The sequence below is a fragment of the Cervus elaphus genome, chromosome 22 (genome assembly GCF_910594005.1).
Source record: "Cervus elaphus chromosome 22, mCerEla1.1, whole genome shotgun sequence".
Taxonomy (NCBI): Eukaryota; Metazoa; Chordata; class Mammalia; order Artiodactyla; family Cervidae; genus Cervus; species Cervus elaphus.
The window spans coordinates 20618748-20690836 of NC_057836.1; the positions used below are offsets into that span (position 1 = coordinate 20618748).

General features: G+C 36.6%; 2 protein-coding genes and 2 pseudogenes across 6 annotated transcripts; all 4 read left to right on the top strand.

Annotated features, from left to right (window-relative positions):
* The first annotated feature begins 1878 nt into the window (after positions 1 to 1878).
* LOC122680503 (C-type lectin domain family 9 member A-like) lies at positions 1879 to 11206 on the top strand. 4 transcript variants are annotated; one of them, XM_043881965.1, is made up of 8 exons: positions 1879 to 1979; positions 3845 to 3956; positions 4519 to 4617; positions 5191 to 5244; positions 6333 to 6434; positions 7077 to 7219; positions 9743 to 9849; positions 10430 to 11206. In XM_043881965.1, the coding sequence occupies exons 3-8, from the start codon at positions 4581 to 4583 to the stop codon at positions 10530 to 10532; spliced, it is 546 nt and encodes a 181-aa protein (XP_043737900.1). In that variant the 5' UTR covers positions 1879 to 1979; positions 3845 to 3956; positions 4519 to 4580; the 3' UTR covers positions 10533 to 11206. The 4 variants fall into 4 exon arrangements, with proteins under 4 accessions (XP_043737900.1, XP_043737901.1, XP_043737903.1 ...); XM_043881966.1 differs by lacking the exon at positions 3845 to 3956 and having other exon boundaries at positions 1894 to 1979; XM_043881967.1 differs by lacking the exons at positions 1879 to 1979; positions 3845 to 3956 and adding an exon at positions 4264 to 4309.
* A 4586-nt stretch (positions 11207 to 15792) lies between these two features.
* Positions 15793 to 26238, top strand: LOC122679949 (annotated as a pseudogene).
* A 3206-nt stretch (positions 26239 to 29444) lies between these two features.
* On the top strand, positions 29445 to 31203 carry LOC122679950 (annotated as a pseudogene).
* Positions 31204 to 38987: 7784 nt separating this feature from the next.
* Positions 38988 to 51226, top strand: LOC122680498 (NKG2-A/NKG2-B type II integral membrane protein-like). 2 transcript variants are annotated; one of them, XM_043881958.1, is made up of 8 exons: positions 38991 to 39095; positions 39739 to 39966; positions 40355 to 40453; positions 40929 to 40982; positions 41498 to 41649; positions 48611 to 48711; positions 49022 to 49142; positions 51103 to 51226. In XM_043881958.1, the coding sequence occupies exons 2-7, from the start codon at positions 39780 to 39782 to the stop codon at positions 49137 to 49139; spliced, it is 711 nt and encodes a 236-aa protein (XP_043737893.1). In that variant the 5' UTR covers positions 38991 to 39095; positions 39739 to 39779; the 3' UTR covers positions 49140 to 49142; positions 51103 to 51226. The 2 variants fall into 2 exon arrangements, with proteins under 2 accessions (XP_043737894.1, XP_043737893.1); XM_043881959.1 differs by lacking the exon at positions 49022 to 49142 and having other exon boundaries at positions 38988 to 39095.
* Positions 51227 to 72089: the final 20863 nt, after the last annotated feature.

Consider the following 72089-nt stretch of genomic DNA (forward strand, 5'->3'; position numbering starts at 1 on the left):
CATCATATGAAATGCGGGGCTGGATGACTCACAGCTGGAATTAAGATTGCAGGGAGAGATATCAATAACCTCAGATAGCAGATGATACCACTTTAATGGCAGAAAGTGAAGAGGAACTAAAGAGCCTCTTGATGCAGGTGAAACAGGAGAATGAAAAAGATGGCTTAAAATTCAACAATCAGAAAACAAAGATCATGGCATCCAGTCCCATCACTTCCTGGCAAATAGCTGGAGAAAAAGTGGAAACAGTGTCAAACTTCATTTTCTTGGGCTTCAAAATCACTGCAGACAATGACTGCAACCATAAAATTAAAAAGCTCTTGCTCCTGGGAAGTAAAGTATGACAATATTAGATAGCATTTTTAAAAGCAGAGACATCACTTTGCCGACAAATGTCCGTATAATCAAAGCTATGGTTTTTCCAGTAGTCATGTATGGATGTGAGAGTTCGACTATAAACGCTGAGAGCCAAAGAATTGATGTTTTCTAGCTATGGTGCTGGAGAGAGTCTCTTAGACAGCGAGGAGATCAAGCCAGTCAATCCTAAAGGAATTAAACCCTGAATATTCATGTGAAGGTCTGAAGCTGAAACCAAAATTCCAATACTTTGGCCACCTGATGCAAAGCACTGACTCATTGTAAAGACCCTGATGCTGGGAAAGGTTCAAAGCAAGAGGAGAAGAGACCCACAGAGAAGTAGATGGCTGGATGACATCACTGACTCAATGGACATGTAGTAGTGTGTGTGCTCAGTCTCTTTAGTCATGTCCGACTCTGTGACCCCATGGATGGTGGCCCACTAGGCTCCTCTCTCCATGGAATTTTCCAGACAAGAATACTGGAGCGGGTTGCCATTTCTTTCTCCAGGGGATATTCCTCAGCCAGGGATTGAACCGGGTCTGTTGCATCACAGGCAGATTCTTTACCATCTGAGCCAGGGCAGCCCCTCGATGGACAAGAATTTGAGCAAACTCAGGGCGATAGTGAAGGACAGGGCAGCTTTGCCTGCTGCAGTCCACAGGTCACAAAGAGTCAGACACGGCTTCGTGACTGAACAACAACAATAAACTGGTATATAACTACAGATTTACATTCCATTTTTCTAGATTTTAGAAAGCTAAAAATTAGATGACAGTTTAAATTTAAAATGTAGTAACTTCTGAATTAGGGACAAGTGTCCTTAAATCAGAGAAGGCAATGGCACCCCACTCCAGTACTTTTGCCTGGAAAATCCCAGGGACGGAGGAGCCTGGTAGGCTGCAGTCCATGAGGTCACTAAGAGTCAGACACGACTGAGCGACTTCACTTTCACTTTTCACTTTCATGCATTGGAGAAGGAAATGGCAACCCACTCCAGTGTTCTTGCCTGGAGAATCCCAGGGACAGGGGAGCCTGATGGGCTGCCGTCTATGGGGTCGCACAGAGTCAGACATGACTGAAGTGACTTAGCAGCAGCAACATCCTTAAATATAAACTGTTAATGGAATTATGACTTCCTCCATTATAATAGAAATGACACAAGAAATTATGAGGAAAAGAAATAAATAATCCTAGATATAGCAAACATATCTAAAAGTAAAACAACCATTGAAGTTACTCTTGACAAGGCATAAATGTTCAGCTTTGATGAATGAAATGAAAGCTAGTTAAGAGCCTGGTGGTCATGTCCTTTGCTCCCCGATATCTTTTAAAAAGTGAAATCTATTCTCAGAGGTACTCGCCAAAGGACAAACTAATGGATACACTACATATCCAGAAGCTCCTATATTCTGAAGCTGTGTGATGAAATAAACTGTCTTCAAAATACCTAAGTGTAAGAATTTCCTGTTTCAGTGACACGGTGAATGAAAAATGTACTTTTTCCACTATTGTTTCACTCTGGGCCGTCACAGGGCAGTCTGTGAAGACCACAGACATTGTTTGATTATCACAGTAACCTGGCCACTCACGAGAAGAGGCAGGATTCTGGTCTGTAGAAGGTATGTGTTTCCCTCTCCTTCCTAATTCCTCATCTCATTTAGCAGGAGATTACAAATGCCAGTGTGGTTTGACTTAGGAACAATTGCTAAGCAAACAAATTAAAGAGATAATGGTATCTGTATTTGATATGTTGGTATTTTAATTTTGGGAGAAAGTAAGAATAAAATATGATGTATTTGGGAAGATTTCTTAAAATGTTCAAATTCTTGCCTACAGATATTATTCAGGTGAATACATACATGTATAACTGTGTCTGTTGATCAATACAATTTAAAGTGAAGTATCATGAGCATCAGGACAAGGAACAGTTAACATTGTATTTTGTCATCAATAGACATATAATTAAATATATCATTAAATATTTAGCTCAGTCCTTAAAAATAGAGTTTTAAAATGGATTCATAGAACTGTTAATGGTTAATAGAATTCTTCACAGATCTAGTTGAAATAAAAATCAGAATGTGGTACCACCAGTAAAATGCTGGATTAACTCAATTATACACAATCAAATGCTTTATAAAAACTTGATCATAATATTGAAAAAAGATAAATCACACTAATAGAGATTTCTGTCTAATAAATTATATTGCCTGATATAAATAATACCATGGCAATTGTATTAAAATAAGAAATAAAATAAAAGTCAAATTTAATATTAGGTGTTTTACATGCTTTATATCATACATATTTTTATTCTGATTTTGGATTAGTAAACTCATTTGCTAAATACTACATAATTTTTAAAGGTCATACATTGTAAGTTTCAAAGCCAGAATTCATTGTAGATCGCACTGACGACAGAATCCATTGACTGAATTATTAAAGCACATTATTGACTTATTATAACTGCTGATACAACTAAAGCTACCCTCATTGACTTAACAGCCTCAGGATCTTCCTGGAAGTTTGTACCAACATTGTTCTTCAATAAATGATGTATGCTTTTTCTTATCATTTTATGATTTCATATCTTAGCCATTGTCAATTGTCAATTACTCATGCAAAATAAGTGTTTATTTAATGACATTTTAACATTGTTTTGTCTTTATATGATAAAAAGTTTTGGAAAATTTAATATGTCATGTACCATTTTTAACATGTAAAATATTTATTTGATTTTTTAATGATTTCTTTTCTTAGAGCTCCACAATTACTCAAAATAGAATTATTTGATAGCATCTCATTCTCTTTTCATAAATGGATGTCCCAATTAAAGTAGTTTAGTGCAGAGTGTACCATATATGCCAATACTGCTATTCCCTCACCTTTAGAAAGCTGTCTTTGACTTTTAATGGATTTTAAACTTATCTATATAATTGGTGCACTTTGTTTCCAATATGGACTTTTAATTTGAACAAAGTTATAACAGTTTTGAAGTGTTTCTTTAAAACTGTGTGAAATTTGACTTTCAATTGATCAGGATATTATTATTCATGAAATTTTTTAGTTATCTACTAATTTTCATTGTTCCAATAAAGAAGTAACATTATGCCAAATAGAGAATATTATTTTTTTAATATTTATTTGTTATTCACTGACTGATGATTAGTTTACAATATTGGTTTGATTTCTGTCATACATCAGCATGAATTAACCATAGGTGTACATATGTCCCCTCCTTCTTGAATCTCCCTCTCACCTCCCGCCCATTCCCACCACTCTTGGTTATTAAACACCAAATGCTATTTTTAAAACTACTTACTCTATCCTGAAACAGCTGTCTATGGTCTACTGAAATGAGAACCAAACTTGGATTTGCTCAGCTGCTAAATGAGTGCTGTTAACTGATCTCACACATCACCCAGTTTAACCCTTCAAGGCTTCTTGTGATTTTATACCCCATTTATTAACTACTTATGTAAAGTTTCCATAGAGCACCATCCTTGACATTAAACAGCCACAGAGATGAAGAACCAAAAGGAAAACTACTCAGAACCCGAGTCTGGTTAAGGACGGCAGGAGACAGCAAATGAGAGGTAAGATGGTGAAAAGATCAATTTTAGCAGCTGAGCAGGAGAAAACCTATGTGTAATTAAACTTTCAAAATGCCTCTCATTATGTCAATGGAATAACAGGAACTACCACTGCAAGTGTAAAACATTTACCCGCTTACGTGATTTTATTGATGAGGCTTAAAGCTGGAGTTTGAAATACAGCATTCTAATATGACATATGTGCTTGCTGTGCTTAGTCGCTCAGTTGTGTCCGACTCTTTGCAGCCCCATGGACTGTAGCCCGCCGGGCTCCTCTGTCTGTGGGGATTCTCCAGGCATGGATACTGGAGAAGGTTCCCATGCCCTCTTCTAGGACTACCTACCCAGGCATTGCTGTAATTTGGAGTCTTTGATGTACAATTCGTGAAGCCTTATTTTCACTGAAAAAGGAATAGTATATTCTGGGAGGAGGATTGCAGTGGTAGATATTGTTTTGGGGTCAAAGTTGATGTCTTTGAATTCTCATGGATGTGGGATCTTTTGTTCTTCTAAAATAACTGTTTCCATCACTCCTTTCTCATTGTATCCTTTTCTCTCCTTGTAGATTCACCATCAGCTTGAGAGAAGCTCATTATTGTGATCCTGGGAATCATCTGTTTTGTCTTGATGTATACTATAGTGAGAGTGATAACTTTTATTTCACGTAAGTCAGGTTTTGAAAGATTATGATTGAACCTTTCATTTTAATGATTGTCAGTGCTTCTAAAATTTCATATTATTATGGAATAGAACTCTTATTTTAATGTGTGCATTTAGCTTAAGTATTGAAGGGTTATTCTGAGATTGTGCAAAATATAAATTACAGAATGATTGTAGGGAAAATTAAATATATACACAGATATGTTCTGATTTCATAACTCATAGATATACTTTAGGAAACTTAAATGCCTTATTGAGAAAAACAAATTAATTCTTGAGATTGCTTGAACCAAGTATTGTAAGAGGTGGTGGAGTCTCTTCTCTAAGGTTTTTGAAATATACACACCCCAGGACAGAGGATCCTGGTGGGCTGCTGTCTATGGGAGAGTCGGACACAACTGACACGACTTAGCAGCAGCTGCAGCAGTCTTCATTACCTCATTAATTATTCATAAAGCAATTTTTTACAGATCATCCTAAATCCTAAAAACACCATGTTTAAACTAAAAACTAAAATTATTATGATTTATTTAAGTAAAGTTAATATTTTAAAAGATTACTTCCATTTTTTTTCTAGGTAACCAAATATCAGAACAGAATAAGTCCTCTCCAGTAACAAAGATCCAGAAAGGTACATAATGATTTCAAACTTCTAATATAAATATACTTTGTATTTTGCCTCTCTCTTAGGCTAGGGAAGATAGAAATAGATTTTGGGGTAGAACATAAATTATAAATATTCCTAAATATTCATCATAAGAGAGGCTTTCTCCCTATGCAACAATATGATCACCATATCCATTATAGGCAATTGACTCTAATTTTATCTTGCTATAAGACATAAAAAATATTGTTATTCTAAAACAGAGGTTTTTAGTATCATATCTAAGAAACCATTGCCTAATACAGGATCATAACTTTCACCTATGTTATCTAAAGCATTGTTTTTACTTCTTCATGTTTGTGCTTCATCCATTTTCAGTTAATTTTCACATGTGACATAAGGGAAATATGATATATCTTTCCAACCATTTATTTGTCTTGGATTTTCAGCAATTTTGTTTTTAAAGTATATGTTTTGCACATCTTAGTTAAATATATTTCTGGATATTTTATTATTTTTGATCTATTTTAAGTGGAACATTTTTCTTAATGCTATTTTCAGGTTACTCATTGCTGGCATTGAGATCACAAGGTTTACCTTAAAAATCCAACTGCCTTAGCATCCCTAAAGGCTTTTTCATGATGTAATTTGTGTCTTCCTTTATAGTCTTATCTCCATAAAAAGCACAGGAATAAAATTCCTGAACATTAACTGACATCTTTAAATTTAATTTATGCCTTTTAGTCTGCCCCATGTTATGTTTTTCTAGAGCTAATGATGTACTGATGTCCCTGAGAGCTCAGTTGGTAAAAAATCCGCCCACAATGCGGGAGACCCGGTTTTGATTCCTGGGTTGGGAAGGTCTCCTGGAGAAGGTATAGGCTACCCACTCAAGTATCACTGGGCTTCCCTTGTGGCTCAGCTGGTAAAGAATCCGCCTGCAATGTGGGAGATCTGGGTTCGATCCCTGGGTTGGGAAGATCCCCTGGAGAAGGGAAAGGCTACCCACTCCAGCACTCTGACCTGGAGAATTCCATGGACTATATAGTCCATGGGGTCGCAAATGGTCAGACACAACTGAGCGAATTTCACTTCGCTTCAATAATGTACAGTAGAAGTTTTCCAGGGTCGATTACCGGAGCCTATATTGGAGAATGGAACAGAAGAAAATTCCGCATCTAAAACCATGGCTTTCAAAGAGAAACCAATTAATACAGGTATGTAGATAAAAGACTCAGACCAGCAAGTATGTTCTCTGCTTCTCTCAGTCAGTTGATGATCTGCTCAATTTGGATGTTATTTTAGACTCAGCCAATTGTGAAGTCCAGCTTTCATTTTATTTAATTGGGGAAAGAAAACTTAATCTTTCCCAAAGGTTAGATTCTTCTGTATACACGATATATTCTTTTAAATCACCATTTCTCAAAATAATATTTTTTTCTACGAAAAAATTCGACATATCTTTTAGCACATTATATGATCATTATTATATGCTCTCATATGGGTATATAGATCAGGCACTAGGTTAATGTAGCTCTGTACCTATAGATTTTATTCAGTCTAGAGAGTTCAAAGAAGTTGTTTTCCCCTGTGAAGTCCTCTCTGTAGAGGTTGTGAGGGAAGACAGTATTTTTCTAAGATTTATTTCCTAGAGAATTTTAATAATACTGCGCATATATTTGGAGGGATGTAAGTCATCTCCCTAAGGCCAGGAACTTCAGAAATGAAGTCCATCCATGTCATGAAATCAATGGCTTTACAAGGACTAGAAACGATTCCTTAAAGCTAAGTTCCAGAGCATTCCTTTCAAGATACACCCTGAATGGTCTCCGGACATAAAACACTCTTTTGTTTTCAAGGAAAGGAATGTAGAAGTAAATGGTCGTGTTGTGGACAGAAATGCTACTATTTTTCGGATGAATTGAAGAACTTCGAAGAAAGTAAAAAAATCTGCAAGGAAATGGACTCCACACTTCTTACGATAGAAGATAAGGAAGAACTGGTGACGTATTTCTGTTTTCCATTTCACACTGTGTTAATTCAGCCATCTGTTATTGTTATTATTATTATTATTATTATTATTTTGGCAGCACTTGCTCTTCCTTTCTACCTTGGGCTTTCTCTAGGTGCAGCGAGAGGGCTTCTCATTCAGGTTATTTCTCTTGTTGTGGAGCATTGGCTCTAAAGCGTCATCTGAGTAGTAGTGGTGCACGAGTTTAGTTGTTCTGTGGCATGTAGAATCTTCCTGGACTGGGGAGCCAAGTTGTGTCCCCTGCATTGGCAGACAGATTCTTAACGACTTAACCTACAGGGAAGTCCTGTTGGCTAAATTTTAATGCCTGATAATATTGAGTGTCTGTAGTTTATATTTGTAAGTTGATTCAGATCCAGATAGTACTCATATTAAAGTAAAATGTACAAGTAGAAATGAAATTAGAATTTCATTTAATTCATCTAATTCATCCACAAATAGAATTTTCCAGTATAGTAATGTAAAGATGAACATGAACCAATTAGAAAAAAAAATTGCTTAAAATATATCATTTTATTGGAGATAATTGTATTTTCATACAGATAATTTCATGGAATGTAGCTTTCTCCTCTCTGAAAAGAAAATGTCATTTTACTTCCAACAAATCAAGAAATACAACATTACCACTGAGTTTGAGGAAAAAAACAAAGAGCTCTATATGAATTTAAAGTTGAAGATCAATTAATTCCAACTCACACTGAATTTTGCCTCATACTGGTTTCCAATAAAATTGAACTAAATATTTCATGATACTTATCATTATCTTTTATTTGAATAGAGAAATAATTTACTATTATTCTTTCAAGAAATATATATACTTACATTCCAGGTTGACAAAAAATTTTTAATACTATTCTCTCAAAAATAAATAGGCACTAAGACTCCTTCAGTTTTCTGTACTAGTCCATTACCCATATCCTTGGCTTTTAACAACTCATAAATAGCTATAAAAATGTGAACTTGAAAACCATCAAGAAAACAAAGCAAATTTGAACCCAAAAAGAAGACATTTGTAGAATCTGAACTAACCTCCTTTTTACTCTAAGGAGGTTCCCTGATGGCTCAGATGGTAAAGAATCTGCCTGCAATGGAGAAGATCTGGATTTGAACCCTGGATCAGGAAGATCCCCTGGAGAAGGGAAGGGTAACCTGCTCCAATATTCTTGCCTGAGAATTCCATGGACAGAGGAGCCTGGTGGACTCAAGAACTAGTTTTAGAGTCACGAAGCCCTAACCTTTCATGCATCGTATCTTCATCAAAAATAAGTGCATCTATGAAAACCATGAAATTGAATTTCAAATTTTATGAATATATATGTAATTTTTTTCTGGATAGAGGAACTAAGTTTTTGCTGTCTTCACTATGGTAAAACAAACAAAAAAAACTAAGGGTGAAAATTAAAGCAGAATAAGGAAACAGAATTTATAGTCAGAAACCCTCTATTTGACTCTCTTTCACACATTACTTTGCTTGTAATAAAGCTGGTTATATTTTCTTTCCAACATATTTTAAGAAGATCACATCAGATAGTATATATGCATTGTTGTTGTCATTGTCATTTAGTCACTCAGTCATGTCTGACTCTTTTGTGAACCCATGGACTGTAGCCTGCCAGTCTCCTCTGTCCATGGGCTTTCCCAGGCAAGAGTACGGGGATGAGTGGCCATTTCCTTCTCCAGGGAATCTTCCCAAACCAGGGATCAAACCCTCATCTCCTTCATTAGCAGGCAGGTTCTTTACCCCTGAGCCACCAAGGAAGCCCCAATGTATATGCATACATGTTGTAAACATTAACTTACAAGATGAACATCAGTTACATTTGTATTTATCAAGTAATTTCCAGACACCTGTATAAACATCTCATCTGGTAGAATAAGGACCACTTCTTCAAGATGCTCACTTCACAAAAAATAAGCACAGTAATTGTGAAACAAAAATTTAAATGACATTGGTGTAAACCTCACATCTATCACACCTGAACCTCAATACAAACCAATTTTTCTCAGAATTTGTTCTTGAGCTACAAGTATCAGTTTTAAAAGTAAATTAAGATATTTCAGTCTGAAGATTAAATAAGATAGGTACAGGCCTTCCCTAGTAGTCCAATGGTTAAGACTTTGCCTTCCAACACACGAGGTATAGATGTGATCCCTGGTCAGGAAGCTAAGAGCCCACATGCCTCTTGGCTAAAAATCCAAAGCATAAAACAGAAGCAATATTGCAACACAGTCAATAAAAGCTTAAAAAAATGATCCACATTCAAAAATCTTTTAAAAAAAAGATAGGTAAGCTAAGAGAGTGTTTTTTTATGTCTCATTTATGCCACTATATTTAATAAATATAACTAAGAGTCTATTGTTTGAACAGAATCAGGATGAAGTTAATCTTTATACTTTTGTTACTCAAAATAATAAAAATATTGAAAAGATTATTATTTCATTCCAAAATTACAAAGACTTTTTTTCTCATAGAATATATCTTTTTTATTGCAGAACTTCATTCAAAGCCAACTATCCTATTTCTATTGGATTGGATTATCTCGTAAAGAAACCAGAAATCAATGGACGTGGGAAGACAAATCAAGGCCTTTTCTCAAATTGTAAGTCTCTAGAATAGATAGTAATTAATAAGTTCCATATTCTAGCTTATGTTTCAAAAAGTATAAAGGAAAATGCACACATTCAATATGTAGACAAATATGCATACATATATGGACATGCACAGGTGGCTCAGTGGTAAAGAATCCACTGGTAATGCAGGAGACACAGGTTTGATCCTTGTGTCAGGGAGATCCACTGCAGAATGGCAACCCACTGCAATATTCTTGCCTGGGAAATCCCATGGACAAAGGAGGCTGGTAGACTGCAGTCCATGGGATTGTAAAGAATCGGACCTGACTTAGCAACTGAGCACACACATGGGCATTTCATGTACCTACAGACACACACATACAAAGAATTTAAGTTTAGAAAATGAGTATATATAGAAAGGGAGGATTTTCAACTTGATTGCTATAATCCTCATAAAGTATGCTTTAGGAAAGGCTAGGGAACCAAGGGATAGTTTCTTATAAGGAAAGAAAAAAAAAAAAAAAACCTTAACTTTAGACCAATATTTCTTATGTTTGCATTAGTGAATGTCTATTTTACATTATTTATATGCCTTTATTTTATTTTAAGTGATTGGAAAGAGTCAAACGAAGGAAACTGTGCATATATTAAAGCAACGAAGATGTCTGCTTCTGACTGTTCCAGATTCATGCACTTCATTTGTGAGAAGTAGATAGCTTGTCTTGCTACCTAATGAAACAACAACCAAAGACACATACAACAACTTTTCCTTATAAAAACTCAAACCCTTGGAAGTCCAGTCTCTATATCTCTCATTTCAGAATGCTTTGTTATTGGCTGCACCTATATTCTAGCTTGATAGAGATACATTGTGGACCCTCCACTTTTGCCTCTTTCAAACATGGATCCCAGATCACACCAGTTATGAGCACAGGTTGGCAGAGTGAGAAAGTATCAGTGTTTCTCAAGAACCTTAGGACTGTGTAGTCAATTTCTGCAACTCACACAGATTTAGTAACTAATCTTGCAAACTGTTGTCACTGTCATGTACATTTTACCTGGGATTTAATGCCAGGAATAAGTGAAGTCATTATATTGTATCAATTGTATATGCATTTGCTTGATTCCTTACATTTTAGCAGAAAGACTGGATACTAACTGGAAAGAAAATAAATAGTATCTTGAATCAGATCCAAGTTTGTGACCTACACCACAACTAACAACTTGAGTGCTTTCTGGCAAGTCCAAACTTCTGGGTGTGTTTCCATATTACAAAGTGGCTGTATCATTTTGTATTGTATTAGCAGTGTATGACAATTCCATTTGCTTGTGTCCTGCCAACATTTAATATTGATAATCTTTAAAGCTATTTTTAATAAAGTTGTGGTATAATAAAGGTGTGCTTATATTTGTATATCTCGAATGAATAAATGATGTACAGCAACTTTTCATATGATTTCATTAACCACAGATCTCCTATGGTAAAGTACTGATTAAAGTATCTTGCCTGTTTTTATTGGATTGCTCACTTTCTTATTAGTGACGCACTATAAGAGGTACTACTGTATAAGAGTTCTTTCTTTACATATTTTGGATGCTAATATTTTATTAGACATGTGATTTATAAATGTTGCCTTCCAGTATACCTTATATTCTCTTAACATTGTTTTTAGAAGTTTAGATGAGCAGAAGTTTGTAACTAGATGAAGTGCAATTATTGTTTTAAATTTACATTTTTATATTTAAGAAGTTTTTAATTAAGAAATCTTTAATTAATCTGAACTTGAAATTTTCTCTCCTATGCTTTCTTCTAGAAGCTCTAAGTTTACACTGAATTTTATGTTCCATTTCAAGTTAAGTTAATCTGAATATCTGTCTTCTTTCACCAATATCTTGATTATTGTGAATTTATAGGAAGTCATGAAGCGATGTGAGTTCTCCTGATTTGTCTTTTTCAAAATTGTTTTGGCTTTTTTTATGCAAAGAAAAAAAAAGTTTACTTAGTGGCCAGTTTTTATTATAATTCCATTACCTGGTATGGTACATAAACTCTTAGCTATTTGAAAAAAAAGGCTGATTCTAAGATAGGGTGATTCTAAGAAGAGCCTGGAGATTTCTGTAGTTCTAGAAAATTGAGAAGTACTTAAATGATGAAGGTATGTCAACAGGATTGAGGATCTAGATAAAGAAATTACCAATGGCCAAAGCTGGAACAATTTAAGCAGCAAAACCAAAATAAGAAATAGCATTGAATTATAACCCCAAAATTAAATATCCATGAATACACAGTAGTTTAAAATAATTGAATACTTAAGTAAATGAGGGAGATGAAACAAATCTCCTGTGCAGAAAAATTCTAAATAGATAATGTAGATGCCATTGCCTAAAGGTGATGGGACTCCTTATTCCTTAAGTACTTATTGCACATAATGATTTGCTTCCAAAGAAATTATTATACAGTCAAATGGAAAGGGAAAATAAGAGTAACTTTAGAGTGGAAAATCTGACAAACACCACCTCAGTGAGCAAAGGTAGCATCAACAGTGGTAAGTCATGCTCACAATCTGTTCTCTTGATGTGATGTGATAAAATTTGCACTTTGTGTTCCTCCCCCAAACTTACAATCCCAATCCACAAATGAGAAAAATGTCAGACATTTCCCAATGAGGGATAGTCTAAAATATATCTACCTGGTACTTTTCAAGACTATCAACATCATCAAAGAGAATACAGAAAGTCTGTAACAGTCAAGGAGAACCTAAGGAGACATGATATCTAAATGTCATGTGGTTACCTGGATGGGATCCTGGAATATAGAAAGGACAAAGCTAAAAAAATTAAGGACGGAATAAACTATGGAATAAATTAAGGAATAAACTATGGATTTTAGTTACTAAAAATGTATACATGTTGGTTTATTATAACAAATGTGCAAATGCTTTAAAGAGGAAATTAGTACAGAGTATACAGAACTCTATACAATCTTCAAAGCTTTTCTGTAAATGTATATCATTCTAAAAAATAAAATGCATTTTGAAAAATTAAAATCAACGTGTAAATTTCTACAAAATAAATCTTACTCTGTTTCCCATTTTTAAACTTTTTTTAATTGGAGGAAAATTGCTTTACATTGTTGTGTTGTTTTTTATCATACAGCAATGTGAATCAGTCATAAGTATACATATATCCCCCGCTCTAGAACCTTCCTCCCACGTTCCATCCCATCACACCCCTCTAGATTGTCACAGAGAACCAGGCTGTGTGTTTCTGATTTTGATTGACTTAAATTCATAGAGCAATTAAAGGAGAAAAGAAATCATCATAATGTTTTGATTTCCAGCTTAGGAACATAGTTTATTTAACAATTTGTCTCTCTCAACTTTTCTCGTTAGTATTTTATAATTTTCAGCATAAAAATGGTGCACATGCTTTGGTACATTTATACTATCAGCTTAATGTTTTTGATACTATTGCAAATGATACTTTTTGTTTATCCCAGTTTCCAAGAATTTAATTTTAGTATATGTAAATATAACTGATTTTGATATGCTGTTCTATCTGAAACTATGTTTAACTTATGGTTAGTTTTAGGAGGATTTCGGAGATATTTTGGAATTTTCTAGGCAGACAGTTTTGTCATTTTGCAAATAAACACAGTTTTGCTTTCTCTTTCGAAACTATGTGACTTTTTACAAAAGAGAAGTAGAGTCAATGGATGTGGTAAATAAATTTATGGTTACCACCTAGACAGAAATTAAAAAGCAGAGACATTACCTTGCTGACAAAGGTCCCTATAGCCAAAGCTATGGTTTTTCAGTAGTCATATAAGGATGTGAAATTAAAAGATGCTTACTTCTTGGAAGAAAAGTTATGACCAACCTAGACATCATATTAAAAAGGAGAGACATTACTTTGCCAACAAAGTTCTGTCTAGTCAATGCGATGGTTTTTCCAGTAGTCATGTATGGATGTGAGAGTTGGACCATAAAGAAAGCTGAGTGCCGAAGAATTGATGCCTTTGAAGTGTGGTGTTGGAGAAGACTCTTGAGAGTCACTTGGACTGCAAGGAGATCCAACCAGTCTATCCTAAAGGAAATAAGTCCTGAATATTCATTGGAAGGCCTGATGTTGAAGCTAAAACTCCAATACTTTGGCCAACTGATGAGAAGGGCTGACTCATTTGAACCAGTCCACGGGGTCGCAAAGAGTTGGACACGACTGAGTGACTGAATTGAACTGATGTGGATGTGAGAGTTGGACCATAAAGAAGGCTGAACATCGAAGAATTGATGCTTTTGAACTGTGATGTTGGAGAGGACTCTTGAGATTCCCTTGGACTGCAAGGGGATCCACCCAGTCAGTCCTAAAGGAAATCAGTCCTGAATATTCATTGGAGGAACTGATGCTAAAGCTGAAGCTCCAATACTTTGGTCACCTGATGCAAAGAACTGGCTCATTAGAAAAGACCCTGATGCTGGGAGAGATTGAAGACAGGAGGGAAAGGGATGACAGAGGATGAGATGGTTGGATGGCATCACTGACTTGATGGGTATGAGTTTGAGCAAGCTCCAGGAGATGATGAAGGACAGGGAGGCCTGGTGTGCTGCAGTCCATGGGGATGTAAAGAGTCAGACATGACTGAACAACAACAACAACAGAGGATAAGGCGGGGAGCAATAAACTGGGATATTAGCATTGACATATACACATTGTGTGTTAGTTGATCAGTCATGTCTGACTCTTTGTGACCTCATGGAATGTAGCCCACGAGGCTTCTCTGTCCATGGGATTCTCCAGGCAATAATACTGGAGTGGATTGCCATTCCCTTCTTCAGAGACTCTTCCCAACCAGGGATTGAACCCTGGTCTCCTGCATTGCAGGCAAGAAGAACTCGACTCAATACACTGAAATGACCTATAGGGGAAAATGAATCTAAAAACAGAGTAGATACAGGTTACTCCTAAGACAAAACAAAACAAAACATGTCCTCCCAAATATATGTTCATGAGTAACAGCCTGTTTGACTCTCAACATCTTTTCCTCACATAGTAGACTTCAAAGTGCACAGTCAATGTTCAGTGAAGACTGTGGAGTCAAAGATACCCCTCTATTTTCCACATGATTTACTATGAATGTGTATTAATTTCTGATTTATGAAAATATTTTAAATGAATGAAAACAGGATTGATGTCAGTGAATCACATAGTGTCAATATACAAATATTTTTTAAAAGTTTTAGATGAAGTTGTGGACAACTAATACAAAATAAATTACTGAGGAAATTGAAAGTACTAGTAATTAAAGCAATAAAAGCCCACATTTTTCTTGAAAAATATTTGTATAACCTGTAGACATAGCCAGAACTTTGTTCCTCATAGGTTAGGATTGATTCGTGGATTTTTAAAGTGTTATAATATTTCACCATTTAATTACTTTGTAATTTGAGAAATCTGGATTTGAACAATCATTAAATAATGATAAAATGGATAAATACACTACCATGTAATTTCAACAAATATTCTCTCTCATACAATGCCAAAAATAGAGAAAATCTTTTAATATATGGAGTATCTTCCAGGCAAGCTGTATTTCATTTAGCTCTTTTCACCATCTAATATTTGTACTATATATACTAAAAACAATTTTATAAATACAAAACTGGATTTCTTTTAATAGAAAAAGAATCATACTACAAAACCATTTAAACTTTCAGATTGCATTGAATTTGAAGATGAGGGAATTTGAACACTGGAAAATGTATTGCTAACCAGGCAGGTAACACCAATAGCTGTGGAGAAACCACCCCCAACACACACCAAATTTAACATCAAAAAATGAATTAAATATTTCCCAAAACATCTGGAGACATAAAGATTATATTCTGCATAATGAATATTTTTGACCCACTTTCATTTTGATTCATTGTTGTCTTCACCTGTAGAATAAAAGTTAACATTAGACATTAGTTAACATGAATCCCAAGGTAAATTATTTCCTGAAACAATCCAGAGCCCTCCCAAATTCTATGTAGCTTACCTGTTCTGTATCCATCTTTGTTCAACAGTGTGACAACAGAAGCGTGAATTATGTGCCCACACTACCTGATAACACCTGTGTCTGCACCTTGAGATTGCACCAATTGGAGGACAAGCTTGGTCAGAACACACAGATAGGATGAGCTGTCTCGGCTGGCCTCTCACCTCTGCTTTGAGACTAGGAGGTCCTTGTTTTTATGTACGACTGGCTTCAGAGACATGATCTCAGAAAAAGGTAGCCAATGATCAAATAGCATTCAATATTCCCACACAGAAATTTTCCACTGGTTTCAGTATCTCATTTACTTCATACTGTCAGACAAGGATCTTAGAGAACTAAAAGGCCAAATTTTATCATCATTTCATAGCTCAAATTAAACATGAACTTTAGCAGCTAACATAAACTTGAAAACTCAAGGCCTCTTTAGACTCTCATGAGGGTAGGAAATAATCAATAACTAAATCCAAAAACTCTAAGAATAAATTACTTGACACAATTTATAAATAAAAATAAAAAATATCAAACTATACAGAAATAACAACCTATATGATTAAGAAGCATCCTAAGGATATACAACCTGATTGATACAATACAGTAAATATATACAATATTGGGTTGGCTGATTTGAATAATGGTAGATTTCCATTTCTTTCTTGTGTTCTCTTTAAGTTGCCTGAAGAACCAGACAATGGCTTTCAAAAAAAGACAGCTATAATTGAAAAGCTTAAAATTTTGAATGGGTTTAAAAGTTGCCCTTTAAAAGCATCAAAGTAAAAATGATCTGTTCCACTAGCCATAGCAACAATTAAAAAAGCATTGTTTAAAAATCATTACATGTGTAAATATAATGAGAATGTCTGTGCCCTGTTTAACCCCAGAAGTAAGTGCTATTTAGGCAAGGCACAAAGAAAAAAGGATTGTGTTTTGTTGTTTTTTTTTTTTAATCTTTTTCTCTTAAGAAACACATAGATCTGTGCACCCGAGGGCCACCCGTGCTCTGATACTTTACCATTTTTTCTTAGAAATGCATAGAGAAATGCCCCTCTTGACATTGAACGTAGAGTAGCTCGTCTCAGCCCTGCTGCACCCAGCACTGCTGCCGCTCCTTGGACGTGGGGTTGCTCCTCTCGGCTGCCACCCCTGAACTCGGGCATGAGGATGCAACAGTTAGAACTGGACATGGAACAACCGACTGGTTCCAAATAAGAAAAGGAGTACATCAAGGTTGTATAGTGTCACCCTGCTTATTTAACTTATATGCAGAGTACATCATGAGAAACACTGGGCTGGATGAAGCACAAGCTGGAATCAAGATTGCCGGGAGAAATATCAATAACCTCAGATATGCAGATGACACCACCCTTATGGCAGAAAGTGAAGAGGAACTAAAAAGCCTCTCGATGAAAGTGAAAGAGGAGAGTGAAAAAGTTGGCTTAAAGGTCAACATTCAGAAAACTAAGATCATGGCATCTGGTCCCATCACTTCATGGGAAATAGATGGGAAAACAGTGGAAACAGTGAAAGACTTTATTTTGGGGGGCTCCAAGATCACTGCAGATGGTGATTTCAGCCATGAAATTAAAAGACGCTTACTCCTTGGAAGGAAAGTTATGTCCAACCTAGACAGCATATTCAAAAGCAGAGACATTACTTTGCTAACAAAGGTCCATCTAGTCAAGGCTATGGTTTTTCCAGTGATCATGTATGGATGTGAGAGTTGCACTGTGAAGAAAGCTGAGCACTGAAAAATTGATGTTTTGAATTGTGGTGTTGGAGAAGACTCTTGTGAGTCTGTTGGACTACAAGGAGATCCAACCAGTCCATCCTAGAGAAGATCAGTCCTGGGTGTTCATTGGAAGGACTGATGATGAAGCTGAAACTCCAGTACTTTGGCTACCTCATGCGAAGAGCTAACTCATTGGAAAAGACCCTGATGCTGGGAGGGATTGGGGGCAGGAGAAGAAGGGGATGACAGAGGATGAGATGTCTGGATGGCATCACTGACTCGATGGACATGTGTTTGAGTAAACTCCGGGAGTTTGTGATGGACAGGGAGGCCTGGCGTGCTGCGATTTATGGGGTCACAAAGAGTCAGACATGACTGAGCGACTGAATTGAACTGAATGGTAGCTTCCTTGAATATCTTTGAGAGTGTTCCCTTCTTTTTCAATCTTTTCCAATCTTCAATAGCTCAAGAAGGATTGATATAACTTTTTCTTTATATATTTGGTAAAATTCACCAGTGAAGCCATTCAGACCTGAACATTTGTTTGCAGGGTGTTGTTTTTTTTTTTGTTTTTTTTTTTAATTACAGATTCCATTTCACTTCTAATGATCATTGTTCAAAATATCTCTTTCTTTTCTTCTCCTCACTTTTGGTAGGTTGTACATTTCTAGAAAATTGTCCGTTTCTTGTGTGCTATCCAATTTGTTGACATGTGTTCATAGTATTTTCTTACTTTTTTTTAAAATTTCTTTAGTATATGTTATTATTTCACCTATTTCTTTTTTCTTTTGCTTATTTGGGTTCTTTCTCTTGGTGAGCCTGGCTAGAAGTATGTTGATTTTGCTTACCTTTAAGAAAAACAGCTCTTTTTTATTGATATGTCCTACTGTTTTTGTATCTATTTTACTTATTTCCTCTCTAATCTTTACTATTTCCTTCCTTCTTTGGGCTATAGGTTTTATTTGTTACTCTTTTTCTAGTTCTTTTAGGTAGTAGGTTAGGTTATTTGAGATTTTCTCCTTTCTTTTTGTTTTTTTTATTAAAGGATAATTGCTTTACAGAATTTTGTTGGTTTCTGTCAAACCTCAACATGAATCAGCTACAGGTATACATATATCCCCTCCCTTTTGAAACTCCCTCCCATCTCCCTCCTCATCCCATCCCTCTAGGTTGATCCAGAACCCCTGTTTGAGTTTCCTGAGTCATAGAGCAAATTCTAGTTGGCTATCTACTTTACACATGGTAATGTAAGTTTCCATGTTACTCTTTCCATACATCTCACCCTCTCTTCCCCTCTCCCCATGTCCATAAGTTTATTCTCTAGATTTTCTTCTTTCCTGATGAATCCTGTATCACTATGAACTTCCCTTTTAGAACTGCTTCTGCTGTGTCCCATAGATTTTGTAAATATCTTTTCATCATCATTTGACTCCAGATATTTTCTGAGAGCTAGTTTGAAGGTTCTAGCTGGGAAATGGATCTACTCATATACCCTTGACTGAAGACTAGTCCTCCTCTATCAGATATGGTTGTCCTCTTCGACAGAGCGTGCAGCTTCAGGAAGGACACACATGGAATGTTGAGAGAGGAAAAGGACACCCGCCTAGCCAACCAGATCAGCTTAATAAACCCTGGTGATCAATGGGGTGACAGATGTCACAATCAGATCACCCTCATATCCTCCAGGTATTTTCAAACTTTCTCTTTCATGTCATTGTTTACCCATTAGTTTTTAGTATCCATGTAATCTTTTTTTTTCTTTTACTTTCTGTGATTTATTTCTAGTTACATACAGTTGTGGTCAGAAAAGATGTTTGAAATAATTTCTGTTTCTTTACATAGAAATGTAATTTCATTACATTTCTTGAGGCCTGTTTTTTGTCCTGGAATGTGATCTATCCTTGAGAATGTTTCACGTGCACTCAAAAAGAATGTGTGTTCTGGGCTTTTTATATGTAACATCCTATAGACTTCAATTAAGTTCAATTTTCTATTGTGTCATTAGTAATCTGTTACTTTAATGATTTTATATCTAGGAAATCTGTCCAGTGATGTCAGTGGGGTGTAAAGATCTCCTACTATTTTTGTATTCCATTTAATTTCTCCTTTTATATCTGTAGTTTGTTTTATGTATTTATATTTAAGTGTTGTCATTTCCTATACCAGGGGATCTTCCAGACCCAGGGATCAAATTTATGTCTCTTGTGTCTCTTGTATTGGCACACTTTACCACCAGTACCACCTAGAAGCCATTCATATATTGAGTTCATATATTCTCAAGTGTAATATCTTCTTCTTGTATCTCTTTATCACTATACAGTGTCCTTCTTTATCTTTCATTATGAACTTTGTTTTAATGTCTATATTGTCTTATATGAGCATTGTTACATGTCCTTTCTTGTCATTTTCATTTGTATGTTCTATGTATCTTGTGATTTAAGTCATATTTTCCTCCCCTTCCCATTATTTGGTTAGTTGATATTTTTAAAAATTATCTTTTCTTGAACTACATAGTTTGACTTGAGTCTATGTTGTTATGTCAAATATTCCTAGTACAAAATAACTAGACATGATTGGAGGATGAATTCATGAATGACATAATGCCTATTTAACATTTCAATCTTAGTCATGGACAGGTATTTTATTAATATATTGTTCTTATTTTATTCTTTCAAGGGCATGCATGTTTGTCAGAGAAAATATGAAGATTCAATTTTTTTATTTAATAAGAATAAAAGTGAATATAAGAACTAGGACAGAGAAATAGAAATGTCATTTTTGAAAATGATGGTCTTTGTTCCAGGTACAATATGGTTGGAAATGTTATTCTGCAGAATAATTAGTGACAAATATCCTTAAATACTCACTGAAAATGGGATTATGATTTTTAGAAATTTTTCTATGACAGTAGAAGTGAAATAACAATGGATGTGAAGGAAAGGTGTATTCACTGACAAGATTTAGCAACCTAATTTTAAAAGTAAAACTTGAGGTATTCTAAGTTTGCAATGTATGTGACCAAGAAGGAACCAAGATAACTACATAGGTGATTAAATGTCCATCTTCTCAAATCTTATAGAATAAGATAACAATTTCTCAGAAGCATTTAAAAATGGAAAATCTAAATAACACACTTAAGAGTTCCATTTGCCCTATTAATTGCAGCCCAAAGTCTCCTATTTTCTGGAGGTATGTGATAAGCTAAACTCTCTTCAAATAGCCTAAGTGTGAGATTTTCCTGTTCAAACTTGAAGTGACACATTGATGACAAATCAACTTTTTTCCTTCTTGCTTCACTCGAGCCTTCACAGGACAGTCTGTGAAGGTCACAGACATTGCTTATTCTTGTCCTGGATTTATGTTTTTAAATTTCTCCTTTTATTACCCAGCTATAGCAGGCCTCTTTTATGAAAGTAACCTGACCTCCCCACTAAAGGATGCACAACTTTCTGGCCAACAGAAGGTATGTTTCCCTCCTCTCCTCTCTCTCTACTAGACCATCTCACTTAGTGGGAACTAACAAATGCTAGATGCGATGCCCTGAAGTATAGTTAATATACAACGAAATCAAGGTAGAGCATTGTTTTATATTTTTTCTTTTTTTTCCATTTATTTTTATTAGTTGGAGACTAATTACTTTAGAGCATTGTTTTTTAATAATTTGGGGGTAAAAAGAAATCATAAAACATCAAATATGATGGACCGTTTCTCCAAGTATTAAAGTTATTGGCTGTAGAATGTTACTCAAGTGCATACACACAGGCATATCTGGGTTTGTATATAATATTAAGTTAAACCCATAGACCTCACGACAGGGAATAACAAGTTTGGGATTTTATGATCAGTAGAAGGTAAGTTTGTTTTGTATAATAATATGTTAATATATTTTTGCTCAAACGTTATAAATAGATTCTTGGAAAGGAATTCATTGTATAGCAAAGGCCAAACATGATTCCTCATACGTGTATTAGATTGAACTAAAGAACCTAAATTTTCAATAAAAATCAGGTTGAAGTAACTTCCTAAGGGCTAATTTAAACTTAATTGTAAGTAATCATAGTATGCTTTTAGAAATCAAACATTGCATAAATGATATACTATACTAATTAAAGATGCTGATATAAATCAGAAAAGTCCCATAGAAATGAAGACTAAAATAATAATTAAAATTATTGAGACCTTGTAAGTGCCAGGTTGAGTGTTCAGTGTTACACACGTTATATAATACATAAACCTATTTGCTTTTAAGATTAGTAATATAAGTTTCTAGATAATAACTTTTTGAAGGTCACATGCAAATTTAAAAGCTGTAATTCATTTCCAGATATTTCTGACTACTGCATCAACAGTCTGAATTATTAAGTTATGTTATCTGGATTTTTCATAAGTAATCACCATCACTTCTACAACTAAAATGACCTTTTCTAACTTTAACATCTATAGGATCTTTCTGGAAGTTTGAACCAATGGTGTTCTTCCATAAATGACCTATACTTATATATCATTTTGTGGTTCAAATTTCAACCATTAAATCATTCATCAGCAACTTTTGTAAAACAAGTATTTTTTAGTCTTTTTATGTCGTTTTATTTTTCTTATATGTGTTAGTGTGCCATGTAACTTTTTCCAATGTGTGAAGCGTTTCCTCAATTTTTAATGATTTCTCATAACTCCTCAACCATTCTAAATAAAGCCCATTTGTTACCCCTTTTCAACAATAAATGTAAGTCACTAACTAATGTAATTTAATGCAGGAAATTGTCGCGTATGCCAACATTACTCTCTCCTCATCTTTGAAGAACTCAGTCTTTAATCATTATTGAATTTCAAAATTATCATAAATATAGGTGAATCTCTCTAGTTAGTAGAACATTTTAATTTTCATACAAGCACTATGATGGTTTTAAAATATTTCTGTGGAATTTGATTTTAATGAGGGTATTATTAGTCATAAACTTCTTTATTCCTCCCTAATTTATTGCTTTTCATTGTTTCAACCAATAATATATTGTCAAATACAAAATATCTTTTTAAGAAGTATTCTATGGTGAAATGTTTGTTTAAAGTACTGAGGAATTTGGAACCAGTCTTTAAGTTTGTTCAGATGCAAAGTGAGCACTAAGCTCTTGCCCCACCCATCTTATTATACTAAGGTTCTTATCTCACATACACCACTCATTACTCAGTTCACTTTGAGCACAGTCCTTGACCTCACTCAACTGCAGAGATGAATAAACCAAGGAGTAACCTATGCAGAACTGGAGGCAGTCAAGAACTCAAAGAGGCAGAAAATAAAACCTAAGGTTTTTAAAAGTTCCAGTTCAATAACTGAGCAGAAATTAACATATATAGAATTAAATCTTCACAATGCTTCTCAGAACCTTCACAGGGATGACAAGAACTACCACTCGAAAGGTAAAACACTTGCTAGTCACACAACAGAACTCTTCTGGGGGTGCAGCTGGGGTGCCGAGGTGTGGAGAAAAGTAGGGGATAAGTTCACATACCTTTTTCATGTTGAGGAAGAGAGCTTAAAATTGGTTATGTTATTCTAATGTGAAATCCAAAGGCTACTTTTATTCTGACATTGCTATAATTTGAAGTGTTTGATCAGCAACTCATGTAGCATTACATTTGCTGAAAATGCAACATATATTAGAGAAAGACTACAGGGGTAGAAATGGGCTGGGGTCCAAGTTTATATCCATAACTCCCTGTTCATGTGGGTTCTAGTGTATGGAAACTCTAAGCAACTGTCCCCATCACTCCTTTCTCACTGTTTCCTTTTCTCTGCCTGCAGGTTCACCATCACCTCCAGAGAAGCTCATTGATTGGATCCTGGGAATCATCTGCCTTGCCTGATATCCACTGTGGAGACAACGATCATTGTTACTCCCTGTGAGTACATTTTTGAAAAACTGGAAGGGGACTTTTCACTTTAATGATGGTCAGTCCTCTAAACATTTCATAATATTATAGAATGTGCCTATCATTAACATACATGCATTTACACTAAATGCATAATGTTATTATGAATGTGTCAAAAATACAAATTCAACACAGGATAATTACAGAGAGTACATATATGTATATTCTGATTTCATAGCTCAAAAGCATGCTTTAGGAGATTGAAAGATCTTACTGAGAAACACAAATTAATTTTTTTAATTAATTTTTGAGATTGGTAAGAGATGGTGAAATCTGTTCCTTTAGATGTCTGAAATGTATTTTTTCACCAAATCTTCATTACCTAATTAATTTTTCTTGGTAAAATCAGTTTTATTTCAGGTTACTCTAATCCTAAACAATAAATTGAATTTCAAACTCACAACTGAAATTTATATGATTTATTTAGAGCAATATTCATTTTTATAATGATTATTTTTTTAGCTACTGTAATACAGGAGCAGAATAACTCCTCTCTGATAGCAAGATTCCAGAAAGGTACATAATGATTTAAATCTCTGATGTAAATGCAATTTGTATTTTGTCTCGATCTTAGGCTAGTGAAAATAAGAAAAGATTCAGGCATAGAACATAACTTATAAAATCAGGCAACAAACATTCCTAAGGAATGATTTGGGAGAGTGCTTTCCCTAAGCAACAGTATGATCACCATGTCGATTGTTGGCAAATGACTCCATTTTTCACCTGCTGTAACATGGTAAAAGACAAATAATTTTGCTATTCTAAAATAGAAGTTTCATTTCTTGATTTTTAAGATGTGTTAAGAGAAGATAATGTTTGCTTTATATGGAGACATAAATTGGGGTATGAGAGACTGACCCTGTCTGTGAATGTATGAGTGAGATTTGTTTTATATGTACCATCCTTGAGGGTGCATAGATATGTTTTATGTGTGCATATATATATATATATATATATATATATATATATATATATATATACACACACATACCTGTTTATATCTATGCATACATGTAAGTTAACTTCTCTTTTTTAAAATTCAAATTGCCTTTGAATAGTAATTCACAATCTTTCCCCAGAATTTCGCTGTGGTTGTTGTCCCAAAGAGTAGTTTACATATTCCAACGATTGCTATTCTATTCGTTTGTGGAAAAAAGTGTTGAATGCGAGTTTGATGTCCTGCACTACTTAGAATTCTATTCTGCTTTATATAGATAATGAAGAGGAAATGATAAGATATTAAACGTTTCCAATACTTTGTTAAAGGCTTGATTCGGTCCATATTATCTTTGTTGGAATTCACTTGTGTTTTCGTACATATTTGTAGTTTGTCTAGTGATATTTGCATTATTATAGAATTTGTATTGTATACAAGTGTTAATATTTGTAGTTTGTCTAAGATCTATTAATACTCCATTAAACAATGGAATATGACTTTATGATACTTTATTTACATTTTTAAACCATTAATGCACATTTGGTGATTTCCAATTCTTTTGCTCCTTGTTAGCAGGTGTTCTGATGGACCCCCTTGTAAGGCTCACCTGTGTTGCCTACACGATTTTCTCAACACAGGAGGAAAGGCTTACCTGTGCCACCTCCTACAGCCAGGTCAATTACTCCTTCTTATCCCTCAGGCTTAATGTTAGATACAATTCACAGCTGTCAATATCCCCAAGTTGTTATACAAGGTGTATTCTTCTGTGGGATCTCTACAATTAATTCATGTCTTTGTAAATTTCTCTTTGTTAAACAGCTCTCAAAAAAAAATTTTTTTTTCCTCATTAACATTAGAAAACAGAGAAACTGATAAGTATAAATGTTTAAGTTAATTTTGAATCAAAAGTACAGACATTGGTTAATATTTATGGCAATATTAAAAGCTTCCAGCTTTCAACTTTTTGTATTTTAGTGTTACATTAGAATCTAACATGCTCATTTATAGCATGTTAAAGAATGAAAGACCCTATAAAAGAACACATCTTGACTTACCTTTTAAAAATTAATAAAATCATTTCATTAAAAACTGTTCAAGTGAAAATTCTTTATTTGGGGCTAGAAATTTCTGATATCCCTATCAATTATATCGTGGATTCCAGTCTCTTGTGAAGGTCACGGTTATCCATGGATGTGCTAAATGGTTCAACTTGAAAACTGCAATAAGTTTTTTTTCAAAGATTGCTATATAGAGGAGGAAAAGTACATAAAGAGAAATTTTTTAAAACAATATAAATGCATTTGTTTTAGTCAAATTATAGAAAGCTGAAGGAAGATGTTGAAAGTTAATAAAATGTTGATATCAATGTTGAAAAATAGGCTACTCTGTAGTCCATTTTCCTAATAACAAACTCATTGAAATTTTGTTAAAGACATAATTAACCATTTTAAAATATCTTGTATTCCAGTTACTTGGAAAATGCCATTGTTTCATGAGTTGTCTTCATAGACTATAATAGAATTATGCATTTTTTTTTTTTCGATTACAGGATAGAAGACTCTTTACCTGGTGAACGTACTGTGTTATACTAACCTTATGGGGAATAAGAGCAGAAAGTTGTCACTTTCCAAAGACATATAATTGCAAGCATAAGCTTGAGAATTAAAATATGAGTTTGGATGCTGTTGAGTAACTTGACCTTTTATGAAATGGAAATAATATTCTGATTGTATAAAATTTTAAATGAATTGTATTATTTTTTTCTGATAATGAATGTTTTTTCAAAAACAATTGAAATATAATTGTGTGTGCTCATTTGCTCAGTCGTGTCTAACTCTTTGAGACCACATGGACTGTAGCCTAGCAGGCTTCTCTGTCCATGGAATTCTCCAGTTAAGAATACTGGACTGGTTCTATTTCCAGTTTTTTATGGAATCTCCACACTGTTCTCCACAGTGGCTGTACCAGTTTGCATTCCCACCAACAGTGAAAGAGCGTTCCCTTTTCTCCACACCCTCTCCAGCTATTATTGCATGTCAACCTTTTGATGGCGGCCATTCTGACCAGTGTGAGATGATACCTCATTCTGGTTTTTGCTTTGATTTCATTTCTCTAATAATGAGTGATGTTGAGCATCTTTTCATGTGTCTAGTCACCATCTGTATGTCTTCTTTGGAGAAATGTCTGTTTAGTTCTTTGGCCCACTTTCTGATTGGGTTGTTCACTTTTTTGGTATCAAGTTGCATGAGCTGCTTATATAGTTTGGAGTTCTTTGTCAGTTTCATCTGCTGCTGTTTTCTCCCATTCTGAAGGCTGCCTTTCCAACTTGCTTATAGTTTCCTTTGTTCTGCAAAAGCTTTTAAGTAGAATTAGGTCCCATTTGTATTTTTATTTCCATTACTCTTTGTGAGGCAAGAAGAAGTAACGCAGCTTAGATTAGGAATAGGCCTTCCTACTTGGTAAGATTATCAGGCCACCTGGATACAACCAATTAGCCATTTAGGACCAATTAGCTTTCACTTAATAGTGACCGCTGGTTGCCAGTTAGGAAATTAGGAACGGGGCGGAAACCCCCAGGAAAGTCCCACGTGCACAAAAGTATTGACCAATGAAATTGCTTTGCAAACGTGTAACCAATCCGCTTCTCACCCTATAAATTTGTGTAACAGCTTAGGCTTGGGGCTCTCTGACCCACACCACTGCGTTGGTTGTGGGCGGAGAGTCCTGGCTTGAGTCAGTAATAAACTTCCCTTCCTGCGAGTTGCATTGTCTTGGAGGCCTTCTTTCTTCCCACTCGGGGATTCGGACATTGGGCATAACATTTGGGGGCTCGTCCGGGATCCCTTTACCGGGGGAAGAGAACACTTCCAGGACAGAGGGGAAGGATAGATAATAGCACCAGTGCTCAGGAAAACTCAGGGGGCCCAAAAACCCAGCACTGTGTTGTCAGCTGTCCGTGTGTTTGTCTTTGGCTGTCCGTGTTTGTGTGTGTGCCGGCATTGTCTCAGGCAGGACCGGAAGTCCAGAGTAAAACCGGGGCTCTGCTGTAAAGCAGGGAGGTATCTGGCACAGGAAAAGTCCAGAGTAATTCCGGGGCCCTGCTGCAAAGCAGGAAGGTATCTGGCACAGGAAAAGCCCAGAGTAATTCCAGGGCCCTGCTGCAAAGCAGGAAGGTATCTGGCACAGGAAAAGCCCAGAGTAATTCCGGGGCCCTGCTGTGAAGCAGGAAGTTATCTGGCACAGGAGAAAGCTTTCTCCAGCCGGCATAAGGCCGAGGCCAGCAAGCGTGCTGGAAGGCAGCCAGCTCTGTGGGAAGGAGAGTTCCTCTCCTGATCCCGAGTCTGGTCAGGGGGCCTGAAAACCCAGCTCTGTGTTGTCAGCCGACATTTGTCTGTCTGTGTGTTTGTCTTCAGCTCTCCGTGTTTGTCCGTGTTTGTGTGTGTGCCGGCATTGTCTCTGATTTTTAATTAGACTCTTTTCAGGCAGGAGTTTCAGTGAACAGGTGAATGGTTGTGGGGCAATTGATGAGGCCCGGCCAGGGCTACACTCTGGCGGACTCTGAAGGCCCTACAATAAGTGAGCCTCAGTAACTAGAGCCCAACCAGGTGAAACTCTCCTTTCACTACGATTGTCAGCAGCTGTTGCAGGAGCAAATTCTGGCAGAAGCACGGAAACGGGTCCCAGGGGCCAACGGGAGGCCAGCCGCCCAGCCTCATCTCGTGGACAAGAGGTTTCCTCTGTTGCGGCCTAACTGGGATTTTGAGAGAGCGGAAGGTAGGGAGTGTCTCCGAGTGTACCGCCAGACTCTGATGGCTGGCCTGCGGGCTACAGCAAGAAAGCCAATTTAGTAAGGCAAGAGCCCACTGAGAGCCCGGCAGCCTTCCTAGAGAGGCTAAAGGAAGCTTTCAGGCAATATACACCTATGGACCCCCAGGCTGAGGAGTCACGCGCTGCAGTCCTGTTAGCATTTGTAAATCAGGCAGCCCCAGATATTAGGAAGAAATTACAAAAGATAGAGGGATTGGGAGAACAGACGATACAGGATTTATTGAAAGCAGCTGAAAAGGTATTTAATAATAGGGAGACCCCAGAAGAAAGGGAAGAATGAATTCGACGGGAGGAAAGGGAATTAGCTGAGAAGATCAGGAAGGATAGAACGAGGGAAAACCGGAAGAACCAGAGGGAGCTAGCCCAGATTCTTTTTGTGGGGATAAAAGCCGGAACAGAATTGAGGGAACCTCGAGACTTCTGGACGAGAGAAAAGGAGAAACCAAAAAGGCAGGCCCTAAAGAAAGATCAGTGCACCTACTGCAGGGAACAGGGGCACTGGAAAAATGAGTGCCCTAAGAGGAACCTGAGGAGAGGTATGACCCAGAGACAGAGAATCTCCCCTGGAACTCAAGTTCTATATGTAGGGGAAGACAGTGACTAGGGGAGTCAAGACTCAGCACCCCTCCCCGAATCCTGGGTAACCATACATGTGGAAGGGAAATCCGTTGGCTTCATGGTAGACCAGTTTGGTGCAAGGAGCCATGAGGACAAAAAGATATTAATGATCTGGGGACCCACCAGGAGTCCCATTCGTTTTTGGTGATACCAGAATGCCCAGCCCCTCTACTTGGGAGAGACTTGTGGCTGATGGCATTCCCTGTGGATATGTTGGAAAATTCTGCTGAAGATTACATGTTAGATCTGAGGTGTTGGGACCCTGAAAATCTGAATCCTATTAGCCTGTCAAATGTAGGCTTTGTACCTCTCTATGGTGGAGATCAGCTTGCTCTTTTTGCACCTGAGGACTAAAACATCTGTCCCTTCTAGAGAGAGGCTTAAGCAAGTGAGAACTCTTGAGGCGAGAGTGGTTAAAGCAGGAAATGGAGAAAAATGAGATCCCATTCCTGTGTCATAGCAGTACTGATTATGCTAAGATTCTGTGGAAGAAAGGAGAGGCCATTGGGTTTTCCTACAGAGCTGGGAGAATGATCCCTAGCCTTAAGGGATGAATAAATACCCGTTGGCCTGGGCTGAAACGGCAGGGATGGGAATGGCCAAACAGACATCTGGTCGTCATCGAGCTAAAGGCCTAGGCAACTCCTGTGAGGGTGAGACAGTACCCCATGAGCCAGGAAGCTCGGTGGAGGATCACTCCCCACATTCGACGTCTCATGGATGCCGGAATTCTCAAGCAGTGTCAATCCCCTTGGAACACCCCCTTACTGCCGGTGAAGAAGCCAGGGGGGAGAGATTACCTGCGAGTAGTCAACAAACGGGTGAGTGACATACACCTCACTGTCTCTAACCTGTATACCCTCCTGAGCAGTTTGCTGTCTGAGTACACTTGGTACACTGTGTTGGACTTGAAAGATGCCTTTTTCAGCCTACCCCTGGCGGCCCAGAGCCAGGAGATATTTGCCTTTGAGTGGACTGAGGGGGAAAGCCAACCAGTAATCCCACAGAGGTTCAAGAGGCTCTGAGTGAGGACCTGCCACCCAGAGGTCTTTCTGCTACACAATTAATAGCCCAGCAAGAGGTCACCTGTTTGGGGTATAAGATCAGGCAGGGGCAAAAGTGGCTAACCCAGGCCATGAAGGCCCAAGACCCCCCGCCAGGTGAGAGAGTTTCTGGAGACTGTTGGATATTGCAGAGTGTGGATCATGGGGTTTGCTGAGAAGGCTCAGCCCTTGTATGAGGGAAGTAAAGAGACCCCAAACTGGACTTGGACTGAGCCAATGAAACAGGCTTTCCAGACACTCAGACGGGCCCTACTAGAAGCCCCAGCCCTTGCCCTGCCTAACCCAAATAAGCCATCCCAGCTGTTTGTAACTCCATGATTGCAGCGAGATACTGGCTGAGGCTCTGGCGGCACGAAAAGACTTAACTGATGTACCCCTAGACAACAGTGAGCTAGTATGGTTCACCAATGGGAGCAGCTATGTAAGAGATGGGCAAAGGAAAGCTGGAGCCGCTGAATATGGCTCCGTGAAGTTTTATGCATTGTGTGGCTTTGGTGGGGTCTTAAGTTGTGGTCTGACACACACTGCTGTTGTTCCTCTGGATTTGGTAAAATGCCGTATGCAGGTGGACCCACAGAAGTACAAGGGCATTCTTAATGGATTTTCAGTTACACTCAAAGAGGATGGTTTCCGTGGTTTGGCCAAAGGATGGGCCCCGACCCTCATTGGCTACTCCCTGCAGGGGCTTTGAAAGTTTGGCTTTTACATGCTTGGAGAGAATGCCTATCTGTGGCACACATCACTGTATTTGGCTGCCTCTGCCAGTGCTGAATTCTTTGCTGACAATTAACTTGGACCCGCCTCCCACAGGGGTTCAAAAACTCCCCTAATGAGGCTCTGAGTGAGACTATGGAAGTTGCTAAAGTTCGAATTCAAACCCAACCAGGTTACGGTAACACTCTGAGGGATGCAGCTCCCAAAATGTATAAGGAAGAAGGCTTAAAGGCATTCTACAAGGGGGTTGCTCCTCTTTGGATGAGACAGATACCATGAAGTTTGCCTGCTTTGAATGTACTGTTGCCGATTCCGTGGAGTCTGTATTGAATAAGGAGAAGGGTAACAGTGCCTCTCAGATCCTCAAGAGACTTGGATTTAGAGGTGTATGGAAGGGTATCATCATGATCGGCACTCTGACTGCACTACAGTGGTTTATCTATGATTCTGTGAAGGTCTACTTCAGGCTCCCTCTCCCTCCTCCCCCTGAGATGCCAGAGTCTGAAGAAGAAGCTTGGGTACACTCAGTAGATAAATGAAAGCAAATATGGACTCAATCTGCATATTGATCAGTGTTTGAGGAAAATACAACTGGACGAGAGATAATCCAGGCTTGCGAAGCATAAACGAGGTACCGAGGGGAAGAGCCAGGGCCATACTGGGAGATAGATTTCACTGAGGTAAGGCCAGGCAAGTACAGGTATCGCTATATGTTGGTTCTGGTAGATACCTTCTCAGAGTGAGTGGAAGGGAGAGCTTAGAGGAGATAGTGCCTAGGTACGGGCTGCCGGTGACTATGGGCTCTGATAATGGACCTGCCTTTGTGAGCCAGATTGTACAAGGGCTGGCCCAAGCTCTGGGGACGAAATGGAAGTTACATTGTGAATATAATCCCCAGAGCTCAGGACAGGTTGAGAGAATGAATCAGAACGAAGTTGGCAATAGAGACTGGCAGGGACTGGGTGACCCTCCTTCCCTTCGCACTCTTTCAGGCATGTAACACCCCTTATAAGCTGCCCTTTTGAGATTCTGTATGGAAGACCCCTCCTGTGTGTATTAGAACCTAGATGGAAAGGCCCTTATGTTGTTTTCCTTACCACTCCTACTGCTGTAAAGGTCTATGGGATTGGACCCTGGGTTCATTGCAATCACATGCGGCAAGCCACACCGGAAGAACAGGAGAAGAATGGAAAGCCAGACCTCACCCGTCAAATCCTTTGACTCATCTGCTGGGAGGTCTCCTAATTCTCCTGCTGATTATTGCAGGAGCTGAAGCTGTGTAACCTCTTGTGATGGGCCCTGGGAATGGGACATAGGAAACAGAGATTTGGTAGACCTGAGTGTGGCGCAACCCGCAGGGCCAAGTACCTCAGATATGGGTGAACCAAGCTTTACTATCTCTGCAAGGCCAAGGGCTTTCCTCCCTACGAGCTGCTGTACCTGACTTGATTTTTCTCCAACAGGGTAGGGTCTGCGAGGTTTCTATGCAGACCATACAAGAGTGGTAAGAGAATCAATCAGTCATTTAGAGAAGTCTTTGACTTCCTTGTCTGAGGTGGTCTTGATTAGAAAGAGAGAAAGGGAAGCCCAGCAGAGATGGTTTGAGTCTTGTTTTCAACTACCGTAATTTCCACCCTCCTGGGTCCACTTATAGTGTCAGCGGCCCAAGATGGAAAAGAGGAAGATTCCTCTACTTGAACAACAGACAGGGGGGAATGTGAGGCGAGCAGAAGTAACGCAACTTAGATTAGGAGTAGGCCTTCCTACTATCAGGTAGCTTTCGCTTAACAATGACCACTGTTTGCCAATTAGGACCAATTAGCTTTCACTGATGTTTGCCAATTAGGAAATTAGGAACGGGGCAGAAACCCCCAGGAAAGCCCCGCGCGCGCGAAAGTATTGACCAATGAAATTGCGTTGCACACATGTAACCAATCCGCTTCTCACCCTATAAATTTGTGTAACAGCTTGGGCTCGGGGCTCTCTGACCCACACCACTGCGTTGGTTGCGGGCAGAGAGTCCTGGCTTGAGTCAGTAATAAACTTCCCTTCCTGTGAGTTGCATTGTCTTGGAGGCCTTCTTTCTTCCCGCTCGGGGATTCGGACATCGGGCATAACAATGTTAATGAAGTAAGGGTCTGTTTATGTCACAATGCCTTTTCATAACATAGTAGACTTCAAAGTGCACAGTGTTCAGTGAAGACTGTGGAGTCAATGACAACCGTCTATTTTCCACATGACGTACTATGAATATATCTTAATTTCTGATTTATGAGATTATTTTAAATAAACAAATACAAAATTGATATCACTGAATGTCATAGCATCAATACACAAATATTTTAAAATTTTTAGATGAATTTGCAGATGACTAATGCCAAATATTGACACCACCCTTATGGCAGAAAGTGAAGATGAACTAAAAAGCCTCTTGATGAAAGTGAAAGAGGAGAGTGAAAAAGTTGGCTTAGAGCTCAACATTCAGAAAACTAAGATCATGGCATCTGGTCCCATCACTTCATGGGAAATAGATGGGGAGACAGTGGAAACAGTGTCAGACTTTATTTTTTTGGGCTCCAAAATCACTGCAGATGGTGATTGCAGCCATGAAATTAAAAGATGCTTACTCCTTGGAAGGAAATTTATGACCGATGTAGATAGCATATTAAAAAGCAGAAACATTACTTTGCCAACAAAGGTCCATCTAGTCAAGGCTATGGTTTTTCCAGTGGTCATGTACAGGTGTGAGAGTTGGACTGTGAAGAAAGCTGAGCACTGAAAAATTGATGCTTTTGAACTATGGTGTTGGATAAGACTCTTGAGAGTCCCTTGGACTGCAAGGAGATCCAACCAGTCCATCCTAGAGAAAATCAGTCTTGGGTGTTCATTAGAAGGACTGATGTTGAAGCTGAAACTCCAATATTTTGGCCACCTCATGCGAAGAGGTGACTCATTGGAAAAGACTCTGATGCCTGGAGGGATTGGGGGCAGGAGGAGAAGGGGACGACAGAGGATGAGATGGCTGGATGGCATCACCACTCGATGGGCATGAGTTCGAGTAAACTCCAGGAGTTGGTGATGGACAGGGAGGCCTGGCGTGCTGTGATTCATGGGGTCACAAAGAGTCAGACACGACTGAGCGACTGAACTGAACTGAATACCAAATATAGGATGAGTATGGGCTTCCCTCATAGTTGAGTTGGTAAAGAATCCGCATGCAGTGCAGGAGACCCTTATTCAATTCCTGCGTTGGAAAGATCCATTGGAGAAGGGATAGGCTGCCCACTCCTGTATTCTTGGGCTTCCCTTGTGGCTCAGCTGGTAAAGAATTTGCCTGCAATGAGGGAGACCTGGGTTCAAATCTGGGTTGGGAAGATCTCCTGGAGAAGGGAATTCTCCAGTGTTCTGGCCTGGAGAATTCCATGGCCTGTATAGTCCATGGGATCTCAAAGAGTTGGACATGACTGAGAGACTTTCGCTTTCACTCACTTCCACTTTCAATACAAAATAAATTACTGTGGAGTTTGAAAGTACTAGTAAAAAAAGGAATAAAAACCCATATTTTTCCTGAAAAATATTTTTATGACCTATAAACATTGTCAGAACTTTGTTTCTCATAGGTTAGGATTGACTCTTGGGTTTGTAAATGTCTTAATATTTTACCATTTAGTTACTTTGTAATTTGAGAAATTTGGATTTGAACAATCATTAAATAATGATAAAATGGATAAATATACTACCATTTAATTTTCAGCAAATATTCTCCCTCATACAATGCCAAATTATAGAGTAAATCCTATAATAGATAAAATAAATTCCAGGCAAACTATTTTCATTTAGCTTTATTCACCATTGACTACTTGTATTATATGCACAAAAAAATAAATTTACGAAAGCAAAACTAGGTTTATCTTGATAGAAATGAAACCATTTAAACTTTCATATTGCATTGAATTATCAGATGAGGGAATTTGAACATTGGAGAATTTATTGCTAACGAGGCAGGTAATACCAATAGCTGTGGAGAAACCACCACCCCCCCCCCACACACACAATTTAGCATCAAAAAATGAATTAAATATTTCCCAAAACATCTGGAGATATAAAGATTATATTCTGCATAATATATTTTGACCCACTTTCGTTTTGATTCATTATTGTCTTCATCTGTAGTTAACATTAATATTAATTAACAAGTACCTCAAGGTAAATTATTCCCTGCAACAATCCAGAGCCCTCCAAAATTTCTACATAGCTTACCTATAGCAAGTTCTCCTGTATCCCTCTTGTTCAACAATGTGACAGCAGAATTACATGCCCACACTGCCTGATAACATCTGTGTCTGTGCCTTGAGATTTCATCAATTGGAGGACAACTTGATCAGAACACAGCTAGGACGAGCTCTCTCAGCTGGCCTTTCATCTCTGCTTTAAGAGTAGGAGGTCCGTGTTGATATTTATGACTGGCTTCAGAGACATGATGTCAGAAAAAGATAGCCAATGATCAAATAACATGCAATATCCCCACTCAGAAAGTTCCTGGGGGTTTCAGTATTTCATTTACTTCACACTCTGTCAGACAAGAATCATAGAGAATTAAAATGCCAAATTTTATCATCATCTCACAGATCAAACCAAACATGAATTTTAGCAGCCAACATAAACTTGAAAAATCAAAGCCTCTTCAGACTCATGAGGGTAGGAAATAGTCAATAACTAAATTCAAAACCTCTAAAAATAGATTAGTTGGTGATTTATAGATAAAAATAAAAAATATCAAACTGTACATAAATATCACCCTAAATGTTTAAGCACATACTGAGCATAGCCAAACTGATTGACGCAATATAGTAAATATATGCAATATTGGGTTGACTGATTTGAATAATGGCAGATTTCTTTGTCTTTTTTGTGTTCTGTTTAAATTGTCTGAAGAAACAGACATTGGCTTCCAATAAAAAATGGCAACTATAATTCAAAAGCTTAAAATGTTGAGTGGTTTTGAAAGTTGCCCATTAAAAGCATCACAATCAAAATGATCTGTTCCACTAGATACCCTTGACTGAAGACCAGTCCTTCTCTATCAGGGATGGTTGTCCTCTTCAACCGAGTGTGCAGCTTCGAGAGCAACACACATGGAATGATGAGGGAGGAAAGGGCCACCCACATAGCCAGCCAGATCAGCTGAATCATCCCCAGAGATCAATGGGGTGATGGAAGTCAAAACCAGATCAGTCTCACATACTCCAGGTATTTTCTGACTTTCTCTTTCATGTCATCGGTTACCCATTGGTTCTTAGTATCATGTTTGTAGTATCTATGTAATTATCTTTTTTTTTTCTTTTCCTTTCTGTGGTTTATTTCCAGTTACATACAGTTGTCGTCAGAAAAGATGTTTGAAATAATTTCTATCCATTACATTTCTTGAGGCTGGTTGTGTGTCCTGGAATGTGATCTATCCTTGAGAATGTTTCACGTGCACTTAAAAACAAAGTGTGTTCTGGGGTTTTTGTATGTAAACAGTCCTGCAGACATCAATTAAGTTCAACTGTTCTATTGTGTCATTAAGAATCTTGGTTACCTTATTTTATATCTGGCATATCTGTCCAGTGATGTCAATGTGGTGTTAAGATCTCCTACTATTATTGTATTCCCTTTAATTTCTCTTTTTATATCATTAGTGTTTGTTTTATGTATTTAGGTGTTGTCATTTCCTATACCAGAGGAACTTCCAGACCCAGGGATCAAATTCATGCCTCTTGTGTCTCTTGCATTGATAGGCAGATTCTTTAGACCGGTACCACCTAGGAAGCCATTAATATATTGGGGTCATATATTAGCAAGTGTAATATCTTCTTTGTGTATTGATCCCTCTATCATTATACAATGTTCTTCTTTATGTTTCATTATGAGCTTTCCTTTAAAGACTATTTTGTCTTATATGAGCATTGTTACATGTCATTTCTTGTCATTTTCATTTGAATGTTCTATTTATCTTGTGGTTTAAGTCTTCTCTTCATCTTCTTGCCATTGTTTGATTAGGTGATATTTTTAAAAATTATCTTTTCTTGAACTGTATAGTAGTACTTGAATCTATGTTGTTACATCAAATATTCCTAGTAAAATCCAACTAGTGATGATTAGAGGATGAATTCATGAATGACATAATAACTATTTATTTAATATTTCAACTTATGAATATAGTGTTCTTATTTTGTTCTTTCAAGGGCATGTGTTTTTGTCAGAGAAAGTCTGGAGATTAAATTTTTTACTTCAGAAGAATAAAACTGAATATAAGAACTAGGGCAGAGAAAAGAAGTGGTATTTTGAAAATGATGGCCTTTGTTCCAGACACAACATGGTTGGAAATGTAGCAATTCTGCAGAATAATTAGTGACAAATATCCTTTAATACCTGTTGAAAATGGGATTATGATTTTTAGAACTTTTTCTATGACAATAGAAGTAAAATAACAATGGATGTGAAGGAAAGGTGTATCCACTGCCAAGATTTAGCAACCTAGTTTTAAAAATAAAACTTGAGGTATTCTGTTTTCAGTGTATGTGACCGAGATGGAAACAAGATACCTGTATAGGTGATTAAACCTCCACCTCCTCAGATCTTATAGAATATGATAACAATTTCTCAGAGGCATTTAAAAATGGAAAATATAAATAACACACTTAGAGATCCATTTGTGCTTTTAAATGCAGCCCAAAGTGTCCTATTTTCTGGAGGTGTGTGATGAGCTACACTCTCTTCAAATAGCCTAAGTGTGAGAATTTCCTGTTCAAACTTGAAGTGACACATTGACGACAAATCAACTTTTTCCACTCTTGCTTCACTCTGAGCCTTCACAGGGCAGTCTGTGAAAGTCACAGACATTGCTTATTCTTGTCCTGGATTTATGCTTTTAAATTTCTCCTTTTATTACCCAGCCATAGCAGGCATCTTTTATGAGAGTAACCTGACCTCCCTACTAAAGGATGCACGACTTTCTGGGCAACAGAAGGTATGTGTCTCTCCTCTCTTGTCTCTCTATTAGACCATCTCACTTAGTGGGCACTAACGAATATTAAATGTGATGCAAGTGAAGTGCAGTTTATATACGGCAAAATCAAAGTAGAACATTGTTTTTTAAAAAAAACAATATGAAGTAAAAAGCAATAATAAGATATCAAATATGATGGACCATTTCTCCAAGTATTAAAATTATTGTCTGTAGAATGTTATTCAAGTGCATACACACGGCATGAATGGGTTTGTATATAATATTAAGTGGAACCCAAAGACCTCATGACAGGGAACAATTAGTTTTGGATTTCATGATCAGTAGAAGGTAAGTTTTTTGTACAATAATATGTTAATATATTTGTGCTCAAACTTCATAAATAGATTCTTGGAAAGGAATTCATTGTATAGCAAAGGCCAAACATAATTCCTCATACATGTATTAGATTGAATGCAACAATCCAAATTTTTAATAAAAATCAAATTGAGGTAACTTCCTAAAGGCTAATTTAAACTTAATTGTAAGTAATGAAAGCATTTTTTAAAAAAATCAGACATCACATAAATGATATCCTAAACTAATTAAAGATACTAACTGATATAAATAATAAAGATGGTAACGATAACCCTATATGCAAAACAGAAAAAGAGACACAGAAATACAGAACAGACTTTTGAACTCTGTGGGAAAATGTGAGGGTGGGATGTTTCAAAAGAACAGCATGTATATTATCTACAGTGAAACAGATCACCAGCCCAGGTGGGATGCATGAGACAAGTGCTCGGGCCTGGTGCACTGGGAAGACCCAGAGGAATCGGGTGGAGAGGGAGGTGGGAGGGGGGATCGGGATGGGGAATACGTGTAAATCTATGGCTGATTCATATCAATGTATGACAAAACCCACTGAAATGTTGTGAAGTAATTAGCCTCCAACTAATAAAAAAATAAATAAATAAATTTAATAAAAAAAAAAGAAATAGTACCATAAAAATGATGACCAAAATAATAATTAAAACTGATATTTATTGAGAACTTATAAGTGCCAGGTTGAGTGTTCAATGTTACATGTACTATACATTACATAACCTTATTTCCATTTTAGATTATAATATGATACTAGATACGAAATAACTTTTTGAAGGTCACATTTTGTCAATTTAAAAGCTGCAATTCATTTACAGATATTTCTGACTACTGCATCAACTGTCTGAATTATTGTTATGTTATCTGGATTTTTCATAAGTAATCACCATCACTTATACAACTAAAACGACCTTTACTAACTTTCACATTTATAGGAACTTTCTGAAAGTTTGAACCAAAGGTGTCTTCCATAAATGACCTATTCCTGTTTTTCATTTTGTGGGTTCAAATATTAGCCATTAAATCACTTATCAACAACTTTTGTAAAGTAAGTATTTTTTAGTATTTTTCTGTTGTTTTATTTTTCATATTGTTTAGTTTATATATGATTAGTGTCATGTGATATTTTACAATATAGGAAACATTTCCTCAGTTGTTAATGATTTCTCAGAACTCCTCCACCATTCAAAATAAATACCATTTGACACCCCTTTTCATTCATCAAAGTAAGTCACCAAATAGTGTAATTTAGTGCAGGAGATTGTTGTATATGCCAACATTCTCTCTCCTCATCTTTAAAGAACTCAGTCTTTAAGTCATTATTAAATTTCAAAATTACTATAAATATAGGTGAATCTCCCTTGTTAATAGAACATTTTAATTTTAATACAAGCACTATGATGATTTTAAAATATTTCTATGGAATCTGACTTCAGTGAAGATATTATTAGCCACGAACTTCTTTACTGCTCCCTAATTTACTGCTTTTCATTGTTTCAACTAATAATATATTGTCAACTACAGAATATCTTTCTTAAAAAGTATTCTTTCATAAAAGGCTTCTTTAAAGTACTGAAGAATTTAGAAGCAGGTTTTATGTTTGTTCAGCTGCAAAGTGAACACTAAACTCTTTGCCCCACCCATCTTATTATACTAAGGTTCTTATCTCATCTACACCACTTATTCCTCAGTTCACTTAGAGCATGGTCCTTGACCTCACTCAGCTGCAAAGATGAATAACCAGGGAGTAACTTATGTAGAACTGAAGGCAGTCAAGAGCTCAAAGAGACCGCAAATGAAACCGAAGATTTCTAAAAGTTCCAGTTCAATAACTGAGCAGGAATTAACATATGCAGAACTAAATCTTCAAAATGCTTCTCAGAATCTTCATGAGAATGACAAGAACTACCACTCCAAAGGTAAAACACTTACTAGTCACACAAAGAAACTGTTCTAAGATGTGCAGTTGGGGTGCAGAGGTGTGGAGGAAGACAGGGGAAAAGCTCACATATTTTTCATTTTGAGAAAGGGAGCTTAAAGTTGGTTATGGTATTCTAATGTGAAATTGGAAGACTACTTTTGTTCTGGCATTGCTATAATTTGAAGTCTTTGATCAACAACTCATTCAGCATTATATTCGCTGAAAATCCAACATATATTAAAGACTACAGTGGTAGAAATGGGTTGGGGTCCAAGTTTATATCCATAAATCCCTGTTCATATGGGTTCTCGTGTATATAAAATCTAACCAACTGTCCCCAGCACTCCTTCACTCCTTTCTCACTGTCTCCTTTTATCTCCCTACAGGTTCACCATCACCTCCAGAGAAGTGCATTGCTGGGATCCTGGGAATCATCTGCCTTGTCCTCATGTCCACTGTGGTGACAATGATCGTTGTTACTCCCTGTAAGTACATTTTTGAAAAAACTATAAGGGAACTTTTTACTTTAATGATGGTCAGTTCTCTAAACATTTCACAAGATTATAGAATGTGTCTATCATTAAAATACATGCAATTAGACTAAATGCAGAATGTATTTGGAATTTGTGAAATACATACAACACAAGACAATTACAGAGAGTATGTATATGGATATTCTGATTTCATAACTCAAAAGCATGCTTTAGGGAATTGAAAGATCTTATTGAGAAACACAAATTAATTTTTGAGATTGATAAGGGGTGGTAAAATCTACTCCTTTAGGTTTTTAAAATATTTTTTCCACCGAATCTTCATTACCCGATTAATTTTTTTTGGTAAAATAAGCTTTATTACAGACTACTCTAATCCTAAACAATAAACTGAATTTCAAACTCACAAACTGAAATCCTTATGATTTATTTAGAGCAATGTTAATTTTTATAATGATTAATTTTGTAGCTACTGTAATACGGGAGCAGAATAACTCCTCTCCGATAGCAAGACTCCAAAAAGGTACATAATGATTTTAAAGCTCTGATATAAATACAATTTCTATTTTGTCTCTATCTTAGGCTAGTGAAAATAAGAAAAGATTTAGGGATAGAAGATAAATTACAAAATCGGCAACAAACTTGCCTAAATAATGATTAAGGGAGAGTGTTTTTCCCTGTGCAACAAGATGATCACCATATCCATTGTTGGCAATTGACTCCAATTTTTGCCTGCTGTAATATGGTAAAAGACAAATAATTTTGCTACTCTAAAATAAAAGCTTCATTTCTTGATTTTTAGGACATGTAAAGAGGAGATATTTTATATGCTTGCTTTATATAGAGACATAAATTGGGGTATGAGAGACTGACGCTGTGAAAGTATGAGTGAGATTTATTTAATATGTACCAGCCTTGAGGGCATATAGCTATGTTATATATACACATACATGTTTATATCTATGCATACATGTAAGTTAATTTTTGTTTTTTAAAATTCAAATTGCCTTTGAATAGTAATTCATAATCTTTCTCCAGAATTTCATTGTGGTTGTTGTCCAAAAGAGTGGTTTATATATTCCAACAATTGCTATTCTATTAGTTTGGAAAAAGAAACATTGGATGGGAGTTTCATGTCCTGCACTACTAAGAATTCTACTCTGCTTTACATAGATAATGAAGAGGAAATGGTAAGATATTAAGTGTTTCAAACACTTTATTAAAGGCTTGATTCAGCCAATATTATATTTGTTAGAATTCGCTTGTGTTTTTGTACATATTTGTAGTTGGCTTATTTTAGGATCTCTTAATATTCCATTAAACAATGGAATATGACTTTATGATACTTTATTTTCATTTTTAAACCATTAGTGCACATTTGGTGATTTCCAGTTCTTCTGCTCCTTGTTAGCAGGTGTTCTGATGGACCACCTTGTAAGGCTCACCTGTGTTGCCCACGGGATTCTCTCAGCACAGGAGGAAAGGCTGACCTGTGCCACCTTCTAGAGTTAGGTTAGGCATTGGGTGTTGGGAAGTAAGAGGCCCAGGTCACTTTCATCTGATGGTGGGGAGGATACGGTTCAGTTCAGTCACTCAGTCGAGTCCGACTCTTTGCGACCTCATGAACTGCAGCACGCCAGGCCTCCCTGTCCATCACCAACTCCCAGAGTTTACCCAACCCCATGCCCATTGAGTCAGTGATGCCATCCAAACATCTCATCCTCTGTCGTCCCCTATACAGTCAGTTCAGGTCAGTCAGTCAGTCATGTCCAACTCTTTGCGACCCCATGAATCACAGCACGCCAGGCCTCCCTGTCCATCACCAACCCCCAGAGTTTACTCAAACTCATGTCCATCAAGTTGGTGATGCCATCCAGCCATCTCATCCTCTGTCGTTCCCTTCTCCTCCTGCCCCCAGCCCCTCCCAGCATCAGGGTCTTTTCCAATGAGTCAACTCTTCGCATGAGGTGGCCAAAATATTGGAGTTTCAGCTTCAACATCAGTCCTTCCAATGAACACCCAGGACTTATCTCCACTGGGATGGAGCAGTTGGATCTCCTTGCAGTCCAAGGGACTCTCAAGAGTCTTCTCCAACACCTCACTTCAAAAGCATCAATTCTTTGGCGCTCATCTTTCTTCACAGTCCAACTCTCACATCCGTACAAGACCACTGGAAAAACCATAGCCTTGACTAGACGGACCTTTGTTGGCAAAGTAATGTCTCTGCTTTTTAACATACTATCTAGATTGGTCATAACTTTCCTTCCAAGGAGTAAGCATCTTTTAATTTTACAGCTGCAATCACCATCTGCAGTGATTTTGGAACCCAGAAAAATTAAGTCTGACACTTTTTCCCCATCTATTTCCCATGAAGTGATGGGACCAGATGCCATGATCTTAGTTTTCTGAATGATGAGTCTTAAGCCAACTTTTTCACTCTCCTCTTTCACTTTCATCAAGTCCCCTATACAAGATGCCCATAATTATTGTTCCCGCACCTCCCATCTTGTTCTCTCATCATGGAGAAGTCATTAGAGATTACAGAGGATTAGGGCTACTGGATAGTCTCAAACCTCTTCACTTTTCTCTTCCCACCATGCAGGGTTCTTCTTTCTTGTGTCTTTCATTAGTTCCCGTGTCTACAGTTGAACTGAGCAGGGAGTAACAGACAGAAATGATTCTCTGACCCCTTGTCTTGTCCACTGGATTCCACAGAAATAGATTGCTTTGGGGTTTATCTAGTCAAAGAACGGTGTCAGACTCAGAAAACTAAATCTTCGGCTCTCATGTCACTTATTTTCTCAATTTCATTCCCTTAATTTTCTTCTAAAACTGAAATTCTGAGGATTGTATAATATTAGAGAAATGCAATGATATACTCACAGTATCCAGAAAAAAGAACATCACGGAATCTTAAAACTTATTTAAAGCCTTGTTATGTTAGTTTTGACATGAGTAAAAACTAAATTACATGAATCAGAATTTTCCTTACTGCACATATTCTATTCAATTACTCCACCTTCTTATCCCTCAGGCTTAAGGTTAGATACAATTCACAGCTGTCAATATCCCAAGTTTTGATATACTAAGTGTATTATTTGTTGGATATGTACAACTAAGTCATGTCTTTGTAAATACTCCCTTTATACAATGGTCCTCAAAAAAAATTCCTTATTAACATTAGAAAACTGTGGAACTGATAAGTATATATATTTGAATTAATTTTGAGTCAAAAGTACAGACATGGTTAATATTTATTGCAATATTAAAAATTCCAGCTTACAACTTTTATGATTTTAGTATTACATTTGGAATTTAACCTGCTCATTCTATTCAGAGAACTAAGTTCAGTTCAGTTCAGTTGCTCAGTCAAGTCCAACTCTGAGACCCAATGGACTGCAGTCTAGCCTGCCAGGCTTCCCTATCCATCTCCAACTCCTGGAGCTTGCTCAATCTCACATCCATTGAGTTTTCCATCCAACCATCTCATCCCCTGTCATCCTTTTCTCCTACCTTCAATCTTTTCCAGCATCAGGGTCTATTCCAAGGAGTCGTTTCTTCACAGCAAGTGACCAAAGTATTGGAGTTTCAACTTCAGCATCAGTCTTTCCAATGAATATTCAGGGCTGATTTCCTTTAAGCTTGCCTGGTTTGATTTCCTTGCAGTCCAAGAGACTCTCAAGAGTCTTCTCCAACACCACAGATCAAAAGCATCAGTTCTTTTATTATGTTGAGGTATGTTCCTTCTATTCCTGCTTTCTGGAGAGTTTTAATCATAAATGGGTGTGAATTTTGTCAAAGGCTTTCTCTACATCTATTAAGATAATCATATGGTTTTTATCTTTCAGTTTGTTAATGTGGTGTATTACATTGATTGATTTGCAGATATTAAAGAATCCTTGCATTCCTAGGATAAAGCCCTACACTTGGTCATGGTGTATATTTTTAATATGTTGTTGGATTCTGTTTGCTAGAATTTTTTAAGGATTTTTGCATCTATGTTCATCAGTGATATTGGCCTGTAGTTTACTTTTTCTGTGGCATCATTGTCTGGTTTTGTAATTAGGGTGATGGTGGCCTCATAGAATGAGTTTGGAAGTTTACCTTCTTCTGCAATTTTCTGGAAGAGTTTGAGTAAGATAGGTGTTAGCTCTTCTCTAAATTTTTGGTAGAATTCAGCTGTGAAGCCATCTGGTCCTGGGCTTTTGTTTGCTGGAAGATTTCTGATTACAGTTTTGATTTCCTTGCTTGTGATGGCTCTGTTAAGATCTTCTATTTCTTCCTGGTTCAGTTTTGGAAAGTTATACTTTTCTAAGAATTTGTCCATTTCTTCCAAGTTGTCCATTTTATTGGCAGATAGCTGCTGGTAGTAGTCTCTTATGATCCTTTGTATTTCAGTGTTGTCTGTTGTGATCTCTCCATTTTCATTTCTAATTTTGTTGATTTGGTTCTTCTCCCTTGGTTTCTTGATGAGTCTGACTAATGGTTTGTCAATTTTGTTTATTTTTCCAAAAAACCAGCTTTTAGCTTTGTTGATTTTTGCTATGGTCTCTTTAGTTTCATTTGCATTTATTTCTGCACTAATTTTTAAGATTTCTTTCCTTCTACTAACCCTAGCTTTATTCATTTCTTCCTTCTCTAGTTGCTTTAGGTGTAGAGTTAGGTTATTTGACTTTTTTCTTGTTTCTTGAGGTGAGCCTGTAATGCTATGAACCTTCCCCTTAGCACTGCTTTTACAGTGTCCCATAGGTTTTGGGATGTTGTGTTTTCATTTTCATTCATTTCTACGCATATTTTGATTTCTTTTTTGATTTCTTCTATGATTTGTTGGTTATTCAGAAGCATGTTATTTAGCCTCCATATGTTTGAATTTTTAACAATTTTTTTCCTGTAGTTGAGATCTAATCTTACTGCACTGTGGTCAGAAAAGATGACTGGAATGATTTCAATTTTTTTGAATTTACCAAGACTAGATTTATGGCCCAGGATGTGATCTATGACAAACCCACAGCAAGCGTTACCCTCAATGGTGAAAAACTGAAAGCATTTCCCCTAAAAACAGGAACAAGACAAGGGTGCCCACTCTCACCACTACTATTCAATATAGTTTTGGAAGTTTTGGCCACAGCAATCAGAGCAGAAAAAGAAGTAAAAGGAATCCAGATAGGAAAAGAAGAAATGAAACTCTCACTGTTTGCAGATGACATGATCCTCTACATAGAAAACACTAAAGACTCTACCAGAAAATTACTAGAACTAATCAATGAATATAGTAAAGTTTCAGGATATAAAATTGACACAGAAATCCCTTGCATTCCTATACACTAACAGTGAGAAAACAGAAAGAGAAATTAAGGAAACAATATCATTCACCATTGCAACAAAAAGAATAAAATACTTAGGAGTATATCTACCTAAAGAAACAAAAGACCTATACATAGAAACTATAAAACACTGATGAAAGAAATCAAAGAGGACACAAACAGATGGAGAAACGTACCATGTTCATGGATTGGAAGAATCAATATTGTCAAAATGGCTATACTACCCAAAGCAATCTATAGATTCAATGCAATCCCTGTTAAGCTACCAACGGTACTTTTCACAGAACTAGAACAAATAATTTCACAATTTGTATAGAAATACAAAAAACCTTGAATAGCCAAAGTAATCTTGAGAAAGAAGAATGGAACTGGAGGAATCAACCTGCCTGACTTCAGGCTCTACTACAAAGCCACAGTCATCAAGACAGTATGGTACTGGCACAAAGACAGAAATATAGATCAATGGAACAGAATAGAAAGCCCAGAGATAAATCCATGAACCTATGGACACCTTATCTTCGACAAAGGAGGCAAGAATATACAATGGAAAAAAGAAAACCTCTTTAACAAGTGGTGCTGGGAAAACTGGTCAACCACTTGTAAAAGAATGAAACTAGAACACTTTCTAACACCATACACAAAAATAAACTCAAAATGGATTGAAGATCTAAATGTAAGACCAGAAACTATAAAACTCCTAGAGGAGAGCATAGGCAAAACACTCTCCGACATGAATCACAGCAGGATCCTCTATGACCCACCTCCCAGAATATTGGAAATAAAAGCCAAAATAAACAAATGGGACCTAGTGAAACTTAAAAGCTGTTGCACAACAAAGGATCTATAAGCTAGGTGAAAAGACAGCCCTCAGATTGGGAGAAAATAATAGCAAATGAAGCAACAGACAAAGGATTAATCTCAAAAATATACAAGCAACACCTGCAGCTCAATTCCAGAAAAATAAATGACCCAATCAAAAAATGGGCCAAAGAACTAAACAGACATTTCTCCAAAGAAGACATACAGATGGCTAACAAACACATGAAAAGATGCTCAACATCACTCATTATCAGAGAAATGCAAATCAAAACCACAATGAGGTACCATTACACGCCAGTCAGGATGGCTGCTATCCAAATGTCTATAAGCAATAAATGCTGGAGAGGGTGTGGAGAAAAGGGAACTCTCTTACACTGTTGGTGGGAATGCAAACTAGTACAGCTGCTATGGAGAACAGTGTGGAGATTTCTTAAAAAACTGGAAATAGAACTGCCATATGACCCAGCAATACCACTTCTTGGCATACACACTGAGGAAACCAGATCTGAAAGAGACACGTGCACCCCAATATTCATCGCAGCACTGTTTATAATAGCCAGGACATGGAAGCAACCTAGATGCCCATCAGCAGATGAATGGATAAGGAAGCTGTGGTACATATACACCATGGAATATTACTCAGCCATTAAAAAGAATTCATTTGAATCAGTTCTAATGAGATGGATGAAACTGGAGCCCATTATACAGAGTGAAGTAAGCCAGAAAGATAAAGAACACTACAGCATACTAACACATATATATGGGATTTATAAAGATGATAATGATAACCCTATATGCAAAACAGAAAAAGAGACACAGATGTACAGAACAGACTTTTGCACTCTGTGGGAGAAGGCGAGGGTGGGATGTTTCGAGAGAACAGCATCGAAACATGTATATTATCTATAGTGAAACAGATCACCAGCCCAGGTTGGATGCATGAGACAAGTGCTCAGGCCTGGTGCACTGGGAAGACCCAGAGGGAGCAGGTAGAGAGGGAGGTGGGAGGGGGGATCGGGATGGGGAATACATGTAAATCCATGGCTGATTCATGTCAATGTATGACAAAACCCACTACAATATTGTAAAGTAATTAGCCTCCAACAACAACAAAAAAAAAGCATCAGTTCTTCAGCGCTCAGCTTTCCTTATGGTTCAACTCTCACATCCATATATGACTACTGGAAAAAATCATAGCTCTGACTAGACGGACCTTTGTTGGCAATGTCTCTGCTTTTAATATGCTGTCTAGGTTGGTCATAGCTTTTCTTCCAAGGAGCAAGTGTTAATTTCAGGGCTGCAGTCACCATCTGCAGTGATTTTGGAGCCAAAGAAAATAAAGTCTGTAAATGTTTCCATTGTTTCCCCGGCTATTTACCATAAAGTGATAGGACCAGATGCCATGATCTTAGTTTTTCAAATGTTGAGTTTCAAGACAGCTTCTTCACTCTTGTTTCACTTTCATCAAGAGGCTGTTCAGTTCCTCTTCGCTTTCTGCCATAAGGAGGGGTGGGGGGGGGTGTCATCTTCATATCTGAGGTTATTGAGATTTCTCCTGGCAATCTTGACTCCAGCTTGTGCTTCATTCAGCTTGCCATTTCCTATGATGTACTCTGCATATAAGTTAAATAAGCAGGGTGACAGTATACAGCCTTGACATACTCCTTTCCTTATTTGGAACCAGTCTGTTGTTCCATGTCTGATTCTAACCGTTGTTTCTTGGCCTGCATACGGATTTCTCAGGAGGGAGGTAAGGCAGGTAAGAAATATCAATTTCTCTGATATTCCAATTTCTTTAAGAATTTTCCAGAGTTGTGATCCACACAGTCCAAGGCTTTGGTGTAGTCAACTTTTATGTGTTATTGGGTTAGATGTAAAATCTAACATACTCATTTTGTTCAAAGAACTAAAGATCCTAGGGAATAATGTATCCTTTGACTTGCATTTTAAAAATTAATAAAAATTTTTCATAATGATATTTAAGTGAAAATTCTTTATTTTGGGCTAGAAATTTCTGATGTCCCTATCAATTATATCATGGATTCCAGTCTTTCGTGAAGGTCGTGGTCAACCATGGATGTGGCGCAATGGTTCAATTTTCAAACTAAAGTAAGTTTTTAAAATGAATGCTGTATAGAAGAGGAAAAATAAAGAAATATTAACAATATGAATACATTTGTTTTCATTGAATTATAGAAAGCTGAAGAAGATGTTGAAAGTTAATAAAATGTTGATATAAATGTTCAAAAATGGGCTACTCTGTAACCCATTTTTCTAATAACAAACTCTTACTGAAATTTTATTAAAAACATCATCACCCATTTTCAAAATATCTTTTATTACAGTTACATAGAAATACTATTGCTTCATGAGTTGTCTTCATAGACTATAACAAAGTTATGCATTTTTTTTATAACAGTATAACAGACTATTTACGTGATGAACATAAGTGTGCTGTACTATCCTCATGGGGCATAAAAGCAGAAGACTGTCAGACTCCAAATGCATATAATTGCAAGCATAAGCTTGAGAATTAAAAAGTGAGTTTGGATGCTGTTGAGTAACTTTATCTTTTATGAAAACGAAATATTGTTATGATTACATAAATTTTGAAATGAATTATGTTATTTGTTTTAATAATGTTTTCAAAAACTATTGAAAGAAAACATTGAAATTCTGTAAATTCCTTCAATAAACATTCCTTCAATAAATTCCTTCAATAAAAATTCAAAATAAACATAAAAATAAAGGTTCAAAATAAAATAAAAAAATAGAAATTCAAAATAAAAATTCAAAAAAATTTCCTTCAATAAAAAATAAATTAATTTTAAAAACACTGTTGAAATATAATATGCATACCAAAAAGTATAGATATCAATCCTTTTGTGTCTGGCCTTTTTTACTCAACAATATGTTTATGGCTTTCAAACTTTCTAAAATGTCACGTTTCCTGAGTCTGTTTACATGAAATATCAAAAAATTTGATATTTGAGAACAAGGACCAAAAGGAGCAATTACCAAGAGCTATGGGGAGATGAGAAAGGAAATGACTGCTACTTGATCAGTGATTAATATTTTCTAGATATTGATAGTGGTGATGGTTGTAAACTGTGAACATATTTAAAATCACTGATTTATATAGTTTAAATAGATGGATTTTATGGTGTGTAAATTGTACCTCAATAAATATGTTTAAAATAAAAACTTCTTGGGATTGCATTTAAAATTTAAAATAATTTATAAAGAGAGTCATCTTTAAAATATTGGCTGTTCCAGTCAATATGCTTTATCCTTCCATGAGTTAAGTTTTCTTTAAATTTTCCCTGTCAGATTTTGTATTTCTCTATTTTGAGATGTTAAATATACATGGGTGTTTCATAGTCATGATTTTGTAACTGACACTCTTATTTTAAAAATTTTAGTAATTTTTGGTGCAGTAAAGAGTAATATATTGAGGTTTACATGTTGGCCTTATAGTCAATAAGTTCTCTGACTTTTTGTATTAAGTCCATCATTTCAAATATTTATTCTTATGGATTTTATGTGAGATTAGTATACATATAATAGTTGTTCATGTCTTTTTTTCAGGTGCAATTATTTTTTTTCTTGACTTATTTTCATAGGCTACAATTTAATTTCCAAATTTGAATAGAAGGTACAGTAAAGATACTGTATCTATGTCTTCTTAGTCAAGGAAGAGATTTCAATAGTTCATCCTTAAATATGAGATTTATCTTAAGGTTTTTTTCATCATATGTTTTCTCATGTGAAACCATAATATTCTCATATTTCAAACAAATTTTATAATCAGTTGATGTTGATGTTACATTTGCATTATTTTCCATCAGTTGGAATGGTAAATGTTTTCTTTGTATAACGATTATGAAGTAAATTACCTTTATTTCTTCTATTAAACCAATATTAAACCAATCTTGCACTTCTGAAATAAACTCACAGTGATCATCTGTGTTGCCCGTTTTCTTAAAAAATCAATGCATATGTTATATCTAGATTAAGCTATTTTTCTTCATCTACATTCACAAAGAGCTTTAACTGAGTTTTCAGTTATGTTACATACTTGACAGGTTGTTACGAAAGCTATTATTAGGAAGTATTTCTTTTTCTTTTACCTGAAACTTTGTGAAAGAGTACTGCTACATTTTTACGTGTTATTATTCACTACCAATGCCATCTGAGCATCTAGAACTATTTTGTAGAAAAGTTTATATAATGAACTTAATGTTTTACAATATATGTTAGGTTTACTCAGGTTTCTATTTGCTGCACTTTATATTGGTGATTTGGATTTTAGAATTTTTCTATTTTATATGGACACTAAAATGTATTCATAATATTGCTTTTTATCTGTTTAGTATCTGTAAAAACTATACATTATCCCTTTATTTATTATACTTGTAAAAGATTTGATTCTTCTTTAAAAACAAAAAAAAATTATTTTTGCCTCACCTCATGGCTTTTGGGTCTTACTTCACCAAACAGGTATTGAACTTGGGCCATCACCAGTGAAAGCATGGAGTCTTTACCACTGAACCACTGGGAAATTCCCCCTTTTCAATTTTTTTCAGCAGTCTTTTATCCATTTTATTAAATATATCCAATAAGAATACATTTGGTCTTGTTTCTCCATATTGCAATTTTGTCCTTTGTCTTGATTTTGCACTAATTATTGCTTTCTTCCTTCTACTTCATTTGGTTTTAATTTCACCTAATTTTACCTTTTTCATTTTTAATTTCTTGTGACGCAAGCTTGGGTTTCTACTTTGTTTTGTTTTATTTCATTTGTCAAGTAAGCATATAAGGCAGTCAATACTTCACAAGACAGACATTTGGTTTTATATTTATCTTGTAATTCTTATAAATTGTTTGAACATTCATTCATATGCCTGGAGAATCCCCATGGACAGAGGAGCCTGGCGGGCTACAGTCCATGGGGTCACGAGGAGTCAGACATGACTGAACAACTAAGCACAGCACCCGCCTTTCAAGCGCCCAGTTGTCAACCTGTCTAGAGGCTAATGCAGTGACACCACTACTATATGCTATGTGAATATGCTTGGAAATATGATTTATGATGTATTTTTCAAGTTTTCTGTTTGCTCTTAGTTTCATTGATCTTTTATATTGCTTTTCTATCTCTATTTATTTCCCCTTCAATCTTTGTTATTTCCTTCCATCCATTAACTTTGGTCCTTGTTCTTCTTTCTGAGGTTCTGTGAAGTGGAAGATCAAGTTGTTCATTTGATCTCTTTGTTTCTTCTTAACGTTGGTGTTTCTTTGCACATTCATTGTGCAAAATCTTTTAAGTTTCACTAGGTCCCATTTGTATTTTTGTGTTTATGTCCATTCCTCTGCAAGGTGGATCTTGCTGTGATTTATGTCAGAGGGTGTTATGCCTCTGTTTTCCTCTAAGAGTTTTAATAGTTTCTGGTGTTAAATTTAGATCTTAAATCTATTTTGAGTTTATCTTTGTTTATGGTGTTAGAAAGTGTTCTAGTTTCATTCTTTAATATATGGTTGACCAGTTTTGCCAGCATTTGAATCAGTTCTAATGAGGTGGATGAAACTGCAGCCTATTATACAGAGGGAACTAAACCAGAAAGAGAACCATCAATACACTATGTTAATGCATATATATGGACTTTAGAAAGATGGTAACAACTATCCTATATGCAAGGCAACAAAAGAGACACAGATATAAAGAACAGACTTTTGGAGTATGTGGGAGAAGGCGAGGGTGGGATGATGAGAGAATTGAAACATGTGTGTTACCATATATAAAATAGATGACCAGTGCAAGATGGATGCATGAAGCAGGACACTCAGAGCTGGTGCTCTGGGACAACCCAGAGGGATGGGGCAGGAAGGAAGGTGGGAGGGGTGGTTCTTGGATGGGGTAACACACATGCACCCATGGCTGATTCATGTTGATGGATGAGAAAAATACCACAATATTTTAAAGTAATTATCCTCCAATTAAAATAAATTAATTAATTTTTTTAAAAGACTACTGGAGTGGGCTAGCATTTCATAATCCCTGGAGGATCTTCCTGACCCAGGGATCAAACCCTCATCTCCTGCATTGGCAGGCAGTTTCTTTACCACGAGGGCCACCTGGGAAACCCCATTGAAATATCATACACACATTCAAAAGTATAGGTATCATTACTTTTGTGTTCACTTTTTTTGCTCAACAGGATGTTTATGGCATTTAAACTTCTAAAAGATTGCATATTGTGTGAGCCCAGTTCCATGTAATATCAAAAACAGGAGTAGAGAGACCAAAAGTAGATTAGTGATTCTAAGGGTTGTGAAGAGATGGGAATAGGAAAAGACTGCAAACTGATTAGTGATGAATGCTTTCTAGATTTTGATAGTAGTGATGGCTGTAAACTGTGAATAATTTTACAATCATGGATTTATATATTTTAAATGGATACATTTTATGCTCTGTAAATTATTCCTCAATAAAGTTTTTTAAAAACAACAGCTTTGGGACTGCATTTAATCTTTAAAATAATTTCTGAAATAATCATCTTACAATACTGACTCTTCCAGTCAATATCATGCTTTATCCTTCCAATCAATTAGGTTTTCTTTAAATTCTCCCTATTTTATTGATCAATTTTTATTATTTGTTTATTTGTGTGACCCTGTTCAGCATGTGGTATCTTGGTTTAGTGAACACGGGTCGAATGCCCAATCCCTGCACTGGGAAGCAGGTAATCTGGACAAGCAGCGAAATCCCCCTATAATATTTTATAGTTTCTAATATTGAAATTCCACACAAATATGGACACTTCATAGCCATGCTTTTCTAAATAGCAATTTTGTTTTTAAATTTGTAGCCGTGGTTGCTGCTGCAAAGAGAATTGTGCCCAATGACTTCTCTGATTGTATGTATTAATTTTATCATTTCAAATATATATTCCTCTGGATTTTTTATATAAATAGATAGTGCATCTCTGAATATTCACATTTTATTTCTTCCCTCCAGGTGCAATAATTTTTTCTTATTATTCTTTGCTTTTTTCCTGTTGTTCTTGATTTTGACTTATTTTTACCCAATTGGCTTTTATTTCCAATGTTGAACAGATGGTGCAGTAAAGGTCTTATAAGTATCCTTCCTATACTGGGGGAAAATATTTCAGTATTTCATGCTCAAACAGGAGGTGTTTTTTGGGTTTTTTCATATACCTTTCTCACATGAAAGCAATTCCATATTATTCATAATTTTCCTGTAGGTTTTATATGCAATCAGTCATGTTACCATTTTACTATTTTCCTTTCAATAGAATGAGAAAATTTTTAAATGTTTTTGAAGTATCTCTTTCCTTCAATGTTGACCAATTATACATTCCTGAAATAAAACAACAAAAATCATTCTGTATTTTCCTCCTTTGAAAAATCACTGCATATATCATATTTAGACTAGGATGGTTTTCTTCATCCATTATCACAAAGAGTTTGGACTGAATCCATTAATATTGTGTAACTTGACATGTTTGTTATCAAGGCTCTATAGAAGTCTCTGTTTTGTGGTGGAAGACCTGCAATAGTTTTAAGTGTTATTATCCACTATTGTTACCATTAGAGCTCCTAGAATTTCTTGCAGGAAGGTTTACACAGTGAACTTAATATATTTAACACATGTTAAGGTTATACAGGTTTACAGTTGTTGTACTACGTTTGGTAATTTGCATTTTCTAGACATTCTATTTCATATAGATAGTAAAATGGCTTCGTAATACAGCTGTTTAACATCCGTAAAAACCATAATGGTTTTGTCACATTTCAGTTAAGTTCAGTCACTCAGTCATGTCCAACTCTTTGCAATCCCATGGACCACAGCATGCCAGACTTCCCTGTCCATCACCAACTCCCAGAGCTTCGTCAAACTCATGTCCATCGACTGGGTGACACCATCCAACCATCTCATCCTCTGTTGTCCCCTTCTCCCACCTTCAATCTTTCCCAGCATCACTGTCTTTTCCAATGAGTCAGTTCCTCCCATCAGGTGGCCAAAGTATTGGAGTTTCAGCTGCAGCATCAGTCCTTCCAGTGAATATTCAGGACTGATTTTCCCCAGGATGGAATGGTTTGATCTCACCCAGTCCAAGGGACTCTCAAGAGTCTTCTCCAACACCATGGTTCAAAAGCATCAATTCTTCAGTGCTCAGCTCTCTGTATGGTCCAACTCTCACTACATACATGACTAGTGAAAAACCAAGCTTTGACTAGATGGATCCTTGTCAGCAAAGTAATGTCTCTGATTTTATTATGCTGTGTAGGTTGGTCAAAGCTTTCCTTTCAAGGAGTAAGCATCTTTCAATTTCATGGATGCAGTCAAATCTGCAATGATTTTGGAGTCCAAAAAAATAAAGTCTCTCACTGTTTCCATTGTTTCCCCATCTTTTTGCCGTGAAGTGATGGGACTGGATGCCATGATCTTCCCTTTTTGAATGGTAAGTTTTAAGCCAGCTTTTTCACTCTCCTATTTCATTTTCATCAAGAGGCTCTTTAGTTCTTCGCTTTCTGCCATACGGGTGGTATCATCTTCGTATCTGAGGGTATTGATATTTCTCCCAGCAATTGTGATTCCAGCTTGTGCTTCATCCAGCCCAGTATTTCTCATGATGTACTCTGCATATAAGTAAAATAAGCAGGGTGACTATATACAGCCTTGATGTACTCCTTTCCCAATTAGGAACTAGTCTGTTGTTCCTTGTCCAGTTCTAACTGTTGCTTCTTGACCTGCATACAGATTTCTCAGGAGACAGGCCAGGTGGTCTGGTAGTCCTATCTCTTGAAGAATTTTCCACAGTTTGTTGTGATCTACACAGTCAAAGGCTTTGGTGTAATCAACTAAGCAGAAGAAGGAGCAGAATAACTCCTCTCCGATAGCAAGATTCCAGAAAGGTACATAATGATTTAAATCTCTGATGTAAATGCAACTTGTATTTTGTCCCTATCTTAGGCTAGTGAAAATAAGAAAAGATTAAGGCATAGAACATAACTTATTAAATCAGGCAACAAACATTCCTAAGGAATGATCATGGGAGAGTGCTTTCCCTAAGCAACAGTATGATCACCATGTCCATTGTTGGCAAATGACTCCAATTTTCACCTGCTGTAACATGGTAAAAGACAAATAATTTTGCTATTCTAAAATAGAAGTTTCATTTCTTGATTTTCAAGATGTGTTAAGAGAAGATAATGTTTGCTTTATATGGAGACATAAATTGGGGTATGAGAGACTGACCCTGTCTGTGAATGTATGAGTGAGATTTGTTTTATATGTACCATCCTTGAGGGTGCATGGATATGTTTTTTATGTGTGTGTATATCTATACATATATATATATGTGTATATATATAACTATACATACATACCTGTTTATATCTATGCATACATGTAGGTTAACTTCTATTTTTTAAAATTCAAATTGCCTTTGAATAGTAATTCACAATCTTTCTCCAGAATTTCACTGTGGTTGTTGTCCAAGAGAGTAGTTTATATATTCCAACGATTGCTATTCTATTCGTTTGTGGAAAAAAATGTTGAATGCGAGTTTGATGTCCTGCACTACTTAGAATTCTATTCTGCTTTATATAGATAATGAAGAGGAAATAATAAGATATTAAACTTTTCCAATGCTTTGTTAAAGGCTTAATTCGGTCCATATTATCTTTGTTAGAATTCACTTGTGTTTTCGTACATATTTGTAGTTTGTCTAGTGATATTTGTATTATTATAGAATTTGTATTGTATACAAATATTAATATTTGTAGTTTGTCTAAGATCTATTAATACTCCATTAAACAATGGAATATGACTTTATGATACTTTATTTACATTTTTAAACCATTAATGCACGTTTGGTGATTTCCAGTTCTTCTGCTCCTTGTTAGCAGGTGTTCTGATGGACCCCCTTGTAAGGCTCACCTGTGTTGCCTACACGATTTTTCTCAACACAGGAGGAAAGGCTTACCTGTGCCACCTCCTACAGCCAGGTCAATTACTCCTTCTTATCCCTCAGGCTTAATGTTAGATACAATTCACAGCTGTCAATATCCCCAAGTTGTTATACAAGGTGTATTCTTCTGTGGGAACTCTACAATTAATTCATGTCTTTGTAAATTTCCCTTTGTTAAATGGCCCTCAAAAAAAAAAAAAAAGAATTTTCCTCATTAACATTAGAAAACAGAGAAACTGATAAGTATAAATGTTTAAGTTAATTTTGAATCAAAAGTACAGACATTGGTTAACATTTATGGCAATATTAAAAGCTTCCAGCTTTCAACTTTTTGTATTTTAGTGTTACATTAGAATCTAACATGCTCATTTATAGCATGTTAAAGAATGAAAGACCCTATAAAAAAACACATCTTTACTTACCTTTTAAAAATTAATGAAAACATTTCATTAAAAACTGTTCAAGTGAAATTTCTTTATTTGGGGCTAGAAATTTCTGATATCCCTATCAATTATATCGTGGATTCCAGTCTCTTGTGAAGGTCGTGGTCATCCATGGATGTGGCTAAATGGTTCAACTTGAAAACTACAATAAGTTTTTTTTTAAAAGATTGCTATATAGAGGAGGAAAAGTACATAAAGAGAAATTTTTTAAAACAATATAAATGCATTTGTTCTAGTCAAATTATAGAAAGCTGAAGGAAGATGTTGAAAGTTAATAAAATGTTGATATCAATGTTGAAAAATAGGCTACTCTGTAGTCCATTTTCCCGATAACAAACTGATTGAAATCTTGTTAAAGACATAATTAACCATTTTAAAATATCTTGTATTCCAGTTACTTGGAAAATGCCATTGTTTCATGAGTTGTCTTCATAGACTATAATAGAATTATGCATTTTTTTCTATTACAGGATAGAAGACTCTTTACCTGGTGAACGTACTGTGTTATACTAACCTTATGGGGAATAAGAGCAGAAAGTTGTCAGTTTCCAAAGGCATATAATTGCAAGCATAAGCTTGAGAATTAAAATCTGAGTTTGGATGCTTGTGAGTAACTTGACCTTTTATGAAATGGAAATAATATTCTGATTGTATAAAATTTTAAATGAATTGTATTATTTTTTCTGATAATGAATGTTTTTTCAAAAACAATTGAAATATAATTGTGTGTGCTCATTCGCTCAGTCGTGTCCAACTCTTTGAGACCACGTGGACTGTAGCCTAGCAGGCTTCTCTGTCCATGGAATTCTCCAGTTAAGAATACTGGACTGGTTCTATTTCCAGTTTTTAAGGAATCTCCACACTGTTCTCCATAGTGGCTGTACCAGTTTGCATTCCCACCAACAGTGAAGAAGGGTTCCCTTTGCTCCACACCCTCTCTAGCTATTATTGCGTGTCAACATTTTGATGGCGGCCATTCTGACCAGTGTGAGATGATACCTCATTCTGGTTTTTGCTTTGATTTCATTTCTCTAATAATGAGTGATGTTGAGCATCTTTTCATGTGTCTATTCACCATCTGTACTTCTTTGGAGAAATGTCTGTTTAGTTCTTTGGCCCACTTTCTGATTGGGTTGTTCACTTTTTTGGTATCCAGTTGCATGAGCTGCTTGTATAGTTTGGAGTTCTTTGTCAGTTTCATCTGCTGCTGTTTTCTCCCATTCTGAAGGCTGCCTTTCCAACTTGCTTATAGTTTCCTTTGTTCTGCAAAAGCTTTTAAGTAGAATTAGGTCCCATTTGTATTTTTATTTCCATTACTCTTCAAGGTGAGTCATAGAGGATCTTGCTGTAATTTATGTGAAAGAGTGTTCTGCCTCTGTTTTCATCCAATAGTTTTATAGTTTCTAGTTTTACATTTAGATCTTTAATCCGTTTTGAGTTTATTATTGTGTGTGGTGTTAGACACTGTTCTAGATTCATTCTTTTACACGTGGTTGACCACTTTTACCAGCATTTGAGTCAATTGTAATGAGGTGGATGAAAGTGGAGCCTATTATACTGTGTGAAGTAAGTCAGAAAGAGAAATGCCAGTATAGTATATTAACATATATATATGGCATTTCTTATCTTTTAGAAATGCAAAAAGGCAGAATGGCTGTCTGAGGAGTCCTTACAAATAGCTAAGAAAAGAAGAGAAGAGAAAGGCAAAAGAGAAAAGGAAAGATATACTCATTTGAGTGCAGGGTTCCAAAGAATAGCAAGGAGAGATAAGAAAGCCTTCCTCGGGGATCAGTGCAACGAAATACGGGAAAACAGCAGAATGGGAAAGACTACAGATCTCTTCAAAGAAAATTAGAGATACCAAGAGAACATTTCATGCAAAGATGGGCTCAATAAAGGACAGAAATGGCATGGACCTAACAGAAGCAGAAGATATGAAGAAGAGGTGGCAAGAATACACAGAACAGTACAAAAAAAGATCTTCATGATCCAGATAACCACAATGGTGTGATCACTGACCTAGAGCGAGACATCCTGGAATGTGAAGTCAAGTGGGCCTTAGGAAGCATCACTATGAACAAAGCTAGTGGAGGTGATGGAATTCCCGTTGAGCTATTTCAAATCCGAAAAGATGATGCTCTGACAGTGCTGCACTCAATATGCCAGCAAACTTGGAAAACTCAGCAGTGGCCACAGGACTGGAAAAGGCCAGTTTTCACTCCAATTCCAAAGAAAGGCAATGCCAAAGAATGCTCAAACTACCACACTATTGCACTCCTCTCACCCATTAGCAAAGTAATGCTCAAAATTCTCCAAGCCAGGCTCCACAATCACTCAAAAGAGAAGTTATTTGATAGTATCTCATTCCCTTTTCATAAATGAATGTCCTAATTTAAGTAGTTTAGTGCAGAATGTACTTTATATACCAATACTGCAATTCCCTCATCCTTAGAAAGCTGTCTTTAACTTTTAATGGATTTTAAAATTATCAGTGTAATTGGTGCATCATTTTTTTCCAATATGGCATTTTAATTTAACACAGTTATTACAACAGTTTTAAAATGTATCTGTGAAAGATGACTTTAGATTGATCAGGATATTGCTATTCATGAACTTTTTCATTAATCTAGTAATTTTCATTGTTCCAGTAAAGAAGTAATATTATGTCAAACAGAATATTATTTTTCTAATATTTTTAATTGATTGACAATTGTTTTACAATATTGGTTTGATTTCTGTCATTCATCAACATGAATTAGCCATAGGTGTTCATATCTTTCCTCCCTCTTGAATCTCCCTCTCACCTCCAGCCCATTCCCACCCCTCTAGGTTATTAAACATAGAATACAATTTTTAAAATTACTTACTCTATCATGAAACAGTTGTCTAAAGGTCTACGGAAATGAGAACTAAACTTGGACTTGTTCAGCTGCAGAATGAGTGCTGTTACTGGTCTCACACACCACCCAGGTGAACCTTTCAAGGCTTCTTGTGATTTTATACACCATGTATTAACTACCTACGTAAAGTTTCCATAGAGCACCATTCTTGACATTAAACAGCCACAGAGATGAAGAACCAAAAGGAAAGCTACTCAGAACCGAGTCTGGTTAAGGACTCCAGGAGACAGCAAATGAGAGGTAAGATCCTGAAAAGATCAAGTTCAGCAACTGAGCAGGAGAAAACCTTCATGGGGTTAAACTTTCAAAATGCTTTTCACTATCCTCAATGACATGAGAGGAAATGCCATTGTGAGTGTAAAGCATTTACTCACTCACATGCTTTTATTAATGAGGCTCAGAGCCAAAGTTTGAAATACAGTATTCTAATATGACATGTGTGCTGGGCTGTACTTAGTCACTCAGTCGTGTCTGACTCTTTGCCACCGCGTGGAGTGTAGCCCACCAGGCTCTTCTGTCCATGGGGATTCTCCAGGCATGAATACTGGAGTGGGGTGCCGTGCCTTCCTCCAGGACTACCTGTTCAGTCATTACTGTAATTTGTCCCCTTTGATCTACAACTTGTGAAGCGTTACATTCGCTCAAAATGCAATAGTATACTCTGAGAGGAGTATTACAATGGTACATATGGATTGGGGCTCCAACTTTATGTTTATGAATTCCGTGGATGTGGCATCTTCTGCCCTTCTAAAACAACTATCTCCATCACTCCTTTATCAGTGTTTCCTTTTCTCTTCTCGCAGGTTCACTGTCACCTTGAGTGAAGGTCATTGTTGTGATCTTGAGAATCATCTGTTTTGTCTATGGTTAGAGTGATAACTTTTATTCCACGTAAGTCAAGTTTTGAAAGATTATGATTGAACTTTTCATTTTACTGATCGTCAGTACCTCTGAAATTTCATATTATTATGGAATAGAGCTCTTATTTTAATATGTGCATATAGCCTAAATATTGAATGGTTATCCTGAGATTGTGCAAAGTATACATTACAAAATAATTATAGGGAAAATTAAATATATGCATAGATATTTTCTGATTTCATAACTCAAAGATATACTTTAGGAAACTTAAACACCTTATTGAGAAAAATAATTCTTGAGCTTGCTTAAACCTAACACTATAAGAGGTGGTATAGTCTCTTCTTTAAGGTTTTTGAAATATACACACCCCAGTTTTTATTATCTCACTAATTATTCTTCAAGTAATTTTTTTCCAGATCATCCTAAATCCTAAAAACACCATGTTTAAAGTAAGAAACTAAAATTATTATGAATTATTTAGATCAATGTTAATATTTTAAAAGATTACTTCCATTTTTTCTAGGTACCCAAATACCAGAACAGAGTAGGTCCTCTCCAATAACAAATTTCCAGAAAGGCACATAATGATTTCAAACTTCTAATACAAATATAGCTTATATTTTGTCTCTCTCTTAGCCTAGTGAAAATAGGAATAGATTTTGGGGTAGAATATGAATTCTAAAATCAGCCATAGGTAAAATAGATAGCCAACGGGAATTCGCTGTGTGGCTCAGGAAACTCAAACAGGGGCTCTGTATCAACCTAGAGGGGTGGGATGGGGAGGGAGATGGGAGGGAGGTTCAAAAGGGAGGGGATGTGTGTATACCTATGGCTGATCCGTGTTGAGATTTGACAGAAAACAACCAAATTCCATAAAGCAATTATCCATCAATAAATTTTTGTTTAAAAATTGGACAACAAACATTCCTAAATAATGATTATAGGAGAGTCTTTCTCTCTATGCAACAATATGATCACCATGTGAATTGTAGGCAATTGACTCTAATTTTATACCACTATAATATAAGAGATAAATAAATATTGCTATTCTAAAACAAGGGCTTTTGGTATCATATCTAAAAAACCATTGCCTAATTCAGGGTCACAACTTTCACCTATGTTATCTAATATCATAGTTTTAACTTATTTATGTGTATGCTTGATCCATTTTAAGTTAATTTTCATATGTGACATAAGGGAAATGTGAGATATCTTTCCATTTATTTAGGTCTTCAATTTTTAGGATTTTGATTTTAAAGTATATATTTCATGTCTTTGTTAAATGTGTTCCTGAATATTTATTATTTTTGATGTTTTGTAAACAGAACATTTTTCTTCATGTTATTTTCAGAGTAGTCATTGCTAGTGTTGAGATCACTAGCTTTACCTTAAAAATTCAAATACCTTAGCATCCCCAAATTTAGCCTTTTTTATGATGTAATTTTTATCTTCCTTTATAGTCTTATCTCACTAAAAAGCACAGGAATAAAACTCCTGAACTTTAACTGACATATTAATATTTAAATTATGCCTGTTAGTCTGCCCCGTGTTATGTTTTCCTAGAGCTAATGATATACAGTAAAGTTTTCCAGAGTTGATTACCAGACCCCCCCCACTGGACAATGGAACACAAGAAAATTCTGCGTTTAAAAACATGACTTTCAAAGAAAGACAACTTAATAGAGGTATGTAGATATGAGACTGAGACAGACAAGCTGCTTCTCTGCTCTCAATCAGCGGATAGCCTGCTCAATTTGGATGTTATTTTAGACTCAGCCAATTGTGGAGTCCAACTTTCATTTTATTTAATTTCAGAAAAAAATACTCAGTCTTTCCCAGTGGTTAGATTCTTCTCTATACATGATATATTCTTCTAAGTCACCATTTCTCAAAATAATACTTTTTCTACCAAAAATCCTACATCTCCTTTAGCACATTCTCTAATCACTATTATATGCTCTCATATGGGTATGTAGATCAGGTACTAGGTTAGTGTATCAATGCTAAGTTAAGATCAGCTCTATACCTATAGATTTTACTCGGTCTAGAGAATACAAAGACGTTGTTTTCCCTTCTGAAGTGCTCTCTGTAGAGGTTGTGAGTGAAAACATCAATTTTCTAAGATATATTTGCTAGAGAATTTTACTAATATTATGCATAGAGTTGGAGGGACATAAGTCATCTCCCTAAGGCCAGGAAAATCAATGTTTTTACAAGGACTAGAAAGGATTCCTCAGTAGCTAAGTTTCAGAGTATTCCTTCCAAGATACACTCTGAACGGTCTCTGGGGAATATGTTTTGTTTTTAAGGAAAGGAATGTAAAAGTAAATGGTCATGTTGTGGAGAGAAATGTTACTATTTTTTGGATGAATTGAAGAATTTTGAAGACAGTAAAAATACCTGCAAGCAAATGGCCTCCACACTTCTTAATATAGAAGATAAGGAAGAAGCAGCGATGCATTACTGTTTTCCATCTCACACAGTATCTATCTGGCCATTAGTTGTTGCCTAAATCTCTTTTTGGTTTTTTTTGGCTGCCCTGGGTGTTCCTTGCTGCCCTTTGGCTTTCTCTAGCTGCAGTGAGATGGCTTCTCACTCAGGTGACTTCTCTTGTTGTGGAGTATGGGCTCTAAAGTGTGGGCTCAGTGGTTGTGGTACATGGGTTAAGTTGTTCTCTGGCAAGAGGAATCCTCCAGGACTGGAGATGAAACTGTGTCCCCTGTATTGGCAGACAGATTATTGACCACTTGACCACCAGGGAAGTTCTGTTAACTAAATCTTAATGCTTGATAATACTTGAGTGTCCAAAGTTAATGTTGTAAGTTGATCCAGATCTAGACAGTACTGATGTAAAAGTCAGAAATACAAGTAGAAATGAAATTAGAATTTCACTTAATTCATCTAATTCATTCCCAACTAGAAGGGCTTCCATGGTGGCTCAGATGGTAAAGAATCCATCTGCAATGCAGGAGACCTGGGTCCAATCCCTAGGTTGGGAAGATCCCCTGGAGGAGGGCCTGGTAACCTAGCCCAGTATTCTTGCCTAGAGAATCCCCATGGACAGAGGAACCTGGAAGGCTACAGTCCATGAGTTTGCAAAGCATCAGACACGACTCAGTATTTAAGCACAGCACAGAATTTTTCCAGTAGGACAAACATGAAGCAATTAGAAAAAAAAAATTATGCTTAAAATATATCATTTTATCAGAGATAATTATATGTTTATATGGGTAAATGAAAAAAAAGTCTGAAAACAAAAGCCTTTTTACCTCTAACAAAATCGAGAAGTACAACATTACCACTGAGTTTGAAGTAAAAGGAAGAACTCAATGTGAATTTAAAATTGAAGATCAATTAATTCCAACTTATATTACATTATAACTCATACAGTTTCCTAGAAAATTGAACTAAATATTTCATAATCATTATCTTTGGTTTCAACAGAAAAATAATTTACTATTATTTTTCAATTAATATGTAGTCTTACATTCTGGGTTAAAAAGAATCCTTTAATATCCACTCACCCACTCAGTTTTCTGTACTAGGCCAATTACCCATATCCTTGGCTTTAACAACCCTTAAATAGCTATAAAAATATGAACTTGAAAACCATCAAGAAAACAAATCAAATATGAACATGAAAAGAAAACATTAAAAAAAAAAAAAAAGGAGACATTTCTTGTGTAGAGTCTGAATTACCCTTTTTACTCCAAGGGGCTTCCCTGGTGGCTGTGACAATAAAGAATCTGTCTGCAATGCAGGAGATCTGGATTCGATTCCTGCATCGGGAAGATACCCTGGAGAAGGGAATGACAACCCACTCCAGTATTCTTGCCTGGAGAATTCCATGGACAGGGGAACCTGGTGGGCTCAAGAATTAGTTTTAGAGTCTAGAAGCCCTAGTCTTTCATGCAGGGTATCTTCATCAAGATATAAGACCGCCTATGAAAACCATGAAATTGAATGCTAAATTTTATGACTATAGATTTAATATAGATGTATAGATGCAATTTTTTTCTGAGTAGAGGAACTAAGTTTTTACCATCTCCTCTATGGTAAAAGAAACAAAAGAAAATAAAAACTAAGGGTGAAAATTAAAGCAGAATAGTGAAACACACAATTTAAAGTTCAAAACCCTCTATTTAACTCCCTTTCATATTACTTTGCTTATAATAAAACTAGAAGATTACATGAGATAAAATATGCGCATTGTTGTTTGTTGTTTTTTAGTCACTAAGTTATGTCGGACTCTTTTGTGAACCCCAGGACTGTAACCTGCCAGTCTCCTCTGTCCATGGGATTCTCAGGCAAAAATACTGCAGTGGGTGGCCATTTCCTTCTCCAGGAAATCTTCCCGAACCAGGGGTCAAACCCTCATCTCCTTCTTTAGCAGGCAGGTTCTTTACCACTGAGTACCAAGAAAGCCCCAGTATATGTGCATGCTGCTGCTGCTGCTAAGTCTCTTCAGTCGTGTCCGACTCTGTGTGACCCCATTGACGGCAGCCCACCAGGCTCCCCAGTCCCTGGCATTCTCTAGGCAAGAACACTGGAGTGGGTTGCCCTTTCCTTCTCCAATACATGAAAGTGAAAAGTCAAAGTGAAGTCGTTTAGTCCTGTCCGACTCTTAGCTACCCCATGGACTGCAGCCTACCAGGCTCCTCGGTCCGTAGGATTTTCCAGGCAAGAGTACTGGAGTGGGCTGCCATTGCCTTCTCCAACATATGTGCATACATTTTTTAAAACTTAAGTTACTAGATGAACATCAGTTACATTTGTACTTATCAAGTAATTTCCAGACACCTCCTGGCTAAAAATCCAAAGCACTAGCAATATTTTAGCACATTCAATGAAGGCTTTAAAAAAATGGTCCACATTAAAAAAATCATTTTTTCAAAAAAGGATCGGTCAGCTAAGATAATGCTATTTTATGTCTCATTATGCCACTATATTCAATAAAATATAACTAAGATCATATTAGTTTATCATTTGAATAGAATTAAGATGAAGTTGATCTTTATACTTGTTATTCAAAAAAATTAAAATATGATAAAGATTATTATTTCATTTCAGAAGTATAAAAGTCTATTTTTTTCTCATAGAATATATTCCTTTTTATTGCAGAACTTCATTCAAAGCCATCTATCCTATTTCTATTGAATTGGATTATCTCATAAAGGCACCAGAAATCAATGGACATGGGAAGATAAGTCAATACCTTTTCTCAAATTGTAAGTCTCTAGAACAGATGGTAATTAATAAGTTCCATATTCTAGTTTACATTTTGAAAACTATATAGGAAAATTCAGACATTCAATATTAGACATGTAGGCATACATATATGAGCATATACAGGTGGTAGAGAATCTGCTGGCAATGCAGGAGACTCGGTTTGATCCCTGGGTCAGGAAGATCACCTGAAGAATGAAAACCCACGGCAATATTCTTGCCTGGGAAATCCCATGAACAGAGAAGGCTGGCAGGCTACAGTGCATGGGGTTGTAAATATCGGACGTAACTTAGCAACTGAGCACACACATGGGCATTTGCATGTACATACAGATACACACATACAAAAAATTTAAGTTAAGAAAATGAGTATATGGAGAGAGGGAGGCTTTTCATCTTGATTGTTATAATCCTCATAAAGTATACTTTAGGAAAGGCTAAGGCACCAAGGGATAGTTTCTTAAAGAAAGAGAAAATATATATATATACCTTAAATTTGGACCAATATTTCTTATGCCTACATTAGTGAATATCTATTTTACATTATTTCTATGCTTTTATTTTATGTTAAGTGATTGGGAAGAGTCAAACAAGGGAAACTGTGCAAGTATTCAACCAACACAAGTGGCTGCTTCTGACTGCTCCAGACTCATACATTTTACCTGGGATTTAATGCTAAGAATAATGTCATTATTCTATACCAATTGTATATACATTAGCTTGATTCCTTACATTTTAGCAGAAAGACAGGATACTAACTGGAAAGAAAATACATAGTATCCTTGAGAAAGAAGAATGGAACTGGAGGAATCAACCTGCCTGACTTCAGACTCTACTACAAAGCCACAGTCATCTAGACAGTATGGTACTGGCACAAAGACAGAAATATAGATCAATGGAACAGAATAGAAAGCCCAGAGATAAATCCATGAACCTATGGACACCTTATCTTTGACAAAGGAGGCAAGCATATACAATGGAAAAAAGACAACCTCTTTAACAAGTGGTGCTGGGAAAACTGGTCAACCACTTGTAAAAGAATGAAACTAGAACACTTTCTAACACCATACACAAAAATAAACTCAAAATGGATTAAAGCTCTAAATGTAAGACCAGAAACTATGAAACTCCTAGAGGAGAACATAGGCAAAACACTCTCCGACATCAATCACAGCAAGATCCTCTATGACCCACCTCCCAGAATATTGGAAATAAAAGCAAAAATAAACAAATGGGACCTAATGAAACTTAAAAGCTTTTGCACTACAAAGGAAACTATAAGTAAGGTAAAAAGACAGCCCTCAGATTGGGAGAAAATAATAGCAAATGAAGAAACAGACAAAGGATAAATCTCAAAAATATACAAGCAACTCCTGCAGCTCAATTCCAGAAAAATAAATGACCCACTCAAAAAATGGGCCAAAGAACTAAACAGACATTTCTCCAAAGAAGACTTACAGATGGCTAACAAACACATGAAAAGATGCTCAACATCACTCATCATTAGAGAAATGCAAATCAAAACCACAATGAGGTACCATTACACGCCAGTCAGGATGGCTGCTATCCAAAAGTCTACAAGCAATAAATGTTGGAGAGGGTGTGGAGAAAAAGGAACCCTCTTACACTGTTGGTGGGAATGCAAACTAGTACAGCCACTATGGAAAACAGTGTGGAGATTCCTTAAAAAACTGGAAATAGAACTGCCATATGACCCAGAAATCCCATTTCTGGGCATACAAACTGAGGAAACCAGATCTGAAACAGACACGTGCACCCCAATGTTCATCACAGCACTGTTTATAATAGCCAGGACATGGAAGCAACCTAGATGCCCATCAGCAGATGAATGGATAAGGAAGCTGTGGTACATATACACCATGGAATATTACTCAGCCATTAAAAAGAATTCATTTGAATCAGTTCTAATGAGATGGATGAAACTGGAGCCCATTATACAGAGTGAAGTAAGCCAGAAAGATAAAGAACATTACAGCATACTAACACATATATATGGAATTTAGAAAGATGGTAACGATAACCCTATATGCAAAACAGAAAAAGAGACACAGAAATACAGAACAGACTTTTGAACTCTGTGGGAGAAGGTGAGGGTGGGATGTTTCAAAAGAACAGCATGTATATTATCTATGGTGAAACAGATCACCAGCCCAGGTGGGATGCATGAGACAAGTGCTCGGGCCTGGTGCGCTGGGAAGACCCAGAGGAATCAGGTGGAGAGGGAGGTGGGAGGGGGGATCGGGATGGGGAATATGTGTAAATCTATGGCTGATTCATAGCAATGTATGACAAAACCCACTGAAATGTTGTGAAGTAATTGGTCTCCAACTAATAAAAAAAAAGAAAAAAGAAAATACATAGTATCTTGGATCAGATCTAAGTTTGTGACCTACACCACAACTAATATCTTGAGTGCTCTCTGGCAAGTCCAAATTTCTGGGTGTGTTTCCATATTGCAACAGGGCTGTACCATTTTGTATTCTATTAGCAGTATATGACAATTCCATTTGCTTGTGTCCTGCCAACATTTAATACTGATAATCTTTAAAATCATTTTTAATAGAGGTGTGTTTATTTTGTATATATATTGAATATATATTTTGAATAAATGGTGTGCACTATATTTTCATATGATTTTATTAACCACGGATCTCCTATGGTAAAGTACTGATTAAAATATCTAGCCTATTTTTATTGGTTTGCTGGTTTTCTTATTGAACTTTCAGAGTTCTTTATATATTTTGGATGCTAATATTTTATCAGACATGTGATTTATAAATCACATGCCTTGAAGTATACCTTGTAATCTCTTAACATTGTTTTTCAAGTCTAGATGAGCAGAAGTTTGTAACTAGATGAAAGTGAAAGTGAAAGTCACTCAGTCCTATCAGACTCTTTGCGACCCCATGGACTCGTCCATGGAATTCTCCAGGCCAGAATACTGGAGTGGGCAGCCTTTCCCTTCTCCGGGGGATCTTCCCTACCCAGGGATCGAACCCAGGTCTCCTGCACTGCAGGCAGATTGCTTATCAGTTGAACCACAACAGAAGCCCAAGAACACTGAAGTGGGTAGCCTATCCCATCTCCAGGGCATCTTCCCAACCCAGGAATCAAACAAGGGCCTCCCACATTGCAGATGGATTCTTTACCAACTGAGCTCTCAGGGAAGCCTTGTAACTAGATGAAATGAAATTAATAAGGTTTAAATTTATGTTTTTATATTTAAGAAGTTTTTAATTAAGAAATCTTTAATTAACCTGAACTTGAAACTTTCTCTCCCATGCCTTCTTCTAGAGGCTCTGTTTACATTGAATTCTATATTCCATTTCAAGTTAATATTTGTATATAGTGCAAAGTGTGGATTGAATTCTTTTTAACTTTTTTATTGGCAAAGAGATGTCTAGTTATTTCAGCACAGCTTTTTAAAAAAATTTTACTCTCCTGTTGCATTATCAGGATATTTTTGTCAAAAATCAATTGACCGCTTACGCATGGATCTATTTCTAAAATCTTTACTCTGTTTCATTGATCTGAACATCTGCCTTCTTTCACCAGTATCTTGATTATGTGAATTTATAGGAAATCTTGAGGTGATGTGGAGTTCTCCTACTTTGTCTTTTTCAAAATTGCTTGGACTTTTGTTTTCAAAATAAAAAAAAAATTACTTAGTGGCCATTTTCTATGATAATTTCATTATGCAATAAATAAAATCTTAGCTACTTGAAAAAAAAATGATGGATTCTCAGACCAGTTCAGTTCAGTTGCTCAGTCCTGTCCAACTCTTTGTGACCCCATGGACTGCAGCATGCCAGTCTTCCCTGTCCATCACCAACTACCGGAGACTACTCAAACTCATGTCTATCGCGACGGTGATGCCATCCAATCATCTCATCCTCTGTGGTCCCCTTCTCCTCATGCCTTCATTCTTTCTCAGCATCAGGGTCTTTTCAAATGAGTCAGTTCTTTGCATCAGGTGGCCAAAGTATTGGAGTTTCAGCCTCAGCATCAGTCCTTCCAATGAATATTCAGGACTGATTTCCTTAAGGAGTGACAGGTGGAATCTCCTTGCAGTCCAAGGGACTCTCAAGAGTCTTCTCCAACACCACAGTTCAAAAGCATCAACTCTTCAGCACTCAGCTTTCTTTACAGTCCAACTTACACATCCATATGTGACTATTGTAAGATAGAGGCAGGAAATACATAAGAAGAGCGTGGAGATTTTTGTAGTTCTAGAAAATGGAGAAGCACTTAAAACGATTCAATTCAGTTCAGCTCAGTCTCTCAGTCGTATCTGACTCGTTGCAACCACAAGAACCGCAGCATGCCAGGCCTCCCTGTCCATCACCAACTCCAGGAGTTCACCCAAACCCGTGTCCACTGAGTCAGTGATGCCATCCAACCATCTCATCCTCTGTCGTCCCCTTCTCCTCCTGTACTCAATCTTTCCCAGTATCAGGGTCTTCTCCAATGAGTCAGCTCTTTGCATCAAGTGACCAAAGTACTGGAGTTTCAGCTTCAGCATCAGTCCTTCCAATGAACACCCAGGACTGATCTCCTTTAGGATGGACTGGTTGGATCTTCTTGCAGTCCAAGGGATTCTCAAGAGTCTTCTCCAACACCACAGTTCAAAACCATCAATTCTTCGGCACTCAGCTTTCTTTATAGTCCAACTCACACATCCATACATGACCACAGGAAAAACCATAGCCTTAACTAGACAGAAATTTGTTGGCAAAGTAATGTCTCTGCTTTTTAATATGCTGTCTAGTGAAGGTGATGGAATTCCAGTTGCGCTATTTCAAATCCTGAAAATTGTTGCTGCAAAAGTGCTGCACTCAATATGCCAGCAAATATGGAAATCTCAGCAGTGGTCACAGGACTGGAATAAGTCAGTTGACTTCACTTTCCAGGATGTTTGGCTCTAGGTCAGTGATCACACCATCGTGATTGTCTGGGTCATGAAGATCTTTTTTGTATAGTTCTTCTGTGTATTCTTGTCACCTCTTCTTAATATCCTCTGCTTCTCTTAGGTCACTAGCAATTCTGTCCTTTATTGAGCCCATCTTTGCATGAAATGTTTCCTTGGTATCTCTAATTTTCTTGAAGAGATCTCTAGTCTTTCCCATTGTCTTGTTTTCCTCTATTTCTTTGCATTGATCGCTGAGGAAGGCTTTCTTATCTCTCCTGGATATTCTTTGGAATTCTGCATTCAAATGGGTGTATCTTCCATTTTCTCCTTTGCTTTCTGCACCCTGCCTTTTCACAGCTATTTGTAAGGCCTCCTCAGACAGCCATTTTGCGTTTTTGCATTTCTTTTTCTTGGGGATGGTCTTGATTCCCGTCTTCTGTACAATGTCACGAACCTCCATCCATAGTTCATTAGGCACTCTGTCTATCAGATCTAGTCCCTTAAATCTATTTCTCACTTCCTGGTGTAGTCATAAGGGATTTGATTTAGGTCATACCTGAATGGTCTAGTGGCTTTTCCTACTTTCTTCAATTTCAGTCTGAATTTGGCAATAAGGAGTTCATGATTCAAGCCACGGTAAGCTCCCGGTCTTGTTTTTGCTGACTGTATAGAGCTTCTCCATCTTTGGCTGCAAAGAATATAATCAGTCTGATTTCGGAGTTGACCATCTGGTGATGTCCATGCATAGAGTCTTCTCTTGTGTTGTTGGATGAGGGTGTTTGCTATGACCTCTGTGTTCTCTTGGCAGAACTCCATTAGCCTTTGCCCTGCTTCATTCTGTACTCCAAGTCCAAATTTGCCTGTTACTCCAGGTGTTTCTTGACTTCCTACTTTTGCATTCCAGTCCCCTATAATGAAAAGGACATCATTTTTGGGTGCTAGTTCTAGAAGCTCTTGTAGGTCTTCATAGAACCATTCAACTTCAGCTTCTTCAGCATTACTGGTCGGGGCATTGATTTGAATTACCGTGATATTGAATGCTTTGCCTTGGAAACGAACAGAGATCATTCTGTCGTTTTTGAGATTGCATCCAAGTACTGCATTTCGGACTCTTTTGTTGGCTATGATAGTT

Excerpts from the sequence above, each read along its gene's own strand:
- LOC122680503 (XM_043881965.1), top strand. The coding sequence starts at position 4,581 with ATGTATACTATAGTGAGAGTGATAACTTTTATTTCAC. Across the intron at positions 4,618-5,190 it reads AGTGATAACTTTTATTTCAC|GTAACCAAATATCAGAACAG; the intron begins GTAAGTCAGGTT and ends TTTTTTTTCTAG. Across the intron at positions 9,850-10,429 it reads TCAAGGCCTTTTCTCAAATT|TGATTGGAAAGAGTCAAACG; the intron begins GTAAGTCTCTAG and ends TTTTATTTTAAG.
- LOC122680498 (XM_043881958.1), top strand. The coding sequence starts at position 39,780 with ATGAATAACCAGGGAGTAACTTATGTAGAACTGAAGGCAGTCAAGAGC. Across the intron at positions 39,967-40,354 it reads CAAGAACTACCACTCCAAAG|GTTCACCATCACCTCCAGAG; the intron begins GTAAAACACTTA and ends ATCTCCCTACAG. Across the intron at positions 41,650-48,610 it reads TAGATAATGAAGAGGAAATG|AAATTTCTGATGTCCCTATC; the intron begins GTAAGATATTAA and ends ATTTTGGGCTAG.